This window comes from Oryza brachyantha, chromosome 12 (genome assembly GCF_000231095.2).
Source record: "Oryza brachyantha chromosome 12, ObraRS2, whole genome shotgun sequence".
Classification (NCBI taxonomy): domain Eukaryota; kingdom Viridiplantae; phylum Streptophyta; class Magnoliopsida; order Poales; family Poaceae; genus Oryza; species Oryza brachyantha.
The window spans coordinates 7,880,736-7,952,824 of NC_023174.2; the positions used below are offsets into that span (position 1 = coordinate 7,880,736).

At 42.5% G+C, this 72,089-nt stretch overlaps 4 protein-coding genes across 4 annotated transcripts; all 4 read right to left on the reverse strand.

Moving 5' to 3' along the window:
• Positions 1-20,755: 20,755 nt before the first annotated feature.
• LOC107305360 (structure-specific endonuclease subunit SLX1-like) lies at positions 20,756-23,721 on the reverse strand. The gene is given in 4 exon segments (XM_015842791.1): positions 20,756-22,769; positions 22,850-22,975; positions 23,040-23,261; positions 23,656-23,721. Coding segments are annotated over 4 exon segments (786 nt in total). The 3' UTR covers positions 20,756-22,397.
• Positions 23,722-24,165: 444 nt separating this feature from the next.
• Positions 24,166-37,242, reverse strand: LOC102701402 (CCAAT/enhancer-binding protein zeta). Its single transcript, XM_006663903.3, has 16 exons — positions 36,149-37,242; positions 34,909-34,984; positions 33,836-33,955; positions 31,549-31,624; positions 30,459-30,527; positions 30,203-30,283; positions 29,970-30,041; positions 29,670-29,762; positions 29,370-29,561; positions 28,582-28,665; positions 28,342-28,485; positions 28,059-28,148; positions 27,346-27,428; positions 26,993-27,268; positions 26,381-26,618; positions 24,166-25,020 (listed from the first exon to the last, which is right to left on the reverse strand). The coding sequence occupies exons 1-16, from the start codon at positions 36,807-36,809 to the stop codon at positions 24,391-24,393; spliced, it is 2,985 nt and encodes a 994-aa protein (XP_006663966.1). The 5' UTR covers positions 36,810-37,242; the 3' UTR covers positions 24,166-24,390.
• Positions 37,243-51,602: 14,360 nt separating this feature from the next.
• Positions 51,603-59,003, reverse strand: LOC102701679 (exosome complex component RRP42). Its single transcript, XM_006663904.3, has 7 exons — positions 58,710-59,003; positions 58,554-58,610; positions 56,987-57,079; positions 55,166-55,244; positions 53,734-53,858; positions 53,059-53,202; positions 51,603-52,078 (listed from the first exon to the last, which is right to left on the reverse strand). The coding sequence occupies exons 1-7, from the start codon at positions 58,833-58,835 to the stop codon at positions 51,848-51,850; spliced, it is 855 nt and encodes a 284-aa protein (XP_006663967.1). The 5' UTR covers positions 58,836-59,003; the 3' UTR covers positions 51,603-51,847.
• A 1,229-nt stretch (positions 59,004-60,232) lies between these two features.
• On the reverse strand, positions 60,233-61,286 carry LOC121055979. The gene is made up of 3 exons (XM_040529400.1): positions 61,252-61,286; positions 60,704-61,147; positions 60,233-60,616 (listed from the first exon to the last, which is right to left on the reverse strand). Exons 1-3 carry the CDS (start codon positions 61,284-61,286, stop codon positions 60,589-60,591), a joined length of 507 nt encoding a protein of 168 aa, XP_040385334.1. The 3' UTR covers positions 60,233-60,588.
• Between the last annotated feature and the right edge of the window lie 10,803 nt (positions 61,287-72,089).

Genomic DNA, 72,089 nt, shown 5'->3' on the forward strand with positions numbered 1-72,089 from the left:
AGAGATCGAGTTCCGTATCGACTTGGTACCCGGAACTGTACCGATCTATAAGAGACCCTACAGGATGGCCGCCAATGAGATGGCAGAAGTGAAGAAGCAAGTGGATGAACAGCTTCAGAAAGGTTACATCCGACCGAGTACCTCGCCTTGGGGTGCCCCGGTTATTTTTGTTGAGAAGAAGGACAAAACTAAGAGAATGTGTGTGGACTATCGTGCTTTGAACGATGTCACTATCAAGAATAAGTATCCTCTGCCAAGGATTGATGACCTATTTGATCAGTTGAAGGGAGCCAAAGTTTTCTCCAAGATCGATTTGAGATCAGGGTATCACCAGTTGAGAATTTGGGAAGAAGATATCCCTAAGACGGCATTCACTACTCGCTATGGCTTGTATGAGTGTACGGTAATGTCGTTTGGACTTACTAATGCCCCGGCATTCTTCATGAACCTCATGAATAAGGTGTTCATGGAATACCTGGATAAGTTTGTGGTTGTCTTCATCGACGACATTCTTATCTACTCCAAGTCAGAAGAAGAGCACAAGCAACATTTGCGGATTGTGCTAGAAAAGCTAAGAGAACACCAGTTGTATGCCAAGTTCAGCAAGTGTGATTTTTGGCTGCATGAAGTGAAGTTCCTTGGCCATGTGATCAATGCCCAAGGTGTAGCCGTAGACCCCAGTAATGTGGAGTCAGTGATCAAGTGGACCCCGCCTAAGACGGTTTCCCAAATCAGGAGTTTCTTAGGACTTGCGGGCTATTACCGCCGGTTCATTGAGAATTTCTCAAAGATAGCCAAGCCAATGACACAGTTGTTGAAAAAGGAAGAGAAGTTCAAGTGGTCAAGTGAGTGCGATAGGAGTTTTGAAGAGCTCAAGCAAAGGTTGGTTTCGGCACCCGTGTTGGTTTTGCCGGATCAAACGAAGGACTTCCAGGTTTACTGTGACGCATCCAGATCCGGACTGGGATGTGTGCTAATGCAAGAAGGAAAGGTGGTTGCTTACGCCTCTCGCCAACTAAGACCACATGAGGGTAACTATCCGACTCATGACTTGGAATTAGCAGCTGTAGTGCATGCCCTAAAGATTTGGCGACACTACTTGATCGGTAACAGGTGTGAAGTGTATACGGATCATAAGAGTTTAAAGTATATCTTTACACAACCGGATTTGAATCTCCGTCAGCGAAGATGGTTGGCATTGATCAAGGATTATGATCTAAGTATCCACTACCATCCAGGCAAAGCAAATGTAGTTGCAGATGCCTTGAGCCGGAAGAATTACTGCAACGCTGCGATGTCAACAGAAGTTTGTGAGCAGTTGCAACAGAGTTTGAACGACTAAATTTGGGTTTAGTCGAAGAAGGTTTTGTGGCAGCCCTAGAAGCGCAGCCCACTTTGGTGGATCAAGTACGCCAATCCCAAGCAAATGACCCGGAGATAGCCGAACTAAAGAAAAATATGCGAGTTGGTAAGGCTCGAGATTTTTCAGAAGATGAACATGGAACAATCTGGATGGGAAACAGGTTGTGCGTACCAGATAACAAGGAGTTGAAGGAGTTGATACTCCAAGAAGCTCATCAAACCCAGTACTCTATTCACCCTGGGAGTACTAAGATGTATCAGGACCTCAAAGAAAAGTTTTGGTGGGTTAGTATGAAGAGAGAGATTGCAGAATACGTCGCCTTGTGCGATGTTTGTCAACGAGTCAAAGCAGAACACCAAAGGCCAGCAGGACTATTGCAACCTCTCCAGACTCCAGAATGGAAATGGGAAGAAATCGGGATGGACTTCATCACTGGTTTACCAAGGACTGCTGCTGGTCATGACTCGATTTGGGTAATAGTTGATCGATTGACAAAGGTCGCTCATTTCATACCAGTTCACACTACCTACTCAGGGAAAAGATTAGCCGAGATTTACTTGGCTAGGATCATGTGTTTACATGGAGTACCGAAGAAGATCGTTTCTGACCGTGGGAGTCAGTTTACTTCAAAGTTTTGGCAGAAGCTACAGGAAGAATTGGGAACCCGACTGAACTTCAGTACGGCTTATCATCCCCAGACAGATGGTCAGACAGAGAGGGTAAATCAGATTCTTGAAGATATGCTCAGAGCTTGCGCTCTCGACTTTGGTGGAACTTGGGATAAGAATCTACCGTATGCAGAGTTCTCATACAACAACAGTTATCAAGCCAGTCTGCAGATGGCACCTTTTGAAGCATTGTATGGGCGAAAGTGTCGTACACCCCTCTTCTGGGATCAAACAGGAGAACGTCAAGTTTTTGGGACTGAAGTTTTAAGCCAAGCGGAAGAAAAGGTCAGAATAATCCGTGAAAGGTTGAAAACGGCCCAAACCAGACAGAAGAGTTATGCAGATAATCGTCGAAGGGACTTAGCCTTCGAAGCAGGGGACTATGTGTACCTCCGCGTCACACCTTTGCGAGGAGTACACCGGTTTCAGACCAAAGGAAAATTGGCACCACGTTTCGTGGGACCATACCGGATAATGGAACGCAGGGGAGAAGTTGTGTATCAGTTGGAACTCCCCGCTAACATGGCCAGAATCCATGACGTGTTCCATGTGTCGCAGCTCAAGAAGTGTCTCCGTGTGCCTGAGGAGCAGACCAACTCCGAGCACATCGATCTGCAGGAAGATCTAACTTATGTGGAGAAGCCAGCACGGATTCTAGAAACCAGTGAAAGGAAGACTCGGAACCGTGTGATCAGATTCTACAGAGTTCAGTGGAGTCACCACTCAGAAGAAGAAGCAACATGGGAAAGGGAAGATGAGCTCAAGGCCGCCCATCCGCACCTCTTCGCCAGTGCCTCCGAATCTCGGGGTCGAGATTCCGTTTAAGGGGGGTAGGTTTGTCACACCCGGAGTTTCGTCCTAAGCCTAAAATCGTAAAAAGAAATCCGTAAATAACAATTGGCTTAATTAACTCAGAAAAAAATCCCTCTAAAAGGAATTAATTCACTTAAATCGAGGCTCGCAAATCGACTAACAGGATTTAAATTCAAATTGCAGAAGTATAAAATTTGGCCAAACAAATTAATTTAAAACTCGGCAAAAATGGGGTTTTCCTTTTTCCCTCCTTTTTCCTTTCTTTTTCCCTTCCTTCTCAAATTGGGCCGAAGTCCAATTTTCCTCCCTCTCTCTTTTTCCTTTTTCTTTTTCTTTTTCTTTTCCTTCCCGGGCCGGCCCAACCGAGCCGGCCCGTCTTCCCGCTCGGCCGGCCCAGCCGCGCCGGCCGCTTCCCTCCCTTCGCGCGCGCTCCTGCCTGGGCCGCGGCTCCGGCCCAGCTCGCCCGCTCGCCCGTCGCCCACGCCGCGAAGTCCATCGCCGCTCCCTCCTCTCTCCCGCGCCACTGACAGGTGGGGCCCACCTGTCAGTGACTGCTTCGCCGCTCGCCCGCGCCGCGCCGCGTCCGAGCCGGACTCCGCGCCGTCGCCGCAACCGCCGCCGCCGCATCCGCCGCCGCCGAGACCGCGTCGTCGCCGACTCGGTCTCCAACCTCCGCCCGCCCTAGCCGGTCGCCGCCACCCTATAAATCCCCTCCGCCGCCGCGCCGTCGCCCACTTTCCGTTGTCGCTCGAGTCGCCGCCGCGCTGCCGCCGTTCGCCGCCGCCGCGCAATCTCGCCACCAGTCGCCGGTCGCCGCCGCTTGTTGCGTCACCACCTCCGTCCCGCTGTCGCCGACCGGTTGCCACCCTCGTCGCCGCCAGTGAGCGTCCCCGCGCCGCGCTTTCCTCCGTCGCGTCGTCGCCGTCACGCTCGGTCGCCTCGCCGCCGCCGAGCGATCTCCGCCGCCACCGCCGATCTCCCGCACTCGCCCGCGTCGCCACCTTCGCCTCGCTCTCGCCGACCCGCCCGCGCTCTCGCCGCCGCCGGTGAGCACCGCCACCCTCCTCCCCTCTCTCTCCCCCTCTCCGGCCGACCGCCGCCGAGTCTCCGTTTAGGTCCATTCAAATTTCATTAAATTCATAAAGTTATCAAGAATCCATTAAAAATAGTTTCTTTTGCTGTTTCAGTAAAGTTTGTGCCTGTTTTATTTATTTTTGTGCTTTGTCGCTTAGATTCGGACCCCGCCGAAGAGCCGGTTTACTTCGAGATCGTCGCCGAAGTTCCCCAAGGGCCAGAGCAAGGCAAGTGACACTCATCCTTGAACATATTGAACCCATTATTGCAAATACCCCGCTTTATTATTTCAAATATGCATTGTTTTAACTAAAATACTTACTTTATGCTATTTTCGGGTAAATCTTATTAGTATGCCGTTGTTTATCCAACTTTGTTCGTTGCTGGACCAGGGGTAACTTGATTAGAGTCAGGCCTAGGTTAATGCTTAGCCATGCTTAGAACAAATAGCTCATGGGATCACATATAATTATGCTTAGTTCTGAATAGCCGAGATAATGATTCACTACCCGGTTCGGGTTAATGTCAACTAAAATATTGATAATGGTGGGCTATGGGTGCATGGTTTTGAGATTCGCACCCATGGCGATTAAGGACCGGTTCACGAGAAACCCTGAAAGTCGTTAAGTGCTAACCACATGCCGAAATGGGTAAGGTGGGATTTGGAGCATGACTTCGAACTATTTGACGTACCCAGGCAAGGGTAGGCGTGATGGAGTATGGACGGGCAATCGTGGTGTAACGAAAGCTTCTCCTGCTTCCGGATCTACCGAGGCACAAGAGGGGACTGCCCGACTTTGTGTAAAGGAGGGGGTGAAACCTGAAGTGTGGTACGATTAAATAGGGAGGGTTGTGTAACGGGTCCTATCACGGTCTCCTTTCCGATATGCCGTGGTGGTATGTCGGCGCACGTTCAAGTGTAGTGGAGTCGTGTCTTGTGGGTACAGTAGTACACCTCTGATCAGAGTATAAACTATTCGAATAGCCGTGCCCACGGTTACGGGCGAACTCCCAGCTTCACTGTGATTAGTGAACCCTAATAACTTGAGTAAAATCTGTTATCACTTGGGACTACTGCAGCGTGGTGTAACGTTGAGTAGTGGTTGGGCCTGTTGCAACGTGGTGTAACGTTGGACAGTGTTGTGGTATTTTACAACTGCTTATTTTATTTATGCTTTACTGTATTTAAATTACCTTTATTCTTTCAGTCTCTGTTATTTATTAAACTGCTGCTTTGTCGCAACTAACCCTAGCCCGTCCTTGTTAACCCCTATGCATCATTTATTTTACCCCCTTGTCCGTGTTACTTGTTGAGTACGGTGGTTTGTACTCAGCCTTGCTTAACTTTCCCAACCTAGAGCTAGAAGCAGAGTCCGATGGAGGTGCCTCTCAGGAGTGAGCTGTTCCGCCGTCGAAGTGTTGCCTGTGGACTGGAGCCGTACCCGCTGGAGCTAGTCTACCCCTTTGTTTTTTTTCTTTCCGCTGCATTTCCGCTAGAATAAGTGTAATTTTCAGTTGTTTCTAAGAACGATGGTTATGTAATCAACATTGTCTTTTTGTGTACCCTAGCTGGTCCTGGACAGGGATTTAATACACAATTAAGTTCAGAAATTCAGGTGAGGAATTTCTGGGCGTGACATCAATCCTCATCTGACGGGACAATCTCAGTGGCGCCAAAGGCGATGCTTGCAGTGTCGTCCTCTGTCTGAATCCAATCACTCTTAGTGGCCTCCGCCTCTGCAGCTACTTCTGGCTGAGCTGGTTCTTCCATCTGAGGTGCACCAAACACAAACTCCTGCTGAGTAGTGTGGCCACCTGAAACCTGAGGCTCTGGGACCTCCTGCTCTGGCAGCTATTCTGCCTGCTGCTCTAGCTCCCCCTCTGCCTGTGCTTCTCCCTCCTCATCGTCTGCTGCCTCTCCCTCATCAGACTCGGCCTCCTCTGAGGACTCCGCTGCAGGCACCTCGGACTCCTCGTCGCCCTCCTCAACATACTCCTCCTCGGTGTCGACATCACTGTCAACAGGAGCAGGGCGAGAAGAGGATGCACCGACATCACGGACGATGGTACGGGCAGCCTCATAGGCAGCAAATGGATCCTCGTAGACTTCATCCTCGGACTCAGAGGGAATCTCATGCCCAGACTCACACAGAAGCTGATTCACCTTCCGCTCAGTTGATTTTACTTTGACTGCGGTCTTCTTGTAGATTCCAAAGATAGTAGATAGCGCTTTCTTGAAAGGAGAAAAAGATCCTGAAGATGGCGCTCAGGAATCTGTGAAGTGGAGGGGCGAGCTGAGGCACTAGACTTTCCTTTCGCTTTGCTAACGTTGGGGAGAATGGGCTTGTAACTGCGGTGAGCACAATCAGCTACAAAACGCAGACCAGTGACTGTGTCAATCATCAGATGCAGGTATGAAGCATATGCAAGTCCACGAGAGGCATCCAGGATGATCTGCTGCAGCTCATACCAGATATACTTCATGATGCTAAAAGGAGGCGCATTCTCCCTCATGCGCAACAGCAAGGTATGGTGCCTGGAGGTAAGGGTTGTCTTGTCGCCGCTCTTGGGCAAAATAGTAGTCTTCAAAAGCTTGTGTAACAGATCGTAATGAGGAAGGAGCCCCTTGGTTGAGCCAAGTGCCCCTGCCGGCATCCAGTCTGCATACAAGGTGTGAACCACCTCTGAAGACATTGGAGACTCTGCGTGAATAGCGGCTTGTTCAGATCAAGCGCATCGAGTCCCAAGATAGCAGCAAACTAGGACATGGTAATTGAGTACTCATATCCCTCTATCAGCCACCTCATCTGCTGCTCAGTCCCATCCCTCTGTCAGGCACTGGACTTTGCTTTCGCTTTGCTGACTTTGGGGAGAATGGACTTGTAACTGCGGTGAGCACAATCAGCTACAAAACGCAGACCAGTGACTATCTCAATCATCAGATGCAGGTATGAAGAATATGCAAGTCCACGGGAGGCATCCAGGATGATCTACTGCAGCTCATACCAGATATACTTCATGATGCCAAAAGGAGGTGCATTCTCCCTCATGCGCAACAGCAAGGTATGGTGCCTAGAGGTAAGGGTTGTCTTGTCGCCGCTCTTAGGCGAAATAGCAGTCTTCAAAAGCTTGAATAACAGATCATAATGAGGAAGGAGCCCCTTGGTCGAGCCAAGTGCCCCTGCTGGCATCCGGTCTGCATACAAGGTGCGAACCACCTCTGAAGACATTGGAGACTCTGTGTGAATGCTGGGCTTGTTCAGATCAAGCGCATCGAGTCCCAAGATAGCAGCAAACTAGGACATGGTAATTGAGTACTCATATCCCTCTGTCAAACACCTCATCTACTGCTCAGCCCCATCCTCTGTTTCCTCAAAGAACACAGCGGCGAAGAACTGACCAATCAATTCCTCATTCCAATCATTCTCTAAGCACATGATGCCACCGACATCCTTGTTGACGCACATCTTAATCACTTGCTTTGCCACTGGGCTGCTAGAGGCTTGCAGATAGTCCCAGTCTATCAACTTCATCTCTGTCAAAGAGTTGGTTCTGCCAAGAAAAACCGAGTTATACCAGTCCATCAATTCTAGTCTTGAACCTATAATCTGCTTCACACAGGTATTGTTGTTCTGGTGCCTTCAGTCGATCAATTCTAGTCTTCCCCATGCACCTCATGTAATCAAAGCTCTTTTGGGGAGTCCCAAACAAGCTGCAAGTAACCACAACCCTCCTTTTTTGTAGCTCAAGTGGGCGGCCGCTCGACTCACGACGAGGGGTCTGAGAGGAGCTACCACCAGTTGTTTCCTTCCCCTTTTGCTTCTTTGATTTCTTTGACTATTTAGCTTTCTTGGCCTTCTTGCTCTTTGCAGGAGGGGATGAGGGAGAGATAGGAGAAGCGGTCTCTCTTCCGGCTTGAGAGCGAGTGCGGGGATGTGGTGGAGACTCAATCACAATCCCCGTGGAACGCTTGCGGATAGCAGCCCGCTTGCCTCCCCCCTTTTGTTGCTACTTTCTTCCCTTTTGTCATTTCCCTCTTGGCAACTAAACCGGAGGGGATTCCTCATTGTCTGTCTCTATAGAGAGCTCCTGACGAGCCTTCTGTCTCTTCTCTGAATCCATGACTGGAGTTGGAGAATGTCGATTCCGCGTTCGGGGGCGAGTTCCTCACCACCAATGCAGTGAAAAACGTGGAATCCGAAGCCTTTTCGACGGTGCAAACCCAAAATCGTCTCTATGGGGTGAGAGGGAGTTAGGGTTTGAGGGAGAGAGGAAATGAGGGAGATTTTCTCTCTCTGCTCGGCCTGGGGGCAGTTAAGGGAGTTGCCGGCCGGACCATCCGGCTAGAGGCGGATTGTCCGGTCTAGACTGGACTCGGGTGGAAGTAAAAGAGGCTAAAGCGAAACTGACTCTAAGAAAATTTGGCTATTCAATTTGAGAATCAGATCAAGCAATCAGTACAAAACTATGATTCTCAAGTCAACAACCATTTTCGCAATCTAGAAATCAAGTTTTCGCAAAGCACTCAACAATTTTCGCAAACAAGTTTGAAAAACAAGAATTTTGAAATTTTGCTTGGGAATGTTTGAGCCTTACTCTTGGTATTTAAAACCAATTCTATTTAAGAATTGACCTCTAGAAATACGAAGACTCATGTTGTTCTAACATGTGTATGAAATTGACTTAACTATTTGAAAAGTCAAGCCGTTTTTCATGCAATGTTGCTAGAATCCAAGATATTTAGTTCATTTCTCAACTCACAAAACTTTTTCTCATCTAAGGGCTTGGTGAAGATGTCGGCTAGTTGGTGTTCGGTTCTCACATGGGTTATAAAAATGTCTCCTTTGGTTTCATGGTCCCTCAAGAAATGGTGTCGTATATCGATATGTTTGGTTCTTGAGTGTTGGACTGGGTTGTTGGCTATTTTGATAGCACTCTCATTGTCACAAAGGAGGGGGATCCTAGTCATGGTGTATCCAAAATTCTTGGAGAGTTTGTTTCATCCATAGGAGTTGGGCACAACACGCACCAGCAGCTATATATTCGGCTTCGGCGGTGGATAAGGCTATGGAATTTTGTTTCTTGGATGACCATGAGACTAGAGACCGCCTAAGGAATTGACAAGTCCCTGTGATACCTTTTCTATCAACCTTACACCCGGCATAATCCGAGTCGGAGTAGCCCACTAGCTCAAAATTGCATCCTTTCGGATACCAAAGCCCTAGGTTTGGAGTGTGAACCAAATACCTCAAGATTCTCTCAACGGCCACTAAATGACATTCTTTTGGAGCAGCTTGAAAGCGAGCACACATGCATACACTAAGCATTATGTCGGGCCTAGATGCGCAAAGATAAAGGAAGGAGCCGATGATTGAGCGATATACCTTGATATCTATCTCCTTACCATTTACATCAAGGTCGAGGTGTCCATTTATAGGCATTGGCGTCTTGATGGGTTTGGCGCCGTCCATGTCAAACTTTTTGAGGACATCTTTTAGATACTTTGTTTGCGAAATGAACGTGCCATCCTTGAGTTGCCTAACTTGCAAGCCGAGGAAGAACTTCAATTCTCCCATCATGGACATCTCAAACCTTTTGGTCATGATCGTACTAAACTCTTCACTAAATGAAACATTAGTTGAGCCAAATATTATGTCGTCGACATAAATTTGGCATACAAACAAGTCATTCTTAAATTTCTTGGTGAAGAGAGTAGTGTCAGCCTTCCCGATTTCAAAACCGTTCTTGGTTAGAAAATCACGAAAACACTCATACCATGCCCTTGGTGCTTGCTTGAGCCCATATAGAGCCTTGTGTAGCTTGTAGACGTCGTAGGGGTGCTTTGGATCTTCGAAGCCTAGCAGTTGCTCCACATATACCAATTCGGAGATTGGTCCATTGAGAAAGGCGCTGTTGACATCCATTTGGTATAACTTAAAATCATAGTTAGCGGCATAAGCTAATAAAATGCGAATGGACTCAAGGCGGGCAACCGGTGCAAAGGTTTCACCGAAGTCAAGTCCTTCGACTTGAGTGAAACCTTAGGCCACTAATCATGCTTTGTTTCTTGTGACGACCCCATGCTCATCTTACTTGTTCCGGAAAACCCACTTGGTCCCGATGACATTTTGCTTGGGCCTTTCCACTAGAGACCACACTTCATTTCTTTTGAAGTTGTTGAGCTCTTCTTGCATGGCCATTACCCAATCCGGGTCTCCAAGTGCGTCTTCCACTTTCACTGGTTCCAAAGATGAGACAAACGAGTAATTTTCACAAAAACTTGCAATTCGGGATCGAGTCGTTACCCCTTTCCTCATATCACCAATGATGTTGTCCACCGGGTGATCCCTTTGTACTGTTTGATGAATTTGAGGATAGTGCACCGTGGGGGCCGGAGTTGATTCTTGCTCACATGCGCCCACGACATCAATCCCATCCCTAAGGTTTTTATTGCCACCATCATCATCAACTAGTACGGGATCATCTTCGGTTGAGGATTCTTGTTGAACATCTCGTTCTTTATCTTGCTCCCCCTCAACCTCCCGGGGTCTTACATCACCAACAGCCTTGTTGTCTATATCCTCCCGTGAAATTCTAATTCCTGCATCATTCACTTCAACTTGCTCTACTTGAGAGCCATTAGTTTCATCAAACGTCACATCCCTTGAGACTTCAACAATACCGATGGTTTTGTTGAAGACCCGATAGGCACGTGCGTTTGCCTCATATCCTAATAGAAAATCTTCATCTACTTTGGATACAAACTTAGATGATCTAGGCCTTTTGCTAAGAATGAAACATTTGCAACCAAAGACATGAAAGTAGGATACGTTTGGTTTTTTACCGATTAGAAGTTCATATGCAGTTTTCTTGAGAAGCTTGTGGAGGTATAAACGGTTGAGGGAGTGGCACACGGTTTTGACGGCTTTGGCCCAAAAGACATCCGGAGTCTTGTACTCATCAAACATTGTCCGAGCCATCTCGATAAGTGTCCGGTTCTTCCTCTCTACAATCCCATTTTGAGGAGGATCATATGGAGTGGAGAACTCGTGCTTGATTCCCTCTTCATCAAGAAACTCTTCAACTTGGGTATTCTTGAATTCTCCTCCGTTATCACTCCGAACTCTTTTTATCTTCACTTCAAACTCATTTTGTGCTCTCTTCACAAATTTCTTGAAGATTTCTTGAGTTTCGCTCTTGTCATAGAGAAAGAAGACCCAAGTGAAGCAAGAAAAGTCATTAACAATTACTAGACCGTGTTTGTTACCTCCCAAGCTTAGATAAGCTATTGGTTCGAAGTGGTCCATGTGCAATAACTCCAATGGTCTTGTAGTCGTCATGATGTTCTTTGACGAGAAGGACATTTGAGAGAGAATTGTCTTTGGAGATAGCAATTTTACCTAAGCCCATTACATTTCCTTTGTTGTCATCTCCAAAGATAATGTCGTCGCAATTTCCTCTATTCTCGTCGAATGAGATAAACACACTCCTTTCTCCGGTCATATGATTAGTGCATCCGTTATCGATCACCTAACTCGAGCCACCGGAGGAGTATGCCTACAAGAAATAGGTCAAGCATGCAATTTAGGTACCCAAACATGTTTAAGTTTGGGTCCCTTAACAATAGTGATCAACTCCTTTGGGATCCATATGCTTGGCCTTCGCTTCTCTTGACTTGATCTAATGAAGATAGCAACCACACGTCCACGGTTGTCCTTCATGATCACATGAGAGCCATAGATAAGCCTGACTCGAATTGGATCCTCATGAACTGAGGAGAGCTCAAAGTCAACCTTTCTGCTCAGCTGGGGTCGGACTGTCCGGCTAATAGGACCAGACTGTCTGGCTGGTACTCTCTGCCAGACAGACAGCTCAAGTCAGACCGTCCGATCCTTGGGACCGGACCGTCCAGCCGGACCCTTCTGCCAGACGGAGAAGTCTGACCGGACTGACCGACCCAGACCAGACTGTCTGGTCTGCCCTCTCTGTTGAACAGAGGGGCTCTGTTGAACAGAGGGGCCGGACCAGACCGTCCGGGCCTGGCCGGACCATCCGGCCTACCTTCTCTGTTGAACAGAGGACTCAGGCAGGACTGTCCGGCCCTGTTTGGACTATCTGTCCTCAGGCTGATTTTTGCGTCCTCTTCAGCAGTTGACTCTCTTTCCTTCACAAATGCAACACATGGTTTACCATTGATCATTACTCTTTTTGGGCTTGCATTTGAGTCGGGGGAATATCCCAGACCCCTCTTATCCTTGTTGTTATACGAGGTGATTGTCTTGAAGAGAGCATCCTTGGATTGGTAAGTTCGAATTCATCCAAACTTTACCAAGGTCTCCAACCTCTCATTTTCTTTCTTCAACTCTTTGAGAGCTGTATTGTTAGTCTCAACAACACTTAAGTCAATAGTTTGCATTTCTCACAATCAAGAATAGTATTGACTATTGTGTTGTCCTTAGAGTTGGAGAGGTTGTGTTTAAGATTGTCAATTTCATTCTCAAACCATTGTGCCTCACATTCATGGACACAATAGTGTCCTCAAGGATTTCATTTACATCCTTAAGATTGGTTATGGTTTGATTTGCTAGCGTGAGCTCCTTAGACAAATCAACCAACTTTTCATCCTTTCCGGCGAGGACCTTTTCAAGAGAGTCATTTTTTATCCTCCCTTGAATAAGGAGATTCTCTTGCCTCTCGAAAGATCCTTCCTTTTCTTCTAGCACTTTCATGAGTTTAGCGATATGAATGAGAGCGGGTTTGTTAAAATTTCTAAGCAAAGCATCATCATTATCATGGTCTATATCATCATCATCACTAGAGTCAACATGATGCTTGGGAGCTAGATATACCTTGCGCCCTTGCGCCATGAGGCACAATGACGTATGATCACCGTCGTCGTCGCTCAAGTTGGAGAAGAGCCGCTCCGTGCTTGATGACGATATGGCCATGGTAGCGACGCCTTTGCTCTTGGTGTCGCTTGACTTGGGCTCCTCCTCTTTGTCGCTCTCATTGTCGCTTGAGAACCACTCTTCACCAATGTGAGCTCTCTCGGGCCTTTTCTTAAAATACTTGGTCTTGCCCTTGCCCTTCTTGTTCTTAGCGAGCTTGGGGCAATCCGCTATAAAGTGCCCAAACTCCTTGCACTCATAGCATGTTTTCTTGGATTGCCTCTTGTACCGATCCTCATCCTTTCTCCCATAGCTCTTGGAATTTCTTGAATTTGTGAACCAAGAGAGCGAGTTCTTCATCCTCACTCTCCGAGTCACTTGAGCTCTCTTCTTGAAGCTTGGAGCTAGTCTTCTTTGCCTTGAATGCAATCTCCTTGTTCTTGGCTTGGGCGGCATTTGTGGCGTATTTCTTAACTTCCTTGGCTTCTTCCTCCAAGAGTTCATGTGAGATGATCCTTGAGAGCACGTCACTTGGAGTCATTCTCTTGAAACCGCTTGACTCACGGATCAAAGTCACCAAGGTAGGACTTATTGGTGAAATTGCCCGGAGCAAGCGCTTCACCACCACATGATCCGTCATGTCTTCACTCCCAAGGCCACGGATCTTGTTCACTATGACCATCATCCGGTCATACATCTCTTGAGGTGTTTCGTCATCTTCCATCACGAACCTCCCTAGCTTCCCTTCAAGAAGTTCAATCTTGGATTCTCAAACCCCTCTTGATCCTTCATGAGCAATGCGGAGCGTGTCCCAAATCTCCTTGGCTTCATCAAGTTGATCAACCTTGTTGAATTCCTCTGGGCTCAAGGAGTTGAGAATCACGCTTGCCACTTGAGCATTGCGGTGGATGAGGAGCTCTTGCGCCGGAGTGAGATCTTTTTCATCTTCCGGCATATCCTTCATACCTGTGCACACAACTTTCCAAACACTTGGATGCAAGGAGGTTAGATGAAGTCTCATTTTATGTTTCCATGCCCCATACCATCAAAGGAAGGTGCACGGCCAGAAGAGATAGAAATGTTAGATGATGAAGTATTGAGTTTAGAGTAATCAAACTCAATAGAGGCTCCCTTTTTGGTAGAGCCTTCTCCACCATCTTCATCTTTATGGTTGTTGTTGTTGGAAACATTGCTAGTCTTGTCTCCCATCTTGGATCACTTCAAGCTTTTAAGCCTTTCAGAAGAATATGCTCTGATACCAATTAAAGTCCTAGAGAGACAACCTAGAATAGGTGTCCTGAAAATTCTTTCAAATCGCAGCGGTCAGTACAGGGGCCGGACCGTCCGGTCGGCACTCTCGGGTTGGGCCGAGAGCTCTGGGCGGACCGTCCTGGTTAGAACACCGGACCGTCCGGTCAGTGAAAAATGCAGACTTGACAGTCTACCTTTTCAGTGATGTTCCTAGGAACGTGATGTGATTGTGTGTGGAATAAAACAGCGGAACGATCGCAGGAACAAACAAAACACGAAATCATAACAATAAAGACACGAGAGATTTATCCCGAAGTTCAGATCTTTCGATCCTACTCTCCGTTGAGGCGCTCCTGCGAGCGGGATCTCTCTCGATCCTTTCCCTCTCTTAGCTTCCTCCCACAAGGCCAACACGGGTCTCCGAATTCAGAACTAGGGACTAGCAACCCCTTCAATCGACCACCAAGGTCAAGATCAAGGCGGCTTTCCTAGCCCTAGATTGCAATTCTCTCTACCATGCAACCTTCTATGAGAAAGCACAAGAATCCACTATCAATCTTACCTATTCCCTTGCAGAGGTTAGGCACCAACCTTCACAACTTGCTGCGGGCGATCCACACGAATCGGAGGCTCGCGGGCGACGCCTATCCGTCTAGGAGATCAATCTCCATGAGTAATAGGCCACCTTAACTCCACATGCATCCATCAATGCCCGAAAATGAACACTCTATCACTCACTAACCTTAACACTCTCTCTAAGACATGATCCAATGATTAATCTCTCTAGGAGGTGTATTGGGTTAGTGGGAGGCTTGAGAGGAGCTAAACTTGCCCTAGCAACTAGAAAACTCGAACAAAAAGCCTCTCCCACAGCTAGATCTCAAGAGCCCCTTTTATAGGTTGGCAGACATCACTTAGCCGTTGGAAAAGAAACCTAACCGGACTGTCCGGTTAGGGGACCGGACCGTCCAGCCGACACTTAACTCAACCACTCCGAGCAAGGCCGGACCAAGGTTCGGACCGTCCTCCCACCGGACTGTCCGGACAAAAGTCCGGACCATCCGGTCCCTTCTGCTTGCGAAAAACAACAGCGAGCCTCCGCTCGACTTCGACTCAACCCTAACCACTCTTGGATGCATGCTTAGCTTCTGGTGACCCCTCTTAATAGTACGGAGTTCCTATGACTCAAGACAAAAAAAATAAAATCTTCTTCGAGCCCCTTCGTCTTCATAGAACCATCGCTCCGGGTCACACAAGCATCAATTAAGTCGCGTAATCCTTCAAACGAATTGATCCTTAAACTTCTCTGCAATCACAGCTCATTAGCGCACACATGCTTGGCTAGCACTGTCATTAATCATCCAAAACTTCAGTTAGGGGTTAGATGCACTTTCACATATGCATCTTGCTGGTTAAATCCTTAGACATGCATATCGATTCCAGTTTCAACCAAAGTTCTGAAGTAGTTTGTTCCTACAACACTTCTTACAAAATATTATTAGATAGATGAAGTTGAATCAGCGCTAGAGCCTTATGATCCCGCCGCTTCTCTTCAGTGGTCCATTCATCCTTCCTCTTGCCGAAGCTTTCCAGCGCCTCATCATGATTCGAAGATTACGCTAGACTAGCCCGCATCTTAACTTGCCAGAGCGAGAATCTTGTCTTGTAGTCTAGCAATGGTAGATCATACTTCATCGATGCCATCGCGGAACCCTAATGTGAGAACAAGCTCTGAAACCACTTGTTAGAAAACGATCGGCAAATAAACGACGAACACAATAGATCAATCAAAGAAGACATGAGATTTAAGGTGGAAAACCCTCCTAAAGCAGGAGAGAAAAAACCATGGACGCCAACCAGCAAATATCTTCACTATATCGGGATGAAGTTACAATGCTCCATGGCGGTTTACAAGAAGTATATATAAGGTGAAACCCTAGAATCCAACCCGCGGTGGCTCCGCCCCCACACCCCTAGGCGTCCTCGAGTGCACGGCCCCGATCCTTAGACATGTAGGGCGTCGAAATCGACCATTATATGAGCACAAACGAATTTGGATCATAACTCAACACTACAGCAGCGGGCAACGGAGGAAGAGCGAAAAGGCAGAGGCAGGGCGTGGTGTGGCGAGGCGAGGAGAGGCAAAAGCGGCGATGGCTCGGAGAGCTCCGAGCAGAGGAAGAAGGAGAGCTCTGGAGCTCGATCTGGGGCGAGTTTGGATAGTGGGAGGGGAGGGGTATTTATAGGGGATGGTGTTAACGCCAGAATTTGGATAATTGTCGTTGGAGATTAAACTGTGATTAAAGTCCGAATCAGATAGGAAATAGGGCAATCGGATAGAAAACCAGGCGGAATACGACTCGGATTCAGCCGATGGAGTCTGGATCGGATAAGGAATAGAGTCCGATTGGGCCTAGAATGTTACAGATAGATTCGAGAATAATCAGAGTCCGTGTAATTTAATTTTATCTGTTAATTAGAGTTAGTTTAGATTTTTCCTTTATCTTTAAGAGAGCTAGAGTCCGATCAGGGCTCATGTGTTAAGAGATAGAATCTACATAGGAGTTTGTTATTTCTTTTTTATCTATTAGGAGTCATATGTCGTGTCCAACACGGACTAGCATCCACCCGAGGGTATAAATATGTGTCCTCAGGGTCATTGCAAATCGTCTACATCTTAATTTAGATCAATTACTCTCGGCGCATCGCCACCCTCCTAACTGAGGTTTCAACTCCGGTGGAACTTGGCACCTAACGCAGGGCTATAGCACTTCGATCTCCGGCGGAGGGGTAAGTCCTACGTTTCGCCAGGCCAAGGTAATCATATCAGCTAGATTAGAATTGTCTTGGTTCAGTCCGATCTTCTAATCTGGTTGTGTAATTGCTAATTATCGTATCAGTTTCAGCTTAGACCACTTTCGTGTTTTGAGTTGATCTGGTCAACCACTTTGAGCGATCTACGTTGGTTTGATATTTGCTATTTGACATATTTAATCTAATACTGTCTCAATTAGGTCCGATCTAGTAGATTGTGTTTATCAGATGGTTTATATCATTTGATGTATTTTGTTCATTGTTTTATCGGAGTACCAGCCACTAAGTTATCAGTCATCGGCTCATTGGCTTGATAGCAATCGAGATCTGTTTAGTATCTAGCTTGACATTGCTATGCGTAATCTTGAACTGTCTCGGTTGGGTCCGATCTTCTATGATTATTCTTAGCAATCTAGGCTAGATATTTTATAGATCTTGGTCACTTGTCAATCGTTTATAGCCGATAATCTTTGTCGATCTACATGCTTATCATATCAATAGAGTAGCTGATTGCCTTACCGCATTATCTCTATACCAATCGACTTAATTTAGTTAGATCGGTAGTTATTTATGTTGCATCGACTCATTATTCATTGTTTATTCCAAGTAATTCATTGGTTTATTTATTAGCCTTATCGATCTTTATATTTCCTATAATCATATCGTACTCCACTGCATACTGTCTTGGTTAAGTCTGATACGTTTGGTTCGATCTGGTTATAGGGGTTCGTCCGATCAGCTAAGATTAATAAGTAACTTGGCGGATTACGTTGGTCTAATATGTAATTCAAGTCTATTTCTATCAAGTTTCTAGTCGATCCAAGCTTTTTATAACCGATATTCATCCTATCGGCTAACCATTGCAGCATCAACATTCCATCAGATGGATTATTAGTTACCTATCAGCTCGATGGCCGATCGGCTTATTTTACCGTTCATCTTGTCAGTTGCAGGAACAAACTGATTGGCACGTCCACGTAAATCTAAGAATTAGGTCCTGCACTAGAGCATTCTGAGAAACGACTCCTAGACCTACGTGTGTGATCGTTGTTGTTATTTTCAGCGTCATCTGCAGATGGAAGCGGGTGTGCAGCGATGACAAGTCGGCGACGATGTTGGTTTTGGCGGCGGCAAAATGATGGTCGGCGACAGTTTTGGTGATAGGGCGGCAGCGACAGCCGGTGGCTAGGGAAACTGGTGGCGGTGACTGGCCCCGAGAGACGGTGGCAAAGCCGACATGTCTGCGACGGGGGTGGCTGGCCAGGAAAACCAGCGATGGTGACCTCAACTGGGAACAGGGGTAGTGGCTGCTGCGGATCGATGGATGGATGGATGGTGGATTGGGCTGACTGGGCTGGCCTGGTCGGTTGGCTAGGCTGGGAGAAAGGAAGATTCGGGGGCCAACCAGCCAAGACTGTAAAAACTAGAAATTTTGTAAAGATTAAAGGGATTTTGAAATGGAAAACTTTTACAAGAATTTGCAACAAAAGAGTTATTAGTTGACTTCTAGAAATTCTAAAACTCTTCAACGAATTTAGGAAAGTAAAATATTTTGCGAGAAAAATAAAATCAGAGAAAAGCCTTCAAATTATCGTGGAAATAAACATAGGACACTAAAATCAAATAATATTACGAATAAAACTTTTGGGAATTTTGAGTTCTTTACACCTGCTATTTTCTTTTTCTTTTTCTGGAGCCCTTCATAGCCTCTATAATTTTGGAGAGAGTGTATTTGGGAGATGTTCAAGATGTTGCGTGAAGATGTTTTTGATGATCAAGAATCTACGAGGAAGATTTTTGTGACTATGTAGGACTCCATGGGACTGTTGTGGGATACCCGGATAAATGATATACTCATGTACTTATTTGTATAGGGAAGGAGGTTTCAAGTTGTAAAGGAAGTTGTAGGTCTAGATTTGTACGAGAGAAACCAGGTTCTAACTGACTAGGTATAGGTATATGGAAGGCTCAGTATTCGAGGTCTGGATTTGCATAACCAGACAGGTACGGTTGGTTTATATATGATAGATACTTAGTTGTATTTAATTAGGTTTCTATCTCTTGTAATCCTATTCTCACGTATACAAGTTAGAGATAGATTTCTCGATATAAATAAGTAGTAAGGGGTATGCTCCCGGTGTGCTTTTGGTGAGATTAAAATTAGAAAATTAAAAGCTTAGTTTTTGATTCTATATCGATAATTTTGAGAGGAGTGTTGTTGGTACACTTTGTAAATACTAGTTTATGCAATAAAGGCGAGATTGCTCAATCTACATCATCTGCTTTCATCTGCTGGTGTTTTTCCTGTGTTCCGACGATCTAATCGCTGGCATAGAAACGGTGCGACAGGTTCCGTCAAGATCATCTCTTTTCCCTAATATGTTTGTTGAACTTGTTCGATCCTACGGTAGGAAAAAGAGGACGAGAGCCTCCTGTAACCTTGTGCAACATCATCTCATTTGAAGAAATTGACTACAGGAGAAATTGCGGCATTTATTAAATTTTCTATCCTTGCTTTGAATGGATATATTATAAAATATTGCCCATAGTATCTGATAGCAAATTACATAATTTTTAGTGTCTACAAGCATCGTCACGTTTTTATGATGTCACTTAGAAAATTACACATTTGCCTAAATTAAACATAAAAAACGTAACGTAAACAATACTGGAAAACATAGTATCAGCTACTTCGATTCATCAAATGCTACATCGAACAGAAATGTTCTTTATCATATTTTTTACCGAGAAGAGACTGCAAGCATTGCTATATTCTCGAAGTTGCTGAGCTCCCGCAACTCATCAGTGACAACCTTCTTGTAGCTTCTTAGGTTTAGCTATGTTTATGTTGAAATTTGTTATAAATAGAGAGACACGTATGGTATAACTGCATGAGGACTATAACATAGATGTGGGTATGACTAGCCAATAGCAATAGCAATCGAGGGTCATGTATACCCTACCCTACACTTCAAATAATACTGGATCCAAGTAGAGGGTTTATCATTGCTCCATTATGTGGGTCTTGGTTAAATTTTGTTAACAAATTAATATCTTGCCCAAGTGTTATCATCGAATTTAAATCTTCTATCACGTGCTTCAGCGTTTAGATACCATCGTTAATTATAGTGTATAATTTATAGCAACTTGCCTATATTAGCTCCCATTTTGTCCTCCCGTGGTCAGATTGATTGTGTGAGTTTGTATGCTTGTGACGAGATTCGATTCCCACTCTAAACAAATGCACTGTAAACTCTGTTTTAGTCCTGTAACGACATAGCAGCGGTATCCACTATGTGCATCCAGAGGTTAAAATGGCCCGAGACTCTTAGGTCCTTTTGCAAAGTTGTACTTGAGCTAGCTCTAAGGCGAGTCGACGAGTTTGAGAATTTGGGTGAATCTCCAGCCAGCGAAAGATTTGCCCTTATGTTTTGTCTTATGTTATGTTTATAACCTAAAATTTAAAATTTTCAACCATAAATTTAAAGTATTTAAGTTGATTTTAGAATTTTTTTTCTCGTTATAGTTTATTTTTTAGACTTGACTTTGAGATCACTAAGAACTGTTTGCAATATACCATTTGGCTTTAGCACCGACAAAGTAAAACAATCACCTCGACCAACCAGCACAAAATTATAGACTACAGAAACACCCGCGCGTTGCTGTAGTGGTCTAAAGAATACTTATACATTGAGTTATTCATTATATTTAAAATTGCTGCATAATAAATCTGCGTTTATCAATAGAACATAAATGTAAAAGGTATAACTTAGATTGTCTTTGTGCGAAGCAAAGTTTGGTCACGTTATCACGTATCTGACCGGTAGAGTGCGAAATACCGAAGTGAAAGTTGACTGCTGGCATCATAAACATATTTGAACCACTCAGATTTCCAGAAAAGAAGAATGTAGCATATGGTATATCATTGATCATTCAAAGTACAAAACACATTATATTTCCGCCCATCTAAAACAGTCCATGAAAAATACAGCCTGATCATTTATGCATCTACATAATCACATCGGTGAAAAAAATAATAGTACGGGCACTTTCCATCTTCATATGAAGTACATAATTGCAAAAATCTTTAATGCTCGTACCCTGACTTCCAACCAAAATACATAGCAAAAGTTAAGCCGTTCTCATCGAGGGTCCTTGTTCAGTTCATCTTTCAATGGTACGCGTCTACATTATGGCGTCTACATTATGGTAAATGCAATGTTATGAACTAAGCCGATAATAAAATTTAGCAAAGGTGGCTAAAATATTCAGCAAGGCAAATAAATATTTGCTTGCTTTATCCGCTCCAGCTAAAACAAAATTTGCCCAGCTAGTGGTTAGGCGCTCATCCATTTATCAATGAAATATGCTGCCTCCAAATGCAATAAATGGTTCAATAATGATCTAGTACATATGTAATCAGCTATAATGAGTTGTCACAGTTAATTAAATTAGTAGCGGTGTTAGATCAAGTTGAAAATAAATCAGTATGTTGCAAAAAATAAATACATGTGCACACAAATTGAACGCCAAGATCTAACACACCAATATAAAGTAAATCTGAACTAACATGTGAAGCAGCCGACATATATGATTTATGTGATTGACAATTTCCATAGGATTGAGAAACAGGTGTAGCATATGGTCATGGAAACTTTGGTTACTGCAGAAGTATAATGTGATAGATAGATATATCCCCGAATGATAAATGGGAGAATCATGATTGCTAAATTGGACAGTGCAGTGACCATACCAGCATCAAGCATTATGAGTACATCACTAGCATCAGGAGTCCAAAGGGAAGAGGCCACAACCATCCCTTTCAGGACTAACCCAGCAGAAGCTGAAGAAACCTCTGTAAATAACTACAGAAAAATCATGTGTACACACGGGATATATTATGCAAAGAATAATTACTGGACAACCGCCAAACCTGTATATACATCAATTAGCAAAATGAGCCATGCACTGGCCTGCACCTGGGGAAGTTGTCAAAGCACACGTAAATGCAATGCCCCAAAAGAAGCAGATTTTACTGCAGTGCTGGCCTAACTATAGCCAAATGTGAGAAAAGGAAAGAAATTAGTAGCACCCAATCTAATTGTACAGCGATGCAAAATGAACATAATAAAGGATTAGCAGATGCATAATCTCATCAATAGCGCTTTCTTATAAGTATGATTCGCTGAATGTTGATTGAAGAAGTCCACGAAAAGAAGAACAATTGAAATAGACATGCAAGAAAAACAGCAACCAAATGTGGGTGATAGGGGGAAAAAAAAAGGAAAAACAGAATACCAGAATCGAAGACGTAGCAGCGGCTACTCCCAGTCTGTCGACGATGAGGAGAACCGTCCGGTGAGGCAACGTGCCGTGGAACCAACCACCTTTTCCCTAAGAGGTTTTTACCTGTGTGCCATTAAAAAAGATAGTGTCTGTCTCTGTGCCACTAAAAAGTTTGAGCCTCCCTCTATGCCATCGTCGAACTTTATCACGCCCTCCACACCATTCCGTCCATTTTTGATGCTAACGGTAGGTAACGGAGCGTAAAAATAATTTAGTTGCTCTTATGGTTGGGAGACAATTTTGGCAAGTTGGTGTTCTTCTATGCCATTCGGAGGCTGCATTAGGCCTGTGTTTTTGGATAATGGATGTATATATGGATGGATAAATGGATGTATATATGGATGAATAAATGTATGTATGGATAAATGGATGTACGTATGGATGAATGAATATTCCACTTGATTGAATGAACAGATGAATGAATGAATGGTGTAGGCCGAGCATGGTGTAGACGAGCTTGACCTTGTTGCCGACGCCGGCGAGCGACTTGGAGCTCGCAGCGGCGCTGCGCACGGCCAGCGACTCGTTCGGGTGCTGCCAATCCCACTCAAACTGCGGGTGCACAAAGCAGACGCTCATTTCAGCAAGAACAAGAACAGATGTGATTTGGATTGGATTAGATTTTGTGCTACCTAGAGGGTGGCGACGTTGGTAGGGAAGCCGTAGATGCAGAGCACCATCTCCCACGGGCAGCCGCGCTTTGTCCTCCACGCGCTGCATCGGATCTCGCCGTTGTGCTGCCGGATCCGCCCTTCCCCCTCCCGTCAACCAATCAACCCCCCACAAAAAACCAGAGGAGTCGCGAGGCGAGGAAGGGAAGGCGCGCGCCACGCACCCGATGTAGGTGGCGCTCTTGCGGCGCGGGGAGAGGGACCGAAGCAGGTAGCAGCAGAAGAACCTCCCTCCTCCTCCTCCTCCTCCGCGGCCGGCTTCAACGGCCCGTCCTTGCCGTCGCCGGGCTCCTCCGCCGCCGCCTTGCGCGACCTCTTCCTCTTGCCCATAGCCAACGGATGGACATTTTTTTAGTCCGGGAACGATCAAACCCTACCCGAACATGGACGGAATAGTGCGAAGGGCAGGACAAATTCGACGATGGCATAGAGAGATGCTTAACATTTTAGTGGCAGAGAGGTTGCACCATCTTTTTTAATGATACACGGGTAAAGAACTTTCAAAACAAATGTTTTGTTTAGAAAGCTTCTCCTAGTTATAGCTTTAAAAAAAATTGCTTCTACTAAAAACTATATCCACGGTTCTTGAGAATCTATATTTACCTATTCTATAAAATAAAATAAGAAGTCAAAAATTAAAGAAGTTGTGCTTTAGAGCTTTTTCAAATTCTCAAAAAACTAACTAACCAAATACCTACTTACAGAATATAAAAAGTTTCCCAAACAGGAAAAAGTTAGAGAGATGTAATTTCTTCTGTTCGGTAGACGCGGAGGCGTCGAGAAGTGCAGTCAGAAGGGAAGTACAAAGCCGGCCGACTTTTATTCAATCCCATCTACGGTTGTCAGACTCTGGGGCTATTTAGTTCCCAAAAATTTTCGCTCAAAAACATAACATCGAATTTTTGATACCTAAATAGAGTATTAAACGAAAAACTAATTGCACAGTTATGTGAGTAATCGTGAAACGAATCTTTTAAGACTAATTAGTACATGATTAGCCATAGTGCTACAGTAACCAATATGTGCTAATGACAGACTAATTAGGCTCAAAAGATTCGTCACACGGTTTTCACACTAGCCGTAAAATTCGTTTTTTCATTTATGTCCGAAAATATGGTACGAATGGTTCGATCGTCACTTGAACGGGCAGCTACAACTTTTCAGGCGACGTGGCGCTATAGAATGATGAATAAGTAAACGGTATATTAAGAGAGTGGAGGGGAAAAACTATGGATCTTATATGACACGATCTGCTCCACAAAGCTAACCAGGAAGCATGATACCAGTTACTGGTGCAATTGTGCAAAGGTAATGCAAGATTCATATCAATGATTCCAAAGAGTTGAGTACATTTTTGACTCATCATCGATCACACGCACAATTACTGCCTAAATAGTCCCGAATCTCGAAATGCGACTTCTCCAAAAGAAAAAGGTGGGCGACACTCAAAACTGGAAGCTATAGCCACCAATATGAACACGAAAGAGGTAAAAATGGTCATCTCATTCTGATCTCTTCGACTTTTTCTTTCGTGCTACTGATTTCCTCTTACTACTCGGAGTGTCTCCAATTACCCTATGCTTCCGCCGTGTCTTCAACGTTACCTTTTCTGCTTCCACATCCATGAGATGTTCATAGTCTTCTAGTTTTGCAAAGGGCGATTCTCCACTCTTTGCAGCATGTTTCCGCTTTTGCCCCAGAACCGACTCCTCTCCATCACTGTTGTTGCCATCTGAATCCTTAGCACTTTTAACGGCTTCATTATCAGAATCCAGTCCGGAAGAGGTATCATCTGAAATGTCATGCAACTCAACATCACTGTCATATCTAAGCAAATCCCCTTCCTCCTCAAATGTTGTCGCATCGAGATTGTCATAATCATATCCTTCATCTTCTATCAAGCCAATTCCCAGCTCCTGCATCTCATCGTCACTTTCATCACTGGCATCATCATCATGTGCAAAGAGTTCTCCAGTATCTTCATCCAAAACTGAGGTTTTCTTCTTTGCTTTAGGTTTAATAGGGCCAGTCTTGTTCATGTAGAAACGATGGAAAACAACATCTTCAGGAGGAACTTCCATTTCAGCTAGTTCTAGTAGCTCTTCTCCAATGGGATGGTGACGTTGATCAACCTGTGTCACATACAGATCAGCACACAAAAATTGCAACAATAGCAAATTGACAATGAATGTAAAGTACAGAGAAATAGCCATATAAGTTAACATAGAGAAGCTACACGGTTGAATATGTAGTTTGCAAAGACATGCCAGAAACTTAGAATGCCATCAGTTTCTAGGTATATATCTAGGACATTCTAGGTTGAGCAAAGGTATAGATCTAAGTTGAGCAAAGCACGCAATGACTAGAAAGATGGAATGCATATGGACGCGCAAATAAATAGTGCAGAAAAAAAAGTAGAATGTTGTGAAAGGCCATGTGTATACTTCATGCTCAGCATTCACTTAGAGATAGCTCTATATCCATGGTAAGCACATTGGCATTCGGCCATTCACTTAGACACAGTATTCAGTATTCACTTAGAGAAAGCATTGACATTGTGTAGATGCCTTCCTCCTTTATGTTTTACACTCCCTCTGTACCAAAATACAGCTACCTTTTGAGTTTTTTGCAGAGATTGAGAGGTGACATTAAATGAGTAATGGTTGTGATTGGTTTGAGATAGGATAGTAGAGAAATTAAACGAGAGATGGTTGTGATTGGTCAAGATGAGGGAGTAGGTGAAGTGGTTATATAATCAGGCAAAATTTGAATGCTAAAGTTAGCTATATTTCGGGACAGAGGGGAGTAATTGACAGTCAAAAGAGGATAGAATTGTACCGCATAACCTGTGAAAGTTACATGGAAAAGGTAACATATACAACATCTACATGCCAGTGGAAGATCAAGCAAGCAACAGCAGAAAAAAGAAATTTCCTTATTTTCCAATTAAATAAACAATGTCCCTTTTTCCCCGCCGCTATATTTCGCCACTACAATTAACTTTGTTGGACTGAGCTGCAACATGGGTTGCAGGAACAGTGGTTGGATTCGCAGTAATCACAAAGCAATCATCAGGACTGTTAGGAGTATAATTTCAGTAATCTGTGCTATTAGGATTCCTTTTTAAATCTGGTAGCAGTTTGAATTACTCCCCTGGTGGAATCTTATCAAATCTTCTCCTAAGCATGGCTGCTAGAAATGCTACCCCATCTCAGAGTTAGGATTACAGGGGCACGTTAGGATTAACATTACTGTAACCAAACAAACTCTGAAATCATATCCACTAATGCAGGCAACAACTCTACAAGTAATCAAATGCATCAGGAACAAATGCAAAGCAAAGCAAACAGTCATCACCAAACTTCCAGAGCCCCCCATCAGCTATGCGCAGAGTTGTGGCCTCATTTTCAGGATGCTTTCGTTGGAGTTGCGGAGAAGAACAAGCATTTCAAAGCTGGCAAACAAATATGATTCACATGTAACAAGACATACCTTTTTAGCTGGTGCAATTTGTGATCCACCATGCCATTTCCCTTCAGCTATGCGGTTTCCTTTTGGCTTCTTCTCCATGAATTTGTCAAGGAAGGCAGGGAGAGAGAGATCTGTCAACGGATCACCACTATAAATGATATTGTTACCAGATAACAATGTCCTAGCCATAGTAGATACTGATGGGTGCACGTGTAAGGCCAAAGTAGTAAGCTCCCACCAACAGACATGGTCTGCATTGCTGAGAAAACAATATACACAGCTGATCAATAAGACTAAAACATGAAAAGGAATAATTTTTTCATATAAGTCAAAGTCAAATAGCGATGGGAGACTAAAATATTTTTATGCCAAGCATGTGTCGAGGTCTTTTTTTGAAATTGGATTGCACTAACCCTTTTGGTGGCTTTGCAAATTTACCACTGGTTTTATCTATATTGCAAGGAGTAAGCTAGGAAGACAGTTCTAGTAGCATTTTTGCAATTTCTTAGTGGCAGTTTTGAAATACAATTCAAACCAGTGGCAAATTGCAATTGCCCCTATTTGGGTCATTGCATTTGTAACCAAGTAATCTGAATAAGCCATAACACAGAAATAGAAGCAAAAAGGCAATACCAGTAAGAAGGCTCTCTGTGTCGCGGATTATAAAATACATGTAGTGTCGACCCCTCAGCTGATGTACCTTTCCCATCTTTCTCAGCAGATGCAACTGGACTTGCACATTCTATAGTATCACAGCCATTCTCAGCATCAGAACTGTATTTCTCAACAGTAGCTAATCTATCATTGCATTTCTCTGTAGTTATCGAGGTTGGACCATCAGGATTCTCTACAATGTCTTCAAAGTGCTCAATACCATCATCAACAGATTCATTCTGGAGCACAATTGCCCTGAAGAATTGGATGTAAATTACATCTTAAATAAATAATAACTAATGGAACGTCAGATTAGAGAACTAGTCATATACCACAATGGTGGCTTTGCTTTAAGGACCTCCGACAGTATGAAAAGGCATCCACAAGCATATTGAGGAGGCCGTTGAAGGGCAACCTGTCAAGAGAAATCCCACCACAATTAAATATAGAACTTCTTTTGAAGTAAGGCCAGATTGTCCTATACATATATAAACAGGAGCTACCACAAATAATTTTCAGGGATATCTATGGTATAAGCAACTTTTGCCTATAAAAAGTCTTAACCTTCTTCCACATTCTTTTTTTATGTACTTTCCATGGGTAGGATGTTCAGTTAATTGTGAAAAAAAATATGTATGTAAAGTTCATATGCATATAACACAATTATTGTTAGTTTACAACTTTTACATTCTATTTCAAAACTCTGCTCTATTCTTTTGTTTGTCAATGTACTAAAAAAGACTATACATATAACAAAATAATGCCAAGTAAGAATTAAGGAAAGAGGCAATAAAAATGAAGTAATATGCCACTGTGAGATAAGAAAAGTGCAAGCATGCTTTTATGGCAAACATTTTCAGAGTTCAGACACAGAAATAGATAGCCATGTAATACCATGTGTTCATGTTCTACAGTCACTAATTTTCTGAAATATATAATAGCATACATTAGTTTGAAACAGCATAAAATACATTCATGTTTCCATAGCAAACAAGGCTAAAGTGTTTTGCATAGGTATATCTTTATTTACAACATTAAGGCATACCTGAAGCAATCGCTTTGCAAACGCAGCCACTCTCTTTAACATAACATCGTTTTTCATTGCTTTCACCAATAAACCAAGAAATAATTCTGGCTAAATAATAGAGTCAAGTAAACCATAATGAGGTCACTAATTAATATATAAAGGAATAAAATTCAAAGCTACTTTCCTCATAACTATAATTCATCAGGCTAACCAAATCATGATATTATTAGCTGAAAATCAAAGGGTGGAGCAGAAGAATGCACAGAAGTAAATGAAATAAAAAATAGGATGGGAGCAAAACCTTTGATGAAGTAACAGATGCAGGACTCAAAAGTTTTGCATACAATGCACGGTAAAAACGGTCACTTGCAATCTGATTTTTTGTAGATATTTGGTACAAAAGCATTAATGCCTGTACACCAACATTGAAATTTACAGAGTGCACCTAAATGAAACAATAAATATTGGTCAGAGTAAGCTTCATGTCATCTAAACAGTAACATGTAAAGTACTTTATCTTATCATTAGCTAACAAGCTCACCAATCTGAAAAGAATAGGTGTCTGCACTTCCACAATATCATCAACTTCTGAGCTTGCAACATATGGTAATGCTCGATTTACCCCCTAGATAGGATGCAAAAAGATTATTAAGTAATGAAAAAGGACTATTTTACTCTCCCAAACTATTTCATTTACACCCCTAAACTATTTTTTGGTTCATTTCACACCCTAACTATTGAAAACAGTTCACTATACTCTCTAATGCTACTTCTATTTTTTGTTTCTCTCCATGTTAGTCATAGTTTGCACTGAAATTTTGATAGGATGATAGATGCATTACATCTTACATCCCGCCAATCTTTTAGAATTTTTCGAACTATTTGCATAGGTCGGAAGCACCTTAGATTTATTTAAACATTAATATTCTAAAGTTCAAGCAAATAGTCAAAAAAAATTGAAAAATAGTTTTAAACTTTGATAATGTTGTCATCTATTGCTCTAAAAAATTCAGCTTAAAATACAACTTGTAATCATAATAACAACAAAGACAAATGTTATGAAGAAGTGAAGTGAAGTGTCTTCAATAGTTTAGGGGGCAAAATGGGCCAAAAAATAGCTTAAGGGGTTAGGTGGTACAATCAATTAGTTTGAGGGAGTAAAATGGACTTTCTTCTTAAGTAATTAGACAAAGGCACACCATCTTGAGCACAGAAAAAGCAAAGGCATGTAATAGAGTATACTTTAAAGAAGTTTATTGCATAATACATAACATAAAGCATCTTCAATAAAGAAGTAACACAAAAAAAAGCACAGAATGCAGGACGTACAGTTAAAAGTGCAGAGAGAATCCTGGAGTCCATCTCTAAGTCTGATCCTTCAGAAGGGTCTCCATGCTTTACATGAGAATTGAAGTCATTTCCCTTTTCCTTTTTTCCCTTTGGTTTCCCAATTTCAGTAGTTTTCTTGCCATATTTGTTGTTTTGAACTCCTTCAGCACCATGGGAGCAAGACATGAGTACCTGATATAACAACAAAAATCATAGTTTAAATCATTAAGGTCAAACTATTGACAGCTTTCCCTAAAGAAAGACATCAACAGATTATGCAATACTGAAGAACTTTCAAACCTTGAAAAGCGCAATGTAAACATCCACCAAACGCTTGGCAATTTTCGGCCCATCACCCCTACTGGTAAGAAAAATCTGGCTCAAAAAGTTGACCTGTACATAATCAAATGGCATTAAGTAAAGGCACCATATTTCAAATGATTAGTTGACTACATGGCAGCTTGGATTCATAACTCAGTTCTAATACTCAGAAAGTACTGCAGCTCTATGCTAAACATTAACTGTAGGAGAATCAAGGTTACTTTGTGTGGACATTAAAACAATGCCAGAATAAAGAGTTTGAGGTTAAAAAGAACATACAGCTTGGTATTTGGCCCTAAGACCAACATGTGGCCGAAAGAGAAATGAGTCCACTTCATCTATCACAACCATCTGCATTTTTTCCCAAATAGTCTAGTCAGTCCAAAAAAGCATTTAATAATTGCATAGACTTATTTTAACCAAAACAGGCAATTCATGACAATAACAGAACTCTTATAATCTCTGGTCAAAAAATATTTTGGTCGTAAACAAAGTCAATCGTATGTATATACCTTCATATTTGGATGAGCAGATAGGAGACTTGTTAACAAATATGCAGCACTTGAGGCTGCTCTCCTTTCAGGATCTCCAAGCTGCAGCAAGGATATGTTAACTTCACATAAGAACTCAATCGTTGCTCATATGTAATATTAAGTATTTTATAGTCAATCTAAACCTCTTGGCTTTGCATATATTAAAGTCAGAATGGAGAAATTACAAGAGTATGTACAGATGGAAATAATTGCATTATGTACAGAAAGGCCATACTTTGTTAACAAGAGCTGTAAGTAACCGTCGTTCCTGTTCTGCTTTTTCCTTTAAAAGGATGAAAACCGTCTGCAAATAAAGGCCATGTAGAGTTATAAGCATGATCTTACATTGAATATTATATAAACCATGAAGGGAACTAAGGAAAAAGAAACAAAAATTCATGAAAAAACATTCCAATAGTTTGGACACGTATTCTAATAGTTTTGGACTTTTAGTGATGATATTAGTAACAAACAAGATAAGTTACGAAAAATCAAATCCTTACATCTTCGAAAGAAGCAGACACCAGACAATTGAATGCAGGAGTTGGCTTTCACCTCCTGGTTCTCTCCAAAACCATACTGAGTAGTTTGCATTCAAAACTGGTTTACAGAAAAATTGCCGATAGGTATTTCATCCTAGTTTTCACTTTTCTCTCCTAGTTAAATATTTACCACTTACACTGAGGGAGTCCAGTTACTCCAAGAAAATAGTCATTTTCCACTGGTATTTATTAAAATATGCTACCTATTTACTGGAAAACAGATTAGAACAGCTTTCTGGAGTCAATATCTCCATAATTAATCTTTTCAAAACAATGTATTTGAAATAGGCATGTCAATTTAACCCAGACAAGGGTTATTCCATACAAGGGTTATTTTCTCTTGCTATTTGAAATATGCAACCAATTCAAACAATTCCATACAAGGGTTATTCTCTTGCTATTTAATAAGTGGGGTGGGATGATGCTACCCCCAACTCCAGATCTTTTAAGGCCTTACAAAGAAAATTTCATAGCTTGATTAAATTGAATACAATTTTGTTTTCACAAACCATGCTTAGCAGCCTTAAACTCACATTATATGAAGGAAAAGTTATATCTATTGCACCTACAGGACATCTTACTGGATACTCATTTTTTACATCACTTTTCATAAAAAAGTAACATAAATTCAATTGTTCCAAGTACCTAAATTGATGTACAAAAAAATAGGACATATTTTGAAACGTCCCTAGCTAACTTCCATTCAGTGGATCTTATATATAATTACCCTAAACCAATGCAATGGCAAAGATGATTTTCCAATAAAACATAGTTCGATCAAACCTTCATTGCTTTGTCCTTGAGATTTGGAAGCATATCTTTTAATGCGTCCTCGAGTGCAATAACAAACTTCTCATACCTGCAATGGTGATTTATACAAAATTAAAGATGGCATGCAGCATGATCCTGCAGGCACAAAAACAAAAATAAAGATCTGTGATGAATGTCAAGTCATCTTAGCGTTCTTTTTCCTAGATCTTAAGCTCTCAGTGTCCATCAACAATCAATTGGTAGGTAGTGCTTACTGTGCTAAGGTATATCAATTATAGCTTCATCTAAAAACCCTGAAATAGAACTAGCCCTCTCTAAACATTAAGTGGTGCCCACATTCACATATCACCCCACTTAGATTTTCATCCACGTGTTGTGTAAAAGGGTTAACATGGGATGCTATGGTTGGAATTAACAAGGTATAAACCTATCGAGACTCTCCATGTGGGAATACTCCCACAACGACCACTTGGACCTGGGAATACTCCCACAACGACCAGTTGGACCTAACGGTCCAAACCGGAACCAGAACATGCACGCAGGCCGAACCGAACTACAAATTGACTGAGTGGCTGTTTAGATCTAGGGACTTTTTTTTAGTCCCTTGTCACATCGGATGTTTGGACGTTAATTAGGAGTATTAAATATAGACCGATAACAAAACTAATTGCATAAATAAAGACTATTTCATTAGACAAATTTTTTAAGTCTAATTAATCCACGATTAGCAAATGTTTACTGTAGCATCACATTCGCTAATCATGGACTAATTAGGCTCAATAGATTCGTCTCGCAAAATAGTCTATAGTATGGGGTAGGTTTTATTTATAGTCTATATTTAATACTTCTAATTAGTGTCCAAACATTCGATGTGACAGGAACTAAAAAAAAGTTTGGAGGATCCAAATACCCCCTGAGGTATTACAATTAGGGGCAGGGATAAATTGGGGGTAAACTCTGTCGAGGATAGCCAGGTGCTGTCGCCTACTAGAAGGATAAGATGACAGGACGAGTGACGAACATGGGGAGAGACTATAGACTGATTTTCACTGCTTAATTCAATATACCTGCATTTACCTTTCTATAGGCTGGCACATTTTCTTAACAATAAAATCTACTCTCTACATTCCAAAATATAAGCACTTCTAGGATTCAAATTTTGTACCACAATAGAAGCATTTATCCGCCAATTCCCATGATCTCCCTTATTCCAATGTTTCTACAACCAATCAGGTGCTTGGAATAGGAATTGGTCAGCAATTCAAAATTTAAGTACTGAAGTGAATCAAAAAGAGAACCATCAGACTAAATCTTAGCATTTGCTCAACAACCTAAAAATGCTCATATTCTGGAATAGAGGTAGTAGTAGATAACTGAGTTGGTGTTTCAGCTCAAAGTAAATACGAGCTGGCTCAAGGGCCAAACAACCTGAGCACGCAGCTAAAAGCAGGTCACATAGCACAGCATGGTGGAAGGCAGCAGAGCAGGCCAAGTCCCAATTGGTGGCCGGGCCCAATGAGTACATGCATACGAGACTCCCAAGTCCCTTCGTCCAAACCTTATCCACATGCTACACGAACCGCACCGCAGCCTCTCCTCACATGATGTCATGCTATCACAGCACCATCCGCATCGACCCCTCTGCATGAGTGCATGACAACACAAAAGCGCCGTGGTATGGCGCCTGCAACCGTAGGCCACAGTTGCATTAGCCGCTCATGACCCACGCACCAAAGGCATGCCCACACCACCACACATTGTCATCACCCAGTGCCGCAACCATCACTATACCATCCTTGCCTGCCATGGAGCAAGAAGACTTGGTCCTTCCGATGCCAGCATGTTTGTAGTCTATAAGCAAGCATGTTACATCATCTTCACGGCGGCAACACGGACGGCACTAGGAAAACTTGGTTGTGTCAAGGATCCGTCAACGCTTAGGGAGTGCCCAGTGGTATTTCTGGGCCTGCCCCTACTTACAGTAATTCATGGTCCTACTCTTATGGGCAGACAAAAAGATCGGATTCAAAAACTGCTTCCTCAAGTGGAGTGCCCTCGACATCTAGGACACAATTTGTGGAAAGGGATGCTTGGCAAAAGCAAGTGCATTTGTTGGGTGCAAAACATACCTATATGAGCATTTCATGACAGCATGATAACAAATCATTATATTCATATCTGATTATATGGCAGGAGAGGCATGTAAATTTAAGGTTTCCATCATGTGCTAACGTAGAATTCATTTGACAACCAGGATACTCGGATAAGGTAGACAAACATTTTATGGAGTATGACATACCTCTGTTTCAAGCAGTCCTCCCAATACCAGAAGAGGAGAAGTGAGTACCCATCTTTTGTTTCTGGTAGAACATCTAATGGGTGCTGAATAAAACTTTTCAACTTGCGATCAGGTAATAACCTGTAAAGAAAATCAAATCAGCACTGAATATAACAACATTTTTTTTGAAAAATGACCATGCAATAAATATGGTCATTTCAATCACGAGTATAACATAGAAAAAACAAAAGGAAATGCTACTTGAAAAGATGGAGAAGGAGGGCGGCGTTCAGTGGAGTGTGATGGTGCTGCAGTTTAGCAAGTGAGGTGGTGGTGAGAAGGTAGCAAGGGACAGGCCATCTCCATGCACGCGAGAAAGAAAGGGGTTTTATGATGACATGTGGGGTCAGCAAATTTTTTTACAAAAAAAAAATTAGATAATCTTGCCGGATGGACTCCACATGGTCACAAAATGACTGCCATGCATGCAAGGCCATGCAACATATAGCACTGAAACCACCCAGGATTATGCTCAGGGTGGTAAAAATCGGACGAAGCCAAATAGTTCAGGGTAAAGCAGACTTCGAAACTAAAAACATCATGAAATGGCATTAAATGGGTAAAATATAGTTAAAATGTTAATCTGTTTCAAGTCTGTTGCATCCAAATAACTACTACAGCATCAGGCTGATCTTTATGGTGCTGTATGAAATTTTAATATTAAACTCTGCAGCTATATGAAAATTTAATAGCAAAATAGTTGCAATAACACAATAGAACAGAACAGGAGATAACACATAAAAGACAAAAGACAACAGATTACTATGCTAGAAAGTCAAGAAAAGTTAACATGCTACCTCTAGAGCACTATGCTTAAACTAGTGCAAGTCTAGAAGCCTTGGCGAAGATGAAATAGCAAACAGGATATAATAACGTTGCTTTAGTACACTAAAGGGGGAAAGCAATTAGTACCAACACACAACAATGAAATTGCTTTATAAGGTCAAAGGGAGTAAGAAAACAAAGATACTCTATGACAACTCATGTCAAGGCAGACCTATGAGGAAAATAAGAAGAAAACAAAAGGTGGCGACCTTTTGAGGAACAACTCCTTCAATGCATCAAATCCTGTGAACGCATATCTTTTACCAACCTTTGATGTAACCATACCTGTTGTGATTAATTGTATTCAACACAAGAAAAATTTCTTAGCATAGTTACAGATAAAAGAAACAAAAAAATAACTGCAAATAACATGATTCCAATGCAAAACTTGTGTAACAAACTGTAATCTGCTGGAGCAATACAACAGATAAATGGATTCTAAATCCAAGCAGTATGAACCTCCTAATCTTCTAGATATATAACATCGCTTGTATCACCATATAATAAATAAATTTCCCATGTCTATTACTGAGTTGATTTTTATATGCACAAATAAATGAACTATAGATACAAGTGCATCACCTGTATATCCATCAAAGTTACCAAGAAGCATGTGCCTATTATTTGAGTTCATGATATTTAGTTGGCATTCATGAAAGAATTTCAACCTTCTCAATGATGATGAATTTTGTCTAACAATCCGCTGTTCTATCTACTTGATAGACAAAGAGTGTTCATCGCGATGGGCCTTTAAAGTGATTCATTAAAGTGCCTAAGTGTTCTCCTTACAAGAGGGTTAGTTGTATCATAATGGGACTACAAATGTAATTATGACCCTGTTTTTAAATGGAATTATGAGAACATGAGACTAAATACAGACATGGTTTAGTAAGGTACTAGAAGCTAGCAGGTCAGTAGGGCCAGTCCACCAGTGCCCAGGACAAATTGAATTGTAAATTACAAGCATTTTAGAAAGTGTGTTTCATAGAAGTCAAGTAACAAAACACTAAAAATGAAGCACAAAACACAAGTCAGGTTAGCCGCATTTGATGCAGCTACCTAGCACCTACCCCACTTTTACAACACAATGTAGAACATGGCCTCAATTCATCAAAGTGAGCCATCTCAGGTGGTTTGATATGTACGACTTTAGTAATCTTTCTTCAGTTATAAAAATATTAATCTTTCCTCATAATAAAAAATTTCAAAGTTTCTCAGGTAATCACTTCATTTCTGATACTAACTGCTAAATTGGTCACTAGGTAGAGCAGTTGCCACAAAATTTAGAAAACCTAGTTCTATATTTCACTAATCTGTGTTATGGCAGACCCACCCATCCACAATTATCATAATTATCATCAATTGTATTTACACCAGCATATTTTTGTTACTGCATATCACTTATAGTTTACAGAGTAGCATTTCCGATACTGCAAGTCTGCAACTCACCAAGGAGAGAATCAAGTGCCCTCATATTTGCAATTGGATTGTCCTCGATGAGGCATGTGAATGCTGATACCTTATCAGCAGATGTGCCAGACTTTGCCGATATCTCCAGGAGCTTCAGATCACCACTACCACGCTTCACTAAGTCATATTCCGCTGTGTACTGCATCATAAGCTTCTCTGCCAGCTCTCGCTTCTGCTCCAAAATCTTATGGATCGCCTGAAGCCCCATGGATGGCAGGACTTGCTTCCGAGCGCCTAGGATACTTGCCTCCAGCTCATCAGCATCTGCGCACCACTGCCCAGACAGAGCAGCCGCCTTTATCAGCGGGTAATTGGTGGTGGCAGCACCTGATTTGGCTCCGGCATTGAGGCCATGGATGTCGAGAGGATGTGGCTTCTTGTTGGGTTTAGGGTTTTGACTGTTTTGGGGGCCGTCGGCTGTTTGAGGGGATTTGGGGGTTTTAGAAGGATTTATGGGGCCGGTCTTGCGGAAATCAGAGTCGTCGAAGCCGGAGGAGCTACCAACGCCACCGACGAGGCCGAGCGACGAGGCAAACGAGGCGACATCGGACTTGAGCGCGTCGACGTCCTCCCCGACCGCGCTGGCCGCAGTCTTCCTGACTTTCTTGGTGGACTTCGATTTGGCTTTTGCCTCCGCCATAGATGGAAGGAAAGACCCGGTGGCGGCGAGGCCACGGAGAGGGAGGGGGCTGCCCGCTGCTGCCTCGTCCGCCAACGCCTCGGCCTGTCCTCGGAGTCCCCGCGGGCGTCTTCAATCGAAGCGAAGCCACCGAGACACCGCCGCAGATGGCCACCAGCACACGAAAGCGGGCGTCATCGAGCAGCCGTCAGCGCCCTAGGTGCCGTGCGTTGGGTGGTGGGCGTCCGCGGTGCCTGTCGCGCTGACGAAACCGCGCGGAACTAACCAGATGGAGGAACGCGAGGTCTCCCCCGCGGAGGAGCCGTAAGTTGAGGACGAGGAAGAGGACGCGGACGCGCACGACGCACGACGCACGGCGAGGACTGCTGACGGAAAGAGGAGGCTAGCACTAGCTGGAAGCGGCGGGGAGGAGCTCCGCCCGCTCCTACGGCTGGTGTTCGGGAAGGGGAGAAAAACAAGCGGCGGCTCGGTGGGGGGAGGAAATCAACGTTACTATTGCTAGGGTTTCCTTCGGGCGATGCTGCTGGAGGGGGCCCGCCGCGGCCCGCGGCGATGCGGGCGTGCGGGCTGGGCCGCCAGGTTGGCTGCTGACGAATTTTTGTAATTTTTAATTTTATTTATTTAATTATTCATCATGTTAATTTTCCGAATCAAAAAGTCAAAGTAATAGCCTCCTCCCGCCCTCCTATAGGGTGGAATGCTGACGTGGCGTACGGCGCGGCGCCGGGGAGAGACGACCGTTAGCGCCGCGGGGCGCAATTTTGCACTAAGCCCCATTCCGCCCTTACGGAGGGCGGAAAGGGGGTAAGTGCAAAATTCGCACAGCCGGTCGACGCGCCTGCCGGGGAGGGGGAAGGGGCCTGGCCATTTTACAGACGGCCCCTTTCGCCCTCCGTGAGGGTGGTTTATTCGGCGGCCCTATATAAGGTCGGCAGCCCCCTTCCCCTCCTTATTTCTCTCCTCCCCACTTCACTCACTCAGAGTTGAGGTGAGGGCTCTGGAGCGGCAAAGCCATGCTGAAATTTCTCGGTGAACTATAGTAAGTTTTCGAAATATTTGTTTTGTTCAATAAATGTTGTTTATTTAGAGATTGTATTATTTTGTTAGAGCAAACTTCATTTGGAGTGTATAATTAAGATATGTATATAGTACATAATTACTGTTGTGATTGTATAATTTAGTAGTGGATATATGATTTTGCGATGGTATAATTTTGTCCGTATGTAATGTATTGATAGCCATTGGGTAATTTAGTTAGTAAAAGTGTATTTATAGTGTACAATTTAGAAAATTTTTTAGTGGATAATTGATTTAGCGATGGTACAACTTAGTAATGGTATAACTTAGTGAGTACTAAAATTATCTATACTGTAAAAAGACATAGTAAAACATAATTACGTTAAATAGAAAATGAAAGTAGTTTATGTTGTAGTTAAGGACATTGTTAAGCATATTTAAGTTAACGTGAAGCTAAAGTTTTTTGTTGTTGTTAGCATCTTCTTAGTATTGTCGCTTACGTAATTAAAATACAATGATTTGCTTGTTGGTACCGTACTATTGATATTAAAAGTTAGATATGATTTATCGCTTATAGGTAAAATATAATCAAACCTACAATCAAATATTGCGTGGACTTATTATTGTTAAAAATTAATGATATAGTTCAAGAGAATAGTGTTTACTGCCAAGATAATATAAGTTAAAAATGTAGTTACATGTAGGATGTAATATAGTATAATATAATTCGTACGAACAATATGTATTTATAAACAGACTAAAATGAGTGTCGTAAAAGATGTGTTAAAAAACAATGCATTCCCGTTGTAGGTGTGGCCAATAAAGTGCAGTTCGACTGTACTATGGAGAAGGAAATGTCATATATGGTCCATATGGAGTAGATCTTACTCAATTCAAATGCACCGTTAAGGGTATTGATAGACCTCTTGAAAGGATATTTGGTGCTATTCACAGTTGGTTAATGAGGGGATTTCAATACGACCCAAAAACATAAGATATAACCTTGTAAGTGGTAATAAGCCGGGCAGAAGAAGATAATATTTGGGAATTGATGCCGGTGACCTCGATAGAGACATGGAGATCGTACGTGCAAAATGCAAATGCAACGAGGATGGCCACCTGTCATCCACATTGTAGTGTTTAACAAGGTAGGAACTCAGATAATGAGTTCCCAAGAGCATGCGGGGCCAAGTCGTAAAGAAGATGAACCTGAATTAGGTAGTAAAGGTGAAGGAGAGGAAGAAGAAGATAGGGGTCCGACTGGAGCAGTGGATGAAGGGGAGGTGCATCCTGAAATAGTGGAGGCCATGGAAAGGGAAGACTCTAAAATGAGAGGGTTGATGATGAGGAATCGACACATGAAGAATGTGTTGATGTGTACCCATTAGAATGGTCGAATGAGGATTTTTCTAGTCTCCAAATCAGAGAAGGGCATCGTGTGCCTTAGGAGTACAAGGATAATGAGGTCATACAAGGGGCAAGGTATCGGGAGAAGGAGGATTTGACAGAGGCAGTTAAGCAGTGGGCAATATCATTACGGGGAGAGTTCTGGGTAGTGAAGTCAAGCAAGTCAGTGTATGAAGTGAAGTGTGGACAGTCAGATAATGGTTGTCCATGGAGGGTACATGCTTACAAGGGTAAAAGGAAGGATTACTGGGATGTATCAATTGTGACCAGACACAATTGTCATGTTTCAGGTGTTGAGAAGTATCACAGGAACATGACATCTGCATTTATTGCCGCTGAGATGTATGGTGCTGTTGTGAACAACCTAGGGTATGAACCAAAGTCAATTATTTGACACATCGAAGAAAGTATAAGTATACAATCTCATATTCAAAGGCTTGGAGGGCAAAGCAGAAGATTGTTGAGCGCCAGTTTGGTACGTTCGAAGCTTCATATGATAATCTTTCAAAACTGCTAGCTGTCATTTTACAGAGAAATCCGGGAAGCTTCTATGATATCAAATCCTTCCCTTCGACTCAAAATCCGCTTCAGGCTGTACTTCAATGTGTGTTCTTCTCACTGAGTGCATGTATGTTTGCATTCGTTCATTGTCGGCCCATACTTTGCATCGATGGTACATTTCCGACTAGGAAGTACAGAGGTCAAATCTTGACAGCAATCGGTGTGGACGGTAACAATCAGGTGGTACCAGTGGCATTTGCATTTGTTGAGAGTGAGAACACCGATAGTTGGTACTGGTTTCTGAAGCGCGTAAAGGATGCGGTTGTTCGGATGCGGCCTGGTGTTTGCCTTATTCATGATCGGCATGCAGGCCTCCTTCGTGCTATTGAGTTGTTGAGAGATGGAAGCCTGCAGGACGGTTTGGCGCCACAATGGCCAGATGTGGAAAGTAGGTGGTGCATGCGACACATGGGTGCTAACTTCTACCGTCAATTCAAGAACAAGCAACTTATGGATATGTTTAAGAGGCTTTGTGCGCAGAATCAGAAAAAGAAGTTCAATGAACTATGGAGAAAGTTAGATGAGTTTACAATGAAATACAGTTCAGAACAGTCAACAAGACCAGTACCTACTAGAGATGAAGCGCAGCAAGCCTTAGGTGCACTCCCTGGTGATGGACCTACCATCAGAAGAAGACGTGCAAATGGCATTAGGAAGTTCTCACATTGGATAGAGAATAAACCTAAAGAGAAATGGTCCTTATTCCATGACCATGGTGGTGCTAGGTATGGGATAATGATGACAAATCTAGCAGAGGTGTACAATTGGGTGATGCGGGGTGTGAGAGGTCTTCCACTTGTTGCAATCGTTGAGTTCATAATGCACGGGAGTTGCAAATATTTTCAGGAGCGGTTTAGAGCCATAGGACCATATATGACAAACCCCAGTCTTTCATTCGGTAAGGTTACCGAAGAGTTGGAGAAGAGAGGTATAAAAGCAAGCAGCCATCAAGTCATTCCCCAAGGGACACGGGAGCATAGGTTTGAGGTTCATTGTGCCGATCGGTCTACGCGTGGCATATACCGTACAAGGGTTACACAGGAGTGCATTCTTAAGGAAGACGGGACATGCGCATGCACTTGTCAGAAGCCAAGACTTCTTCACAAGCCTTGTTCTCATGTTATTGCCGCTTGTGCTGAGTGCGGCATACGTGAGAACATGTATGTGTCTTCGTATTTCAAGAAAGAGGCCATACATCACACATGGAGTTCGGAGATATATGGCTTCGGTATTGCTAGTTCATTCACAAGTACTAATGCGCAGGTGTTCTTCATACCAGATCCTAGTAAGGTTAGGAACAAGGCAGGGCATCGGAAAACAAGACGGATTCGCAATGACATGGATGAGTCCGAGCTTGGGAGAAGGAAGAAGCGTTGTAGCAGGTGCGACGGTGAAGGCCATACATACAAGAATTGCCCTGGTGAATCAACGAGTTCGGTTGCCACCAACACGGAAGGCCCTTCGCAGCAAGCTGGAGCTGATGGTAGCCGCCCTGTTGGTAAAGGCACGACGACACGATGACCATGTCGGAGGCCCTCTCGTCGTGATAGTACCAGTTATGTTGTCTGAGTGTCTTGTGTTAGTTATATATTCCTGAACTTCGTGTTTATTATAATAATTAGTGTGGACCAACTATTTACATTTACTATTGTTGTAATGGTGCTGTAGTTGTTAGTAGCATGGTATTTCCTACGGGATTGATGTCATTCGTACCTGATCCGCTGTGTGTTATGCCGCTATTTATGATGTTCATTGTATGACATGTCATAAGTTCTCTTTAGTACTTATAGTACTTACGCATTGACCATAACTATTCGTTCTTTCTTTGTACTAAGTTATCAATTTTTTACATTGGATGGGGTTGACGTTTCGTTTTAATCTTGCAGGTATGGACGTCGATGTTGACACACCGGAGTTGCTTGATCCGATTCTCGATCGGACACACCGATCGTTCCTGTTTGCCAAGCGGAACTCGACTCTTGCCACACTCCACCCACGCACTTATCGGGAGGCACCCCCCTCGACCCCCACCACATACCGAGGTACTTTGTCATTTTACATTACGAGAAAAAATTGCTCAATCAACTAATGAGATCAATTATAACTGATTAGAACAGATTTTAACTAATTACATATTTTTTTTGCAGGTTATTTGAGGCAGGCATGCTTCCACTTTGCCGGCTTATTGAGCCATCAGCCGGCAACGTGGACCCGACGAAGCGGTGGATGATCAATCGCTCACTACTAGCCGCTCTGGTCGACAGATGGAGGCCAGAGACGCACACTTTCCACCTACCATGCGGAGAGGTAGCCCCTACACTGCAGGACGTCTCCTACCTCCTGGGCCTCCCTCTCGCAGGTGATGCAGTTGGCCCTATGTATGGAATGGAGGGGTGGCGTGCGGACATCCTTCAGCGTTTCGCTCCCGTTCAGCGTCGTCACGGGCTCAGACTTGACGCGATGGATCCGTGCGCGGCATCAGGGCCGACGAAGCACTGGCTGATGCAGTACACGGTAAGTAACCACATGCAAGTTGACAAAGAAATTAAGATTGTATGTCTTCTAACCTCAACTACTGTTTTGCATCGGACAAGCTAGCCCCCACGCCGACGAGTACTCCGTGCGGCGTAGCTTGGAGGCCAACCTACTTTGGCTGTTTGAGTGGGTCATGTTCACTGGCACGTCAGGCCACCTAGTGGAGAAGGGCATGATCAGGTACGCACGGGCCATCGCAGATGCAGATGTTCGATGCGTGCCGCAGTGGAGTTGGGGGTCCGCCGTGCTAGCGGCGATGTATCAAGCACTTTGCGATGCCTGCACGCGGATGGCCGCGAATGCTCTTATCGCCGGATGTCCCCTCCTTCTACAGTTGTGGGCAGCGGAGCGGTTCGTGATAGGACGACCGGAGGTCAGCCTATCGGAGTACGACGATGATCTTTACACAGGGCGTTTACCGGTAGATTACCCCACAATGGGCACGTTGTGGTGTCATCGCCAGGTATATTTCTCGCACGTTGCGTTCGTATTCATCGTGTCAGAGTACCCATTGTACATTGTTGAACTAATTGTTATTTGCAGAGGAAGTGGGCCCACAAGCAGGTGCTGCGGTCGTACCCAGAGTTTGTGCTGGAGTTCGACCGGATTCAGGCGAGCGACATCATTTGGGAGCCGTACACAGATGCGGCAATCCTCGCTAGGACTACGCGCGGTCTCTCGTTTCTCTGCACACGGGACAAGGCATACTGGCTGACCACCGTACCCCTTGTGTACGACATCTTCGTTGAGCCGCACAGTCCCTACCGAGTGCTCCGTCAGTTTGGTCTCCTTCAGTCGTTCCCGATTCCACGGGAGCCAGCTCCCGACCACGGGTACTAATGTTGTTTTGTAAACAACGAGTATGTCACGGTTCGTATGCTAATTGAGCCATTGTTCTTGCAGATTTAGTCGATGTGGACAGACTCTAGGGGCGCGGTGGGTTCCACGACTGCAGGAGCACGTCGCCAACTGGCTCCTCGCGATGGAGGAGACTACGGATGAGCAACGACCGCACACCAACAGCAACTACGAGGACTACTTTCGGTGGTACCAGCCACGGACCCGTACTCGCGTTACTCACACCCCTGCAGAGCCTGTCGCGCACGTTGCCAGGATTGAAGACCAGTACCCTAGGCACCACGACCAGGAGTACTTTCGTGCGGTAAGTCCGTAGTCATTCTCGAAGATTGACGTTCTGTAGTTATTTGTTCATTGTTCGTATTTTCTTTGATACAGGTGAACGCCTCGCGTGAGGTGCAGGGCGAGGTGGACGGGGTTGTCAGACGTCTAGACTCCGATGTCCCACTGACGGACCAAGAGCAGAACATCACTTTATGTCGCATCCAGAAGAAGATTGTAGCTGTTGCGCGTGCACTCAGTTGTCGTGGCGACGACGTAGTTCACCGACGTGGAGGTAGTTCAGCGGCGGCGGGTGGTCGTGGTCGTTCATCCGCCCAGGGTAAGAGACACTGATGCGTAACCATCACTGCTAACAGTTTTACATAGACTAACAAATGAACTACAACTGTCCGGACGTTTTTTTAGTTTTTTTAGGAGCCACAGGTGCGGGGACATCGACGCAGGCCGCCAGGTCCTCGAGTGCCACAGGAGGTACTTCTACTCAGGCAGGCCACACGTCCACGAAGCCTCAGTGGACTCCGTGGACATCCACGCATGGGGCGGGGACCTCCACACAGGCGCCGGGTGGAGGGACCTCTGTGGACCCGTTCTCGCAGGGTGACCCGTGGACGTGGACGACAGGCCCACACACGTCGTCCACGTCGGCAGGAGGGTGGTTCTCCTATGGAGGAGGGGCGTGAACTTTAGAGTGAGGTTGGACGGCCCCCCTACCAGCTGGACCACATCCACACAAGGTACCGTTGCCAACTTCGATGTATTATGCTATCCAATACAACTTCGACCGTACTATAGTTTTATAACTTTGTTTTTGCTGTACGCTTACACAGGCTGGGAGCACACGGTGGGAGGTAGCTCGTCCGGATGGATTGGGGCCGGTTGGACGGGGCCACCTGCTGGCGGGACCACGACGACACCGGGTACGAATGACACCTCAATTTTAATGTACTAACCGGTATAACTCCAAGCACGCAGCATGTTTACAACTTCGTTTTTGTTGTACGCACTTCGCAGCTTGGCACGACACGCTAGGAGGTACCTCGTCGGGACATGGATCACCAGATTTTAACAATTTAGAGGATGATCCAGACGTCATCGACACCTCCCAGCTTAGTGGAGCTCTGCTTCCCACACAGCTTACTACCTCGTCCACTCCAGTCCCCCCACACGTACTACCCACGACGTGCCACCCGATCTGCTTACGTACTCCTACGGCCACGTGAGGGCGCAGCGGGGGAAGGGTAAGAAAAGCACGCGCCAGGGTCCTGGGGCTTAGGGTGGGGGTTACCTACCAGCTATATGCAGACTTCAGTTGTATTACCGTTTCTTTCATTACCCAAACGAGTTTGTACCTATGTTTTGTATGAATTAACGTACAACTGCGTTCTATCTGATTCGTTAGTCATTTATTATGCCGCACATGTATTCCACCAATGGCGTTGGACACCTCAAACACACCGTATTACAAATACATTTCATCGAACAAACGATTATTTCAAGTTACATGACATTTCCAGCAGTACTTAACCATACAATGTTAGAAATAAATTAACTTCAATACCGAATAGAAAAGACACATAAACTGGGAAAATTGAACTAAACGACAGATCTACTTTCGGTGCCTCAAGTATGGAAACACTAGCAAATATTACCGTTAAATCGAAAGTACATACTGAATTTAATATATACTATGGTTGTTACCTTGCTTGTAAGGTGTATTAACCATCAGAATAACAATCTATCATTAATGCTCTCTATCCATAAGCAGACTATACTTAACAGGTAAATTTGGATCGCCAATAGCCTTTTCAGTTTCTTCTAGTACATTTGCATTTCAAGATTTCACAATAGAAATCTATTGAAGTACTGAAAGAAACCGAAAAAGCTGGTTGGCGGCCCAAATTTACCTGTTGCGCATAATCTGCTAGCTTTCTTCAACGAATGGAGCCACTCCGATGGAAGAGAAGGAATTAATGAGTGGGATGGTTTGTTTGGTTGGTGTGCGGAAGTCGTTGCTCTTATAGCAAGAGGGCGCCGAAAGTTGAATGTCGTGAAGCTCTGCGTCTACACCTTCTGACACGATGCACAGCGAGCCACCAAAAGTCGAGGGGCGCCGAAAGTTGAATGTCGTGAAGCTCAGCATCTGCACGTTCTAACACGATGCATAGTGAGGCACCGAAAGTAGATTGTCGTGGCTCGTGTGGACAGTGAGAATTGTATATATCGAGGCGCCGACAGTGATCAATGTCGCCTAGCTAAGCCTCTGCCCCTACGCGTGGGCGTGACAGCCCTTTCCGAGTTGTCGTGTCATGTCCAACCAGTTATAGCAACCGTAGCAGAACTCACTCGGCCGAACGAAAGCCCGTGCTCGAGGTGTCGCAATCAACTTTGAACGCATCACGACAACAAACTTTCGACGCCGCTCGTTATAACAGCGACGGCATTCACACACCACCCGAACAAACAAGCTTATCGTTAATTCCTTGTTTACCATGGGAGAGACTCCGTTCGTTGAGCATCTCTAGTGGGGAAAGGATCCTTTCACCGATCGTATGCCACCATGGTGTGATCGTCCATTCTGCTATTGTGATGACCGGTGCATCCTAATGGCCTCGTTGCACAGTGAAAGTCCGGGGAGGAGGTTCTTCAGATGTGCAAACTTGACTCAGGTATGGTTGACCACAACACATATCCCAACGTTTGTCATAAGTACCTACCTTCTAAATCGTTTTCCAAAATTTGGATTTTCCAGTACCAAAACCCAGTATGTAGATTCACTCAATGGGTTGATAGAGAGAATCTCACCCGCAATGACTCACGCCCCTATCCACGAAGTGAACATATATCCGACTACCGCAGAAGGAAGGCTGAACACAAATGGTGTATAGCGGCTGAGAATCGCGATTGGTGGGTTGATCCCAACGGACTACCAACGTGGAGGGAACGTCCCGAATGTAACTGCGGTGAACGTTGCCAGGTTGTAAGATCTATTTCACGGCGAACTCTCGACCAACGATGCTTCGTTTGCCCTTGCATTGTCGACGACGATCTCGTTGTAAGTACCATTTCTTCTACATATATATATTGCCGGAGTTCTAGTTTATATATTAACATTATTCTTATTTTCACGCAGGAAGAACAAAGACAATGTAACTTCTTACAGTGGATAGATACAGAGAGAATTTCTATCACAGATTCATCAATTACGCAGCCAGAAATCCCCTCACAACTCCTTCAGGCAGGGATGGAGGACGTACGGCGTGTAGAAGCCGCTACCCTTGATTGGAGGAATAATCCATTCGGTGTACCAGATAGGGTCAAACGTCCAATATGCAGTTGTGGCAATCGCTGCCAGATGACTACATCATTCGAACCACAGAGTTATGGGAGGAGATATTTCCTTTGTCCAAACATAACCGATAACCACACTGTAAGTAAACATCATCCCAATATGACATTATGCCTTCCACGTTTCTATCTTTGTTAACCTCCTTTGGGAGCATCTCCGGTATTTTTAGCGGAACCAAAGAGCGTGTTGTTTCACTGCGTGGATCGACGAAGTCATGCTTGAGTACTATAGCCATAAAATAACTGAAGCCGAAACATGTCATGAGTACAAGCGAGAGAAGGAGTACCATGAATGATTACCGGTACAACGACGCTCAAGGGGACAACTCCATGACCACAATGTATTTTCAACGATTGTATCCCGATTTGAGCTTTGTTGTAATACATTGTTTCCCGAATTGAGCGATGGAATCGCACTACATTTTCGCTTCTTGCTCCATTATGTTCTTTCTCTATTTTTGTCGTTCTCATGTGCTACAATTTTACTTTGCTATTATGTTGTATTAACATTCGGAATATTTTTTCTTTACTTCAACATATATTTTAATGACATTATTATATACGAAGCCAATTTAATAGGAAGCTTAATTTAGTACTAAATGTAACATTAAACAATACTTCCTAAATCGAACCTTCATAATTTTTAACTTTGCTTTTAACTTTTATTAACATTCGGAATATATTTTCTATATTTTCTTTTAAGTTGTATATACAAAGCCAATTTAATAAAATATTATCTTAATTTAGTACTAAATATAACATAAAACTAACCTAAATCTAACCCTTTACCTAACAGTAATTAGCCAAACTAACCTAAACCGCCCTTACGGAGGGCGGCAGGGGGCCGCCTGCAAAATGACAAGGCCACCCCCACCCCGCGAGCACGTCGGCCGGCCGTGCGAATTTTGCACTTACCCCCTTCCCGCCCTCCGTAAGGGCGAAAAGGGGCTTAGTGCAAAATTGCGTGCCGCGCCGCTAACGGCTGTCCCGCCCGAGCGCTGCGACGTGCGCCACGTCAGCATTTCGCCCTCTAGGAGGGCGGTAGGAGGCTAGTCTTGTGATTTTTTGAATCGGAAAATTAAAATGGTAAATAATTAAATAAATAAAATTAAAAATTAAAAAAATTCGGCTGCTGACCTCGCTGTATTTTGCGTCAGGAAAAAGCACACTGAAGGACCCTCAGCTTGTCTTTTGAGTTACAAAATCATCCTCTAAGCGTAAAACCATATATTACGTGTCTCTTATCTATATTAATATAAAAAAGAGGAGTTGTAATTTTTTATGGCCACACCAACAAATATACACAGGATTTACTCGATCCATTTTCCACCGTCAGATATACGTATCCAATGGCCCAGGATGATTTGAAATAACTCTCTTGCAATCTTACGTAGGAAACACCCCATGACTCCATCAAAATCATCCCGACTCCTCCGTCAAAATCGCCACGCTCTCTCATACAACAACAAGCTTCCTAGCGCCCTCCAACAAGTTGCCCAACGCAAGCCACCACTGTCACCCGGTAGCCGCCACCGCGCCCGCTCCCGGCTGGCCCCGGTACCGCCGCCTGCCCCCCACCGATCGCTGACTACCCCCAACCTCCGACCAGCCGGCGCCCCAGCGCAGGCTGCCGCCACGCCCGCGCCAGCGCCCACTCTTCCGACCGGCGCCGGCACCAAAAGTTTCTTTGTTTTGGTTGGATTTCTTAACCTTTCACTTTACTATTTGATTTTGTCTTAAACAATTAGCAGCAAGTTTTTATTTGATTGTGGATTCGCTTTATTTTTTATCAAGGAGGTGCTTACGTGAATGCTCAATCGTTAGTCCAACACTCCAACTTCCGTTGCAGGTTGTTTTACTCATGAAGTTGATTTTTTTAGTTGCAGTGGTGTTGTTAGACCATTTTACTCGTGATTAGTTGCAGTACAACAAACTAATTTGGATCTGGCAGTCATGTCACGATCCAGTTCTAGCACATAATCTCGGGTGGTAGCACAGTTCGATCGCCAATGATCATCGGAATCATGTATCATTGAGTGGGTTCAATCTCTGTTGCTATTCCAAATTTCCTTTCATTTTTTTGTTCGTGCAATTTGGTTGTGACTCGAACAATCAACTGCTGAAATTCTTCTATTGTTTGCACATACTCTATTTTGACCAATGGGTGTTTGATTAAATGCCATTGATTTTCTTAGCATGCATCTGTGTAGTCACATCCTTTAGTTTGATACTTTGATTGTCTAATAAGTTTCGATTACTTATGTAACAATGCAATAAGAATTCTCTTGATATGGTAGTAATGGCTACTGATTGTGTTACCTATAACTAGCCATATGTTACCTATGACTATTTTCTCTTGATACAAATTTCATACCTAGCCATACGTTACATTAACTATTCAGGGTCAATTTTGTAGTTTTAAATTTCCTGTTATCACACAAATTGGTTTGATGCAAAAAGTAGAAAATGGCATTATTTGATGAGGACACAACTAGCTTGGATATAACTATGACTATGTTATGTATTAATCAACCAAAGGTGCATATGTTCTATATTAGATTTACTTGTTATATATTTGAACATACATTGCTACACATTGAGTTCTGTGTTTTCGTTCGCAGATGTACTTGCTTGGGTGAAAGAAAAGAGACCAAGTGTAAGGAATGCATGGATGATTGAAGAAGTTGATTGGGGGCCAAACCAAGACCTTCTCCAAGTCCACTTCCATCTCACCACGTCACTTTTGGTCCACAGAAGATAAGAGATAAAGTTATACACGTTTTGGATTCGGATTCGGGCCTCATGACATCATCAACTTCAAACAGACCTAGCCGCTAATCTAGAAGGATTTTTCGGGCCCATGAGTACTTTTGGAAAGCTTATGGAGTCTATTTTTCGATGGTTTTGGTCCCACGTTAAAATTCCTACCAAGCTGCCGAGAATCTACAAAACAAGTCACGTATCTCATCCAGTCCGAATCTAATTCGGGTTTTGGGCCTTGTAATTGTGTCGTGGGCTTAGCCCAAGGGGGTGTGCGCTCTAGGGCAACCCTAGGACGTTCCTAACCCTATTTATTCAGTAGCCGTATTGTTTAGAGTTGGGTTTTGCTTAGATTATTTCTGTCAAGAATAGTTTCGCCGCTAGATCGGTTTGTGAGACCCCAACTCGTGAGCATAATCATTCACCTGCAATTTTGGTTGCTTTCTTTCTTGTTCTTGTTTATGTTCTTCAATTCACAAACAGGGATTAGCCTTCTCGGCGAGGGCATCTTCCGGCATGATGGTAACCAGAGGAGACGTCATCTTCCGGTACGATGGTAACCAGAGGAGACGTGGTGCTGCGATTGCGGGGCTTAAGAAGCCGGATCGACGTGTGTCGTGACTCCACTCAAATCGATTGTTTATCAGAACCTTTCGAAAGATCGGGAACCTAGTCCACATCATTATTCATCTGAGTAGAAGCCTTTTTAATTCTTCTCTCTATTTCCCTTCATATACATTAGTTATTTATTATAAGAACTCCCAAGGGCTAGATGTCATAGAATTGTTTTGTTCGCTTGTGTAATGGTAACATGTCCCAAGAAACACATATGCTTCCATAACAAAAAATTAACGAAAATGTTGTATGCTTTTTTAGTCATTTTTGATGTTTACTTATCACTTATTTTACTTTAATTATTTTCATAAAGCCATTGACTATTGTTAAATACAATAAGCTTTGTTCTTAACTGTTCAAATATATGGATTTTTCTTGTGCTATTTTGTTATACATATCTATTTGTCTAGATGTATCTTTGGTGCATTCCAGTATGGCTATATTTTTCTATACTAATAAAAGTTATATTTGATATAGTTTTTCTGCTACCTTATGGTATTAATTAAGGAACATTATATATTCTTTATCGTTAATAAGTCAACACTTTGTATTGCCATAAAAGTTCTGTTTTTCAGTTTTCACTAAACAACTAAACATGACTAAAGAAGGGTTGTGAGTGTATGATTTTGCTAAACATGCTCCTAACAAGGATCGGTACACAAAAAACCCTTGGGACACTTACTCATTCTTGCTTCAAGCCAGCGTGGGAACCAACCGAGCTTTGACATATATATATCTTTCTCCTTAGCCATCAAGGCGAGGGTAGGCATAGCTTGAACTCACATTTAACGGACAAATAAACCAAACACATATTGGAATCAAATTATAGAGCCTGTTTGGGAGACTCTCATAGCTACAACTTTTCCTAAAAACTGCTTTTGCCAGAAGCTGCCCTAAACGGTCCATAATTTCTGAGAATTCGTAGTTACAGATTCTAAGAAATGAACTATTTGTGGGAGCTTCTACCCGTTACAACTTTTCCCAAAAGCTGCTTCTGCCAGAAGTTGCCCCAAACGATTTATAGCTTTTGAAATCTATAGTTATAGATTCTGAAAAATGAACTAAGAATTCAAAAGGTGAAGAAGCTAGGTTTAGAAGCTTTTCCAGATTCTTAAAAGCTTCTCAGAATCTAAAGCTCCCCAAACAGACCCTAAGACGTCAGAAGTTGGGTCTAGAAACTTTCCCAGATTCTCAGAAGCTAGCTACCAAACAACTACTGAGAAGATTTATAAGTATTTGAGATTTAAGATTTAGGAGAAGATTTTACTACCAATTTTATATTGGTTTAAGTATGAAATCTAATATTTTTTTGATGTTACGATAGTATTTTTTAAGACAAATCTACACATATTTTAAACTATACACATATTTTAAACTACACATTTAAGTAGCTTAAGATGGTCAGTTTTAAAAGTCCAACCAATGTCCTAATTATAAAATATTTATAACCGGAGATAGAGCAGGCATGCAATTTATCTAGCAAGCGTACCGTTACATATCTATGAATGAATTAAAAAGCATACATTTCAGCTGCATCTCACGTGTTTCACTTCTCCATAAAGCTAATATACCTTGCAAACTAATTGCAGCTCTTTAAATAGGCTCTTAAACCGACAGACGCATTGGAAGATTTAATCAGAATCTCTACTCAGTCTCCTCTATTCAGCCTCTTCAGCAGCGGCTATATCTGAATCCAATACGGACATGAATTGTTGACTTACATGCTTGGCAACAGATATCATATCAAAAATGACGCTTGCATCCAATCCTGCACCGCCCCTCTTGGTCAATCCACATATTTGACGATGCCTATTAACTGACACCGAAACTGCAGAGCTCATCTGGGATTCTTCCTCTGAGGTAGCATCTACAATGTAGTGCTTACCGACCTAGCATAATTACTTCACAAATCAGTAAATGAAAAGGAAATACTTCAAAGAAAATTAGGATTACAAAACGTAGGGGAGAGGATGGTAAATAATGAGATACAAAAGAAGAGATGGAAGCTGACTTCTCTCAGAATCTTTATGAACGAGCTGCCCATATTTGCAACTTGATAGAACCAGAGGTTACTAGCCAGATGAACGCAAACCGTTTATCAAGGAAGAAATTGCGGACAGCCTATCCAAACTGGGGTTCGATGGTTATCCCGGGTGGTCTTTCCAGGCAAAATTGGGATATTCTTAAATATGATATTGTAAAAGCGGTAAACAGTTCTAGCCAAAGATACGGCTGTTGGGAGGTTCTTTAGCATTAGGCCATGTTTGGCATGGCTACAGCTCTAGCCCGACCTCTCCTGGAGCTGGATCCCGACCAAACGGTTTCAACTCCACACAAAATGAGGGCTGAGCAGACTTGAGTGATCTGGAAGAACGAAGTAGAGAGGTGGATATTGGTTCGAGTAGCTCCACGGCTCCACTCTAGACTCCATTCCTAGAGTTAAATTTAGGAGTTGCAACCCTACCAAACAGACCCTTGGATTGATTTGTCCATAGTGCATACTAGTAAAATCATTTCTAGATTAATTCCATTAATAATTAGAAATGTAAAAATACAATGTGAAACAGTGTCCAAAAAGAAAATTATTCAATATAAATGCTTAAATAAATATCAGTTACGTAGACACAAGCCCTATAAATATCCCGTGCAACCATAACACTCTACATCATCCACAAGCCACTCACTGTTCGGTGGGCAAATTGAACATAACAATAGAGAGGAAAGTCATTTTCTTCAAAATAAGGAGGCTATAAAACTAGAGCATTTACAAGTACAAAAAAAATTCTAGAACATTTTTGAAAATTCAATAGCATGACAATCGATCATATTTCTTTCTCAAAATAAAAAATTAAAAAATAAATTGCAATACCTTCGTCAATGTAACAATAACAGGCACACTGGAGGTGTCGAATTGCAAAAATTCATCATCACTGACATCAACCTCAGGTTCCTCATCTGTTGCAGCACTAAGAGAAACATTGACTCTTGGGATACCTGTATCACTTAAAGCCACCTGTAGTATGTATACAGAAATGTTAGCAACACACAAATGTATGCAATTGCAGGAAATGTGCCAAAATCGCCAATCAAACAAGAATAATTGATTGTACACATTGAGGGGTGAAAATGACAATGGATAAGGGGATACTTGATTCCCCAGTAATATCTCAAATCCAGTGAACATGAATGAAAAACTCACTAACTCAACCAGGCACAGAAAGAAACTCTGCACACTGATCTCCCACAATATTTAAGATGCTGTTTCGATTATCTCCCAGGAAATCCTATGATTATGGCTAACTTGTCCAATAGAGAATTCTTTAGATAGAAGGGTTTTCTATCTCTAGATTTAGATGGCATTGCATTAGATCATTGTTTCATATGTAAGGACCCTCCGGTCTCCAAAACCATCATAATGTTCTAGACGTTCTATTATTTTTTTCTGCCAGTATATATTGTAGTTTGAGTTCGTAGTCACAATAAATATTTGCAACAACCTAAACTTCACAGATGATACTGTCTCAAACTTTCAAGAGTTAATTACCTTTATTGCAGCAGCCAGGGCATCAAGCAAATTTCCATCAGAACTAACAACAAGTCCATCAATGTAGAGATCCCAGCAGACCTTTCCATCAACAACAATTAGTGATGATAAATCAATTGCAGCCCCTGAAATATCGGTTCGTTACATTCGAGCAAATGATATGACAACTCTTTTGGCAAGCATGACAGCATGTTCTAGTCTTAAAAAGGAATCAACTAAAAAATCAGCAAAACAAAATGAGAAACTAATTTTGATTAAAGATTTCTTGAATACAAGCAAAATGAGGGCCTCAAACAGAATTGAAATTTCTTGAATCAGTAAATACTCTGCACACTGTTGGAAATTACAGGGCACCAGTAATCATGCATGAAATTTATTCTGTGAGCAAATAATATGGGCCAACCCTGATCTTCTAGAATTTAATTTTGATCAATGATCAGTAACTTCAAGAACAAAGTAGTGGTCACTCAAACATCATATACACATCAGATATGATGGTTAGAATCATTATAAACACATTTATTTTGTGTGTGTTTGAGATCCCATGTTCCAACAGAAACAAATACTTTGTTCATGGTGACAGTGGAAATAAATATCCTGTTTCCAACCAACTAGGTAACTGCAATCCTCTCTATTCCTACTTAACAGTGATGAAAAGTAAATAAAATACACAGATGTGTTTTTTGGAATAAGGCGTTTAATAGGTTGTAGCTGAACTAGTTAATCTGCTTGCAGATTATATGGGAGACAATGCTTGCTATGTACACAAAAGAAAATGTGTCTCTCAAAAGGATTCCATGATCAAAGGGTTTCCTTAGTCAGTACAATTTTAAATTAAATGTTAAAACGTGTGAACTTTGTCTAGCCTACTTAATCCCAGTTGGGACCAGTCAACCAGAAAATCCAGTAACCTTCAGTTAGCAGAGGTTTTCACATGAACCATGTACCTGACTATAATTACCTTTTATTTTATTATTGATTGGTATAAAGAGCAGATTTACTTTGTCTATATACTCAATAAATTAGTCATGGAAATATTACTGCACACCAATAGGAATGATATTGGCATGTGATGGTGATGAACAGCTGATAAACTGGTATTTGTAATGGAATCAACATGCTTCAGCTAACAAGAAATCATTAGCTCACTTTAGCTGGTACTTTTCAGATTGGTGCATCGAAACAACAAAATGATATTCAGTGTATAATATAAATTGCATCTTAGAGGTAGTAATCTATTGCAAGGAAACCTATGAACGTAAAAAATAGCTTGGTATAATAGAATGGCAAAATTGAAATCATACAAGAATGCAATCAGAGTCTCATTGAATTGTCAATTTCTTGGAAGTTGTCACAACCTTTACTAAGGTTGGATGTCATCAAACCAAACATATCCCCAAGAGCCAATGAAGAACAATGAAATACATCTCACCTGCCCCACTTTTACCACCAAGTAAGCATCTTTGCAGTGCAACAGAGAGCTCAGCAGATAAATCTTCAGAACCTCTACCCTAAATAAAAGAAATATGCAAGTAGGTTAAGCATGTGAAAAAATACAAACATATATACAGAGACGAGTTCCCGATTAAACACTATATGTATATCTAGCACCCATGATGCTACAATTGATGCACCTTTTATAATCACAAGGAATGCACTTTAAACTTCAGAGGACATATTTACAATCATGAACATGCCTTATACTTCGTGGGAACACATTTACAGTTGCAGGCAGAGGTCCGTAATATTAAATACATATTTTTATCATGTGTTACTTCAAAATCGAGTCCATGAACCATATTTTTTCTCCCGAGTGCACTCTAATGCTCTGCTCTGTAGATATGCTGATCTATTGGGAAATATGAAGATCACTTGAAAAAACACACTGAATTGTTGCTTCCTTAGGTGTTTTTTTAAAGAAATTACCAAATGAATATTTGAGCTAAAATAATTTAACATTTGTGGGAAGATACTAATCATAAGGTTTTGTTGCATGGTACAATATAGGAATTACTTTAGCACTTAAAGGCCGATTCTGTTGTCTCAGTGCACACTTACCATCCATAGTTAGGTTATATTTGACAAAATTGCACATACAAATATGCTTTTTAATAGTTCAACTGCAGAAAGAGCAATCTATGAGACAGCATGCGGCAAGCAGTTAGTAGGACTAATGCTCAACTTTACTGTATTTAATAAAAAAATCATTATCTAGTTATGACAAAGATTTAAATATAAAATTAGCCCTAGATATGTGGGCAGAAGCTTAAAAAGGTTGGAGAACATATGACATATTTCACATCTCATATCTATATAAACAATACAACAGAAAAAAAAGGTAGATGTATGCCAAAGAAGACAATATGAACCAAAATGTTTCACCCAAAGTTTTTAACCCTGCCCCGGTGTAGGAAATGCAGTTGTAGACTACAATATTTACCAAATAAACCAACCACAGCTTAGCAAATTACAAGCCAAAGGAGTGTTTTCAATCAATTGCTGCCAAACAAGTGGAATGTTAAAGGAAAACAAAAGGTTCCATTATATATCACTGACAAAGCACCAGTTCCTTGATGTGCAACTGGCAGACTCATTTTCTTATTTATATCACCACAAGTCAACAGTTCACCAGCATCCATTAGATAGAAAAAGACCATTTTGCCCCTGGGATGATGTCATTATCACAGCAGAAAAAATATGTTACTATTGACCATGATTCTCCTCTATTTTTTATGTTGTATCATAAATTGCTCTTCTCTCCCTAGTTTCATAAAGAAAGGGAGGGTATTATATCATTTACATGAAAATACATACACGTAGTAGAGTTTGACGAACATTTGCAATTTGCATTACAGCGATGGCATATAATAGAATCATGCTTCGTCAACTCCATGACTTACAATTTGATATTATGTCAATGGCATATAATGTATTTTCATTATCTGCAATAGGAGTGTATGGTTAAGACCCAAAAAGTGAAATGGCAAATAAATTTATAATGTTGCTTGTTAGAGAAAAAAAAAACTTCATATAGTTGCTGTAGAAAAATGTTTGAGAGATGATCCACCTCCTTACTGTTCACAGCCAGAACTGTTTGCTTCTTTAGATTCATTTCAACAGTATTTTGGATGATAAAGTTGTTGTATATTTGTGTCTATTATGTACGATATCTATAGAATTGGAATTGGAATAACATGAAGCAGACTAGAAAAGTTTATCGGCTCAGTTTGATTCAGAACACCACATTACCAACCTCAAACATGGGTGCTGCAGTTGGACTACAGTCAACAAAAATGGAAACTTTCCCTTTGTCAGGATGAAGAATGCTTGGTTTCCCCAACTCAGCCTGCAAATGACAGACAGAGTAATCAAATTGGGTGATGTAAAGCAAAAACAGATGAACAGAAACATTGCAATCATATTATTTAATCATATCAAATAGTCAAAGCTTCTCAAAGTACTAAAAATATTATCAATGTGATCCATATTGCAATATTAAATCTGCAGCAGGTGGCAACAGAAGTCTACGAATAATTATATGATCTGTATCTATACTCCTATAAAAAGTAGTAGAGGTGGTGGTGAATCTGCCACCTACCGCACAACCAACCCTATCCTATTTTTTGAAATGAAAAATAATTTAGACATATATACTAAACCATTTTTATTAACTTTATTTTAATAAGACATGAATGATATTATTTTAATAAAATCTCGTTGCAATGCATGGGTAATAGTAACTAAAAAATGAAGATAGGCTCAATTTTTCATGCATTGGTATGGTCTGGAGAAGCTTAGGAGGTGTTTGTTGCTAGGGACTTATTTTTAGTCCCTAGTCACATCGGATGTTTGGGCGTTTATTATAAATAGTAAACATAAACTATTGATAAAACCCGCCCATAATCTTGAACTAATTCGCGAGACGAATCTAACGAGCCTAATTAATCCATTATTACACATTATGCTTAAAAAATTCGGCTCGAGGATTAGCTCTCATTTATGAAATTAGTTTTTTTATTAGTCTATGTTTAATACTTCAAATTAGTGTCCAAACATCCGATGTGACATGGGGCTAAACTTTTTAGCCCCATCTAAACAACCCGTTAATTGTCTGACAGTTTAGGGCTTTATCTGTCTTTGATGAGAATATGTAAATATGTAATGATAACCAACTGATTGATGATAACCCTCATTTATCAGGAAAATAGAATTTTTTTTAATATCATAATGTGGAGAAAGCATTTTCCTTTAACGCCAATTTAAAAACCTATTTCTTTATGCATAGTGCAAGAAACCATACCTTTACACTAGCAATGACTTCAGTCAGAATTCTTAAGTTTCATACAGTTCTATCATGAGAGATCATAATGTGTAGAAAGAATTTTCCTTAAAGGCCAATTTAATACCGACATTTAAAAAAAAAAGTAAATTGCACTTTATGTCATATTTTATTACCCAAGTTTTACACTGGACCACCAATAAATCTATCTTTTCACTTTGACCAGGTAAATTTGCCATTGTTATGGTTTGGACCACCCCGAACAATATATTTCAGAATACATCAACGACCTCAAACACATCGGCTTCGGTACACCGATGAACTCCCGTATATGTGCAGTACATATATTTGCGGAAAGAGAGGTTACACATAACACAAAAGGTTGTTCAGGGTTGTCCATATCACAACAATGGCAAAATTACTCGGTTCAAAGTAAAAGGACTGGTTTAAGGGCGAATCAAAGTAAAACTCGGTAATAAAATGTCGCCCAAAGTATAATTTACTCTCTTTTTTTTTTCAAGCACAGTACAAGAAACATTACCTTTACGCTAGCTATGACTTCAGTCGACCCGAGTCTAACACGCGCGGAGCCGTTTGCCTGCAAACTCCACCAAATCCAGAACAAGTTTGAGGACTTACACATCCAATCATTCAGCAGGCGACTAAAGTCCAAACATGGGGAAGTAAACCCAGAGACCTGAGGTATGACACCGGTCTCGACCGACATAGCCCGGAACTGCAGCCGCCTGCGGCCATCGGCGCGGAGGTCCTGCGCGATGCCGCCGCGGATGAAGTGCTTCTCCCCTTCCGAAAGACCAACCATGGTCCTCGGAGCAGCCGGGAGTAGGGGCGGACCTGACAGGGACGAGGAGATTGACCTGGACGCAACGAGTCAGAGGCGAGAGTATTCGGCAGAAGCAGTAGGACGCCCGCGCCGCTGCTCGCGGTGATGGGAGATCGGCGCGTCGGTGCAGGCGGCGGCGGGCGTAGGAGACGGGACGGGGTGTCGAGGGAGGCCAGGGCGACAGGGAGATCGACTAAAGGCCGCAAGCAGTCCACAGGCCCATTAGTGCATCTCTCGTGGTAGGCCCATTAGTTACAAGAATCGGGAAATTTTTAATTTATTTAATAACTAATTTACAAAACTACAATTTCATTTCAAAAATTTACAAATCTGGCCTCCCCGCGCCCTTCTAGGGTGGAATATGTAAAATGTCCTCCAAAAGGGCACGATTAATGACGTGGTACACGGCGGGGAGAGCGCCACGGATGGCCATGACGACGTTGTGACTTGTGATTGTTTTGCACTTTAGTCACTTATTGCCCTCTATAAGGGTGACAAGGGGACAGAAAAGCAAAAAATCGCACGCGCGGGCGGAGAGGCCGGGGGCTGGCCATTTTGCAGACAGCCCCCTTGCTACCATTCGTAAGGGTGGTTTGGACTAGTAATGTAATAAACCAAGTTTAAGGGTTTGGATTAGGTTATACTTAGTGTTAGAATTAGTTTTGGGGTAGTACGGGATACTGCTAACAATAGTTTCGGATTATGGTAGCTACTGTGCATCGTTATAATTGTTTAGGGTTGTTCTGGTATTCGGCTAAGATTTTTATGTTAGTTTTGTGTAAGGGTTTGGATGTCGTACCCATATGATTTTAGTTGTATTAAGTGTTCGCCAATGTGTTATCAATTACCGATGACATGCGTTATATTATGGGGCAATTTTGTTTCTGTCTCTCCTTCAAGTTATAATACTGATTTTGCCTCTTCTTTTTAGGGTTTTCGTTTTTGCCCTTGCTTTTTTAAATTGAACGAACCAGTTGCCCCTCCTTTGGATGGAAGAATTAACGGTGTTAAATGACACGTTAAAGGACTATTTTACCCCTGCACGAGAATATCATTTTGATCCTTGTTTTTTTAAGTCATTTGTGTCATTACCCTCCGTTCTAAATCATAGAAATATAAAAAAACAATATATTATTAATTCAAATGACATGTTTAAAAGCTTATATTTATTTTTTAAAAAATTGACAATTTAAAATGCTGGATTGCGTGAGTTCACAAGAGTGTCATAAGCTTCAACATGTGAAATTTTAACGGTTTGATTCAGTGATGAGTGGTCCAGATCACAGGTGTGATTGACCTGATCAATCAAGAGCATCAACATTTCCCCAGATAGACTGCACTTGCAGGTTATCAAGCACTGCAGCAGACACATTTCATTCGGGTTGATGATACCAGCTATTTCATGATTCATAACACAAGAAAAACATTCGTTTGATAATTATTATTATAACCCAGAATTGCCAGTTCTCTCTCTCCACAGAAGGGGCACCATATTTTTCAGGACATACTGAATAGCATGCATTTACAATTACAGAAACATATCAAATCTGAAGTGAAGTTCCTTTTCTAACAAAGAAACACAACCAATGAAATATTACCTTTGCCAGATTTTAGAGCAACAGCACGCGAATCACCAACATTAGCTACATATAGTTCGTTGCCAATCAAAATCGCAGCGACAGCTGTTGAACCATCATCGCTAGAACGATCAGGAGATATTGATCGTAGGAAATCAGCATCGGTTCTCCGAAATGTTTCTTCTGCATTTTGCAAAAGCAGATAACAAAATGAGAACATTACTACTTGCGGCACTGGATCTGAACATACAGAAGAGGTACAGGCTGTACATCCGAAATGAGGAGGTGGTGGCGGCATGGGCACGAGCTGGGAGGAGGCGATCGCAGATGGCGGCGAACTCGGCCATGACGTCGGCGACCATGGCGGCCTTGCCCTTGCCCACGAGCATCCTCACCAGCGCGACCACTCGCGCACCCTCATCCGCAACGACGACGACGGCGTCGCCCGAGACGAGCAAAGCGAGCGCGTGGCTGGCGGCCCTGGGCAGCGTGCCGCCGCCGCAAGCCTGGCCGTCGACGCCCCTCCCTACCGCCCCCCGATCTAGCTCCCCTCCCCGCCGCGGTCGTGTGCGCCCCCTCCGTGCCGCCGATGCCGTGACCAAGAGGCCATGCCCCTCCCCGCCGCCGCAAGCCTGGCCGCCGACGCCCCTCCCTGCCGCCCCCGGTCCAGCTCTCCCCCCTTCGGTATTTGCCACTCCCAAATCCCAATCCCAGCTACTCTCAATTCAGTCTTAACAGGGGCAATTTGGTCATTAATTATTTCAAGAATTAAATCTTTTATTTTTTAAACTAAATACATTGATCAACTAATGGTTAACCTAACTTTCATCCAAAATAGAGGCAAACGGTTCATTCGGTTAAAAAAGAGGGGCAAAAACAAAAACCCTAAAAAATGAGGGGTAAAATCAATATTAGATTTGAAAATAAGGGCAGGAACGAAATTATCTCTTATATTACAGGGGCTTTTGTAAAGTTGCTATTTATTTTTCTAAATTGCAAGGATACCACTCGAATGAGAGTTCTAGTGGTATTTATGCAATTTTATAGTGACACTTTTGCAAGAATGTTTTAAACCATTGGTAAATTTGTAATTATCCATATATTATATTAGCTCAATTAAATAATGTGTGAACTAAAGTAAATTTAATAAATCAAAGGAGTTGTATTCATACAAATTTATATTTGTATTCATAGGTGATTGCATGGATATATAAGATGTTTGTAATTTATAATGTAAAAGTTGATTAATTTTTTGCAAGAACGGTTAGTTCGTACGTCGATAGGAACACGGCAGAACATTAGCTGGAAGCAATTTCAGTTTCTTGTAGGGGTAAAAAAAGTTCGATGCACCGATAAATTATCAAAAAATTTCGATATTTCGTGTGCTAAGTAGTTTGCCAAGAGAAAACTTGATATTGAAGTTGAGGGTTGCAATTGTGAATCTTTTGTGATTTACGAACAAACCTAAGGTATTATTGCAGACAATACAATCGTCTAGACCCCAATGCGTGTAAAGAAATTAACTAGTTATCCGTTCACATGACATTGTGTGTAGCTTGCGAGATGTCACATTGAGCGTCATTATATCCTTGTTGATTAATGGCCATCATCTCGCTTGTATTTAGGGCTGTCAAAAAAGCTCGAAGCTCGAGAGCTGCTCGAGCTCGGCTCGCTTCAGGCTCGATTCGAGCTCGGCTCGAGCTCCTGAGCCGAGCCCGAGCCTGATTGGAAGCTCGCGAGCTTTCTCGAGTCGAGCTCGAGCTTCTCACGAGCTTACATATACATGTTATTTTTATTTTTTATTTGATAAAATAATAGATTAATAATAAATTATTATATATTTAAATGAAAAATTAATTTGTTTTATTATTATATATTAATTTTAAATCTTATTTATAATTTATTTTAGATAGTTGACTTAAAATTATTATTTTTATTTACAAATATCATCCAAATATATATATATCATATACTCAAGCCGAGCTCACGAGCCTAACCGAGCTCGAGCCGAGCCTGTCTAAGAGCTCAAAAGTTTGCTAGGCTCGATTCGAGCTCGGCTCGAGCCTGTGTCGAGCTCGAGCCTGGACAGGCCAGCTCGCTCGAGCTCGGCTCGTTGACAGCCCTAATTGTACTCATGACATATTTCAGCTTCAGTTACTTTTTAGCCATTGTACTCCAACATGACATCATCAATCCACGTAGTGAAGCTGCAAACTCTTTGATTTCCTTGAGAAAACCAGAATTGCTCCCAAATGATGTTAACAACGTTAACTACAAGGCATGTGTAATGTTCAATTGTAGTACTTTTTAATGATGGTGTGGTTATCGGATATGTTTAGACAAAGGAAATATTTCCTTCCAGTTAATGCTAGAATTTGGATAATTGCCGTTGGAGACTAAACTATGATTAAAGACCGAATCAGACGGGAAACAGGGCAATCGGATAGAAGACCAGACGGAATACGACTCGGATTTAGTCGATGGAGTCTGGATCAGATAAGAAATAGAGTCCGATTGTGCCTAGGATGTTACAGATAGATTCAGAAATAATCAGAGTTCATGTAATTTAATTTTATCAGTTAATTAGAGTTAGTTTAGATTTTTCCAATATCTCTAAGAGAGTTAGAGTCTGATCGGGACTTGTGTGTTAGAGATGGAATTTACATAGGAGTTTGTTATTTCGTTTTATCTATTAGGAGTCGTATGTCGTGTCCAACATGAACTAGCATCCACCCAAGGATATAAATATGTATGCCCGGAGTCATTGTAAATCATCTACACATCAATAGATCAATTACTCTCGGCGCATCACCACCCTCCTAACCGAGGTTTCAACACCGGCGGAACTTGGCACCTGACGCGGGGCTGTATCGTCTCGATCTCCGGCAGAGGGATAAGTCCTACATTCCATCGGCCAAGGTAATCGTATCGGCTAGATTAGAACTATCTTGGTTCAGTCCGATCTTCTTATCTGGTTGTGCGATTGCTAGGTATCGTATCAGTTTTAGCTTGAGTTACTTTGGTATCTTGAGTTGATCTGGTCGACCACTTTGGACGATCTACGTTGGTTTGATATTTGCTATTTGACATATTCAATCTAGTACTGTCTCTGTTCGGTCCGATCTAGTAGATTGCTTTTATCAGATGGTTTATATTAGATTGATGTATTTTGCTCATTGTTTATCGGAGTACCAACCGATAAGTTATCAGTCGTCAGCTCATCGGCTTGATAGCAATCTAGATCTATTTAGTATCTATCCTGACATTGCTAGGTGTAATCTTGAACTGCTTCGGTTGGGTCCGATTTTCTATGATTATTCTTAGCAATCTGGGCTAGATATTTTATAGGCCTTGGTTGTTTGTTAGCCATTTATAGCCGATGATATTTGCCGATCTACATGTTCATCATATTTATATCAATAGAGTAGTCGATTGCCTTACTGCATTATTTTTGTACCAATCGGCTGGATTTATTTTGATCGGCAATTATCTATGCTGCATCGGCTCACGAGAATTACATGGAAATTGGTTTTAGCCGATCGCTGCAAAGCATCCATTGTTGATTTAATTATTCCAAGTAATTCATTAGTTTATTTATTAGCCTTATTGATCTTCATATTTCCTATAATTATATCATGCTCGACTGCATACTGTCTTGGTTAAGTCCGATCTATGTATGTTTGGTTCGATCTGGTTATAAGGGCTCGTCCAATTGACTAAGATTAATAAGTAACGTGGCGGATTATGTTGGTCTAACATTTAATTCAAGTCGATTTCTATCAAGTTTCTAGTCGGTCGAAGCTTTTTACAACTGATCGTTTATCCTATCGGCTAAACGCTGCTACACCAATATCCGATCAGCTGGATATTTAGTTAGCTATCGGTTCGATAGCCGATCGGCTTGTTTTATTCTTCATTTTGTCAGTTGCAGGACCAAACTGACTGGTGACAGTGCATCTAGCCCCTAAACGAAGTTTTGGATGATTAATGACAATGCTAGCCAAACATGTGTGCGCTAATGAGCTGTGATTGCAGAGAAGTTTAAAGGATCAATAAGATTGAATGATTACTTGATAAAACTTAGAGCATGTGTGACCCAAAGCGACGGCTCTACGAAGACAAAGGCGCTCGAAGGTGTCTGTTATTTTTCTTTTTGAGTCGTAGGAACTCCGTACTATTAAGAGGGGTCACTAGAAGCTAAGCATGCATCCAAGAGTGGTTAGGGTTGAGTTGAAGTCAAGCGGAGGCTCGCTGCTGTTTTTCGCAAGCAGCAGGGACCGGACGGTTCGGACTTCTGTCCGGACAGTCCGGTGGCAGGACGGTCCAAACAGTCTGGTGGCAGGACGGTCCGGACTTTGGTCCAGCCCCTGCTCGGAGTGAATGTGTTAAGTGTTGGCCGGACGGTCCAGCCCCCTAGCCGGACAGTCCGATTAGGTTTCTTTTCCAACGGCTATGTGACGTCTGCCAGCCTATAAAAGGGGCTCTTGAGATCTAGCCATTGGAGAGGTTTTCTGTTCGAGTTTTCTTTGATGGTACTCACTATGGGGCATGAAAACATAAAATGAGACTTCATCTAATCTCCTTGCATCCAAGTATTTGGAAAGTTGTGTGCACAGGTGTGAAGGATATGCCGGAAGATGAAGAAGATCTCACTCCGGTGCAAGAGCTCCTCATCCACCGCAATGCTCAAGCGGTAAGCGTGATTCTCAACTCCTTGAGCCCGGAGGAATTCAACAAGGTTGATCAACTTGATGAAGCCAAGGAGATTTGGGACACGCTCCGCATTGCTCATGAAGGATCAAGAGGGGTTCGAGAATCCAAGATTGAACTTCTTGAAGGGAAGCTAGGGAGGTTCGTGATGGAAGATGACGAAACACCTCAAGAGATGTATGACCGGATGATGATCATAATTAACAAGATCCGTGGCCTTGGGAGTGAAGACATGACGGATCATGTGGTGGTGAAGCGCTTGCTCCGGGCCATTTCACCAAGAAATCTTATCTTGGTGACTTTGATCCGTGAGTCAAGCGGTTTCAAGAGAATGACTCCAAGTGACGTGCTCTCAAGGATCATCTCGCATGAACTCTTGGAGGAAGAAGCCAAGAAAGTTAAGAAATACGCCACAAATGCCGCCCAAGCCAAGGACAAGGAGATTGCATTCAAGGAAAAGAAGACTAGCTCCAAGCTTCAAGAAGAGAGCTCAAGTGACTCGGAGAGTGAGGATGAAGAACTCGCTCTCTTGGTTCACAAATTCAAAAAATTCCTCCGCAAGAAGAGCAATGGGAGAAAGGATGGGGATCGATACAAGAGATAATCCAAGAAAACATGCTATGAGTGCAAGGAGTTTGGGCACTTTATAGCGGATTGCCCCAAGCTCGCTAAGAACAAGGAGGGCAAGGGCAAGACCAATTATTTCAAGAAAAAGCCCGGGAGAGCTCACATTGGTGAAGAGTGGTTCTCAAGCGACAATGAGAGCGACAAAGAGGAGGAGCCCAAGTCAAGCGACACCAAGAGCAAAGGCGTCGCTACCATGGCCATATCGTCATCAAGCACGGAGCAACTCTTCTCCAACTTGAGCGACAACGACGGTGATCATACGCCATTGTGCGTCATGGCGCAAGGGCGCAAGGTATATCTAGCTCCCAAGCATCATGTTGACTCTAGTGATGATGATGATATAGACCATGATAATGATGATGCTTTGCTTAGAAATTTTAGCAAACCCGCTCTCATTCATATCGCTAAACTCATGAAAGTGCTAGAAGAAAAGGAAGTATCTCTCGAGAGGCAAGAGGATCTCCTTATTCAAGAGAGGATAAAAAATTACTCTCTTGAAAAGGTCCTTGCCGGAAAGGATGAAAAGTTGGTTGATTTGTCTAAGGAGCTTACGCTAGCAAATCAAACCATAACCAGTCTTAAGGATGTCAATGAAATTCTTGAGGAAACTATTGTTTCCATGAATGTGAGGCACAATGGTCTTGAGAATGAAATTGACAATCTTAAGCACAATCTCTCCAACTCTAAGGACAACACAATAGTTAATACTGTTCTTGATTGTGAGAAATGCAAAACAATTGACTTAAGTGTTGTTGAGACTAACAATGCAGCTCTCAAAGAGTTGAAGAAAGAAAATGAGAGGTTGAAGACCTTGGTAAAGTTTGGATGCATTCGAACTTACCAATCCAAGGATGCTCTATTCAAGACAATCACCTTGTATAACAACAAGGATAAGAGAGGTCTTGGATATTCCCCTGACTCAAATGCAAGCCCAAAAAGAGTAATGATCAATGGTAAACCATGTGTTGCATTTGTGAAGGAAAGGGAGTCAACTGCTGAAGAGGATGCAAAAATCAGTCCTGAGGACAGACAGTCCGAACAAGGCCGGACAATCCTGCCTGAGTCCTCTGTTCAACAGAGAAGGCAAGCCGGACGGTCCGGTCCGGCCCGGACGGTCTGGTCCGGCCCCTCTGTTCAACAGAGAGGGCAGACTAGACAGTCTGGTCTGGGTCGGTTAGTCCGGTCAGACTTCTCGGTCTGGCAGAAGGGTCCGGCCTAGGGCTGAAAACGGAGCGGATAATTTCCGTCTGCATCGGGGAAAAATGAATACGGACGTAGTTCGGATCGGATATTTCCCGGATAATTTGAATACGGATAAAAATACGGATAATTTTCTCCGGATACAAATACGAATATGGTATGGCAGTTTCCGACGGATACGAATACTCTGACGGATATCCGAAGATTGTAATGAGCGGATATTCACAAACATGAAACCAGTTCAGCCCGGTCCGGCCCATCAACAGAGGGATTCCTTAATTCCTTTGACCCTTCACAGTTGCTTCACCAAACTAAACCCTAGTCGCAACAGAGCTGACTCAGCCGAGGCGGCGGCGGCGGCGGACACGACGGCGGCGACGACGACAACAGACTCGACGGCAGCGACGGTCGACGGGTGTGACGACGGCTCGGCGCTGGTCTTTTGGCCCCTTAGCTGTCATTCCTTGTTGTATTGCCGCCGATGAACAAATCGTTGGTGGCATGGTGGCAGCCATTTCCGCCGGACGCTGGTAGCAAACTATCATCCTCAAGCTCATAATCCCTCTGGTAATATATTTGATTTGCTCTTCTTAGATCTAGTAGTCTTGGCTGTGCATTCATGAAATCAATAAGCTCAATACCTCATGTAGATCTTGGATGTGCCATTTATTTTCTGTGTAGATTTGTGATGGAGTCTGCTAGTGCAAGTAGTGCTAGTACTACTGCATCATCTCCAGTTGTGCAACTGCTACCACTAATTTCCTCTACTACTGCTACACCTACACATGATGCTACTCCTGCTACTAGTCCTTTGGCAATGGCACTGTCACCTGATAATGCAATTGATCTAACAACTACTGATGATAGTGAGATCTTACCTCCTGGGAAGAGAAAAAAGAAGTGTAGTTCTGAAGTTTGGCAGCACTACACCAAGCATAAGGTAAACAAAAAAGGACCCGGTGATACTGTCATTGTAGAGGAGTATGCTAAATGCAACAAGTGCTCATATAAACGCCGTTGTGAGAGTAATTGTGGCACTTCTGTTTTCTAGAATCACCTGATGCACAAGCACCAAATTAAACAAGGTCAGCAACTGCTACAGATGAACAACAGTGAAGATGGTGGTGAAGGGGCTGTTGAGACTTACAAGTACGATGAGGCAGTGAGCCTGAAAAAATTTTACATGGCAATTATCATGCATGAGTATCCATTTTCCATTGTTGAGCATGAATACTTAGTGGATTTTATCAAGTCTTTACGCCCTACTTTTGCCATTAAGAGTCGCATTACTGTGAGAAAGGAAATTATGAACATATATGAAGAGGAAAAGAATAAATTATGGCAGCACTTGCTTACACTCCCATGTCGTTTTAGTACAACCATGGACATGTGGACATCTAGTCAAAACAAAAGTTATATGTGCATCACAGTTCATTGGATAGGTGACACTTGGAACATGCAAAAGAGGATCATTAAGTTTATGCATGTAGTAGGACATCATTCAGGAAATAATCTATGTAAAGAGTTTTATGATAGCATTGTTGATTGGAACCTTGATAGAAGGCTTGTTGCCCTTACTTTGGACAATGCGTCAGCAAATGATACTTGTGTTAAAGGTGTCATTTTAAAACTCAAAAAAATCTCTCCATTGGTCTGTGATGGGATATTCTTTCATGTGAGATGTTTCAACCATATCTTGAACCTAGTTGCCCAAGATGGTCTAAGACAAATTGCACGGGCAGTATCAAATATCAGAAATACTATCTCAATTCTGAAGAACTCACCATTGCAGTTTGAAGCATTTCAGAAGTGTGCATTGGAAGTAAATTTGGATAACACAAAGGGTCTTTCCTTGGACACTCCTACGAGATGGAACTCCACATTTCTCATGTTGAGGAATGCTATTTACTACAGAAATGCTTTTAATAGGCTTTTTCTTCGGCATGGTAAAAAGTATTCCAAGTGTGCTCCCAACAAGGAAGACTAGTCTATGGCAATAGCATTATGCAAGTGCTTGAAGCCATTTCATGATGCAACTGAACTATTCTCTGGTACTAAATATCCTACAGCTAATCATTTCTGTGGTAAGTTTTGTAGTATTAAGATTGCTATTGCTGATTGGTGTAAGAGTAGAGAGAAAACGGTAAATACTATGGCACACTACATGAAAACTAAATATGATAAGTACTGGGAGAAGTCTAATATGGCTCTTGCTGTTGCATGCTTTCTTGACCCACGTTACAAGACAAGTTTAGTGGAGTTCTATGCTAACCCGGTTTATGGTACAAAAGCTGAACAAAAAATTGAGGAGTTCAACGGTGTTGTCAAAAAATTGTTTGATTTCTATACTACTAGTGCACATGTGACATCAAGCAAGAAAGGTGCTGAAGTGCATGTGCCTCAATCTCAAGTGCAACCTGAGCCTGCTATTGTTGATAATAGTGATGGCCTTGATGACATATTTAATGACAATGACAGTAGCCATGATCATGATCATCAACTTCAAAAATTTTTGCTTGCAAGAAGCCAACCTACCCGTAGTGACAAAACTGAGTTAGAAATATACATGCAACAGCCACTGTTACAATGGACTTCGGAAGATCCATTTGATATTTTGTCTTGGTGGAAGGCCAAACAAACAGAATTTCCTATCCTCGCCAAACTTGCTCGTGATATGCTGTGTATTCAAGTGTCAACTGTTGCTTCTGAGTCAGCATTTAGTGCCGGTGGCCGTGTTATTGATCCATTTCGCACATGTCTTGATCTAGAAGCTGTCCAAGCTTTAGTGTGCACCAAAGATTGGAATTTAGCATCTAAGAATGGTATATTTTGTTCTTATGTTCATTACTTATTTGACAACTCCTGTATATATGTATATCTGATGCATGGTCTCTTCTGGGTGCCATTCTTAGGTTACAAGAACCAGGCTATCATCAATGAGTTGGACATTGAAGGCTTAGAGAGGCATTTGGCAAACTTATTGGTAGTGGTGAGTTTATTACTCGTTTTACTGTACTATGTAAATGTTTGACTTAATATGACAATAAAATTATTCAACTTTTGCAGGAAAAGGATAATAATGATGATATGGATGAGCAGGATGATGTTTTGGACGAAATGGAAGAAGACATAGTTGCAGCTTTGTGTATCAGGCTACAAGTTTGTATGTTATTTGTCTCTACGAACTATTTCGATTAACTTAGCTATATATATGTGGTGCTATTTGTCTTTACGAATGGTTTGAGTGGTTTGTATGTTTCGAGAAATATTTGTTTTCGTATTCGTGTTTGGCTACATTCGATCCTTATTCGTATTCGAGATAATCCATATTTGTTTCCGTATCCGAGGTATTCGTATCCGTTTCCGTATCCGCCTAAAAATATAAAAACAAATACGGTATGTGTATTTTCCATCCGTATTCGCTTCGTTTTCAGCCCTAGGGAGGGGGAACAATGCCGGCTGCTGGGATTGGGGTGGGGGCGGTGGGGATATGATTAATTCTTTTCTTAGAAACAATCCTCGATTTTCTGCTTTTTTTTCAGATCGTAATCCTATTTTCCAATCTTTTGCTTCTTGGCTTAGAATATAACGATTTATAGTGCCTCTACATATAAACGTACCACATACATTGCTAGATAGCTAAAACAAATATGAATAAAATAGGTGTTTTTTTTTTTGCAAAACTACAAGTGACGACACGGACAGAAGAGTGCTCGCGAAATCCCGCCTGTTTCCAGCGTCGGTGACGCGTCAGCTACTCAGCTCCCGCGGGTGGCCATGCCAGTGTTAAATTGCCGCCGCTAAAAGCAGGTATAAGAGCAACTTTAATACTAAGGCCCTATTTGGATCCGAAAAAAAAGTTCTAGGACTTCCAGGAAAAAGTCACTCTTCTTTTAAACAGGAGGAACTTTTTTAGGGATTTTTTCCCTTAAAAATCAGTAGTCCCTAAGGAGGGATTTTTTCTCCCTCTTTCCACCCATTGACCCTCTTCTCTCCCCTTTGCTGCCGCTCGCCCGTCTGCCCGCTCGCCGGCCCGCCGTCGCCCGCCCCTCTCCGCCCCTGCGACGACGTCCGCCGCCGCCGAGGCCGACCCTGCCCATCGGCGCCGAGCGAGATCTTGGCCGCCTTGCTGCCGACGCAATTTGCCGCTGCCTCCACCGACGCGATTTGCCTCCTCTGCTGCTGCCAATGCACGTTGCCGCCGAGGCCGTCCCCGCCCGCCGGCGCCGAGCGGGATCCCGATCGCCTGGCTGCCGACGCAATTGGTTGTTGCATCCACCGACGCGATTTGTCGCTACCTTCCCCGCCACCGATGCGCGTCGCCGCCGAGGCCGTCCATGCCCGCTGGCGCGGAGCGAGATCCCGACCACCTTGCCGCTGACATGATTTGTCGTCGCCTCCACTGACGCGATTTGTCGCCGCCGAGGTGGATCTGGTGGCGCCAGTGGGGAGTGGTGACAAGGGTAGGATCTTAGAGGCAAAATAGTACTTGTACCATATAATAAGTCCCTTTTAGTTCCTCGTCTCAAACAGGAGGGACTACAAAAAAGTCCCAAAGACTATTAGGAAAATGTTCAGAGACTACTAAAAGTCTCTCGATCCAAACAGACCCTAAAGCCAACTTACTATCTATAAGCTTATATTATAATCAACACATATAATAGATTGGCTATAAGGTTGGCTATAATTTTTATCTCTTATCTCTTTCTCTTACCTTTGCATTTAATGCATTTTTTTAGAGTTGGTGTATAGCTGGCTCTTGCATGAGAGTCAACCCCACTTCTTTTTCATTACCTCTTTGCTCAACATCAGCTTATAGCCAACTTATAGTCTACTATTATACTTGCTCTAATAGTAGACTAGCTATATAAACATATTTTAAAGAGATAAGAGAGCAGAGAGAAGAGTAGTGAGCTACTAATTTGTAGCTAGCTATAACACGAGCTACAAGACGCAATGTGTGTATGACATGTGGGACTATGTAATAACTTTCGTAGATAACTATTATATGAATTTGCTATTAGATTAACTATAGATCAATTGGAGCTAGTAGTTGGCCATACTATTGAACTTGCTCTAATACGATTTCCGGGAGGAGGTTTGAAGTATTTAGATTTAG

Coding starts and splice junctions, on each gene's coding strand:
- LOC121055979 (XM_040529400.1), bottom strand. CDS start 61,286: ATGAACCGTTTGCCTCTATTTTGGATGAAAGTTAG. Junction 61,148..61,251: donor CTATTTTGGATGAAAGTTAG/GTTAACCATTAG, acceptor AATTGAGAGTAG/CTGGGATTGGGATTTGGGAG. Junction 60,617..60,703: donor ACCACCTCCTCATTTCGGAT/GTACAGCCTGTA, acceptor TGCAAAATGCAG/AAGAAACATTTCGGAGAACC.
- LOC102701402 (XM_006663903.3), bottom strand. CDS start 36,809: ATGGCGGAGGCAAAAGCCAAATCGAAGTCCACCAAGAAAGTCAGGAAG. Junction 27,429..28,058: donor TTGCAAAGCGATTGCTTCAG/GTATGCCTTAAT, acceptor TTCTCTTGACAG/GTTGCCCTTCAACGGCCTCC. Junction 26,619..26,992: donor CACAGAGAGCCTTCTTACTG/GTATTGCCTTTT, acceptor TTGTTTTCTCAG/CAATGCAGACCATGTCTGTT.
- LOC102701679 (XM_006663904.3), bottom strand. CDS start 58,835: ATGGTTGGTCTTTCGGAAGGGGAGAAGCACTTCATCCGCGGCGGCATC. Junction 58,611..58,709: donor AGACCGGTGTCATACCTCAG/GTCTCTGGGTTT, acceptor TGGAGTTTGCAG/GCAAACGGCTCCGCGCGTGT. Junction 55,245..56,986: donor CTGCAGCACCCATGTTTGAG/GTTGGTAATGTG, acceptor TCTTTTATTTAG/GGTAGAGGTTCTGAAGATTT.